Source organism: Phocoena sinus, chromosome 19 (assembly GCF_008692025.1).
Source record: "Phocoena sinus isolate mPhoSin1 chromosome 19, mPhoSin1.pri, whole genome shotgun sequence".
NCBI classification, from domain to species: Eukaryota; Metazoa; Chordata; class Mammalia; order Artiodactyla; family Phocoenidae; genus Phocoena; species Phocoena sinus.
This window is the reverse complement of record NC_045781.1, coordinates 2563870-2635958: the sequence shown is the minus strand read 5'-3', so window position 1 is coordinate 2635958 and position 72089 is coordinate 2563870. Positions and strand designations below refer to the sequence as shown.

The 72089-nt window shown below is 43.2% G+C and overlaps 1 protein-coding gene across 1 annotated transcript; it reads left to right on the top strand.

The window, feature by feature from the left end:
* The first annotated feature begins 42589 nt into the window (after positions 1 to 42589).
* Positions 42590 to 64652, top strand: NLRP8 (NLR family pyrin domain containing 8). Its single transcript, XM_032613323.1, has 10 exons — positions 42590 to 42971; positions 44184 to 44258; positions 45414 to 47013; positions 48077 to 48247; positions 50981 to 51148; positions 53913 to 54068; positions 55503 to 55673; positions 57384 to 57554; positions 60641 to 60811; positions 64254 to 64652. The coding sequence occupies exons 1-10, from the start codon at positions 42590 to 42592 to the stop codon at positions 64381 to 64383; spliced, it is 3195 nt and encodes a 1064-aa protein (XP_032469214.1). The 3' UTR covers positions 64384 to 64652.
* The last annotated feature ends 7437 nt before the right edge of the window (positions 64653 to 72089 follow it).

Sequence of the window (72089 nt, the reverse complement as noted above, 5' to 3'; positions counted from 1 at the left end):
GCAAAAACTTGTAAGTTTGATTAGGTCTCATTTATTTACTTTTGTTTCTATTTCTATTGCCTTGGCAGACTGACCTGAGAAAACATCAGTATGATTTATGCCAGAGAATGTTTTGTCTATATTCTCTTCTAGGAGTTTTATGGTGTCATGTCTTACGTTTAAGTCTTTAAGCCATTTTGAGCTTATTTTTGTGTGTGATGTGAGGGTGTGTTCTAACTTCATTTATTTACATGTGGCTGTCCAGCTTTCCCAATACCTCTTGCCGAAGAGACTGTCTTTTCCCCATTGTATATTCTTGCCTCCTTTGTAGAAGATTAATTGTAGGTGTGTGGGTTTATTTCTGGGCTTTCTATCAGTTCTGTTGATCCATATGTCTGTTTTTGTGCCAATACCATGCCATTTTGATTACCGTAGCTTTGTAGAATTGTCCGCAGTCTGGGAGGGTTATGACTCCAGCTTTGTTCCTTTTCCTCAGGATTGCTTTGGCAATTCTGGGTCTTTTATGGTTGCACATAAATTTTAGGATTATTTGTTCTAGTTCTGTGAAAAATGTCGTGTAATTTGATGGGGATCACATTAAATCTATAGATTGCTTTGGGTAGTATGGCCATTTAAATGACATTAATTATTTCAATCCAAGAGCATGGGATGTCTTTCCATTTCTTTGTATCATCTTCAGTTTACTTTATCAATGTTTTATAGTTCTCAGCATGTAAGTCTTTAACCTCCTTGGTCAGGTTTATTGCTAAGTTTTGTTTTATTTTGTTTTGGTGTGATTTTAAAAGGTACCATTTGTTTTGTTTGTTTGTTTACATTCCCTATTTAATACTTCATAGTTAGTGTAAAATGCAACCAATTTCTGTATGTTAATCCTGTATCCTGCTAGCTTGCTGAATTTATAGTTATAGTAGGTTTTGTGTTGAGTCTTTAAGGTTTTCTATATGTACTATCATGTCATCTACATGTAATGACAATTTAACCCCTTCCCTTCCTATATGAATACTTTTATTTCTTTTTTTTGTTTTGTCTTATTGCTGTGGCTAGGATTTCCAATACTGTATTGAATAGAAGTGGTGAGAGAGGGTATCCTTTTCTTGCTCCAGATTTTAGCAGGAATGCTTTCATCTTTTTACCATTGATGATTATATTGGCTGTGGGTTTGTCATAAATAGCTTTTATTATGTTGAGATATATTCTCTCTGTACCCACTTCAGTAAGATTTTTTTATCATGAATGGATGTTGAATTTTATCAAATGCTTTTTCTGCATCTGTTGAGATGATCATGTGGTTTTTGTCTTTTGTTGAATGTGGTGTATCACATTCATTGATTTCTGTATGTTGAACTATCCTTGTGACCCTGGGATGAATCCAAGTTGATTGTGGTATATGATATTTTTTATGTGTTGTTGGATTTGGTTTGCTAATATTTTGTCAAGAATCTTTGCATCTATATTCATCAGTTATTAATCTGTAATTTTCTTTTTTGGTGGCATCTTTGTCTGATTTTGGTATTAGGGTGATGGTGGCTTCATAGAATGTCTTTGGGTGTGTTCCCTCCTCCTCAATCTTTTGGAAGAGTTTTAAGAAGGATCAGTGTAAGTTCTTCTTTATATGTTTGGTAGAATTCACCTGTGAAGCCATCTGGTTCTGGTCTTTTGCAGGGAGCTTTTATTTTTCTGTACGCGGGCCTCTCACTGTTGTGGCCTCTCCCGTTGCAGAGCACAGGCTCCGGATGCACAGGCTCAGTGGCCATGGCTCATGGGCCCAACCGCTCCGCGGCATGTGGGATCTTCCCGGACCGGGGCACGAACCCGCGTCCCCTGCATTGGCAGATGGACTCTCAACCACTGTGCCACCAGGGAAGCCCGCATGACTCTTTTTGAATTATGGTTTTCTCAGGGTATATGCCCAGTAGTGGGATTGCTGGGTCGTATGGCAGTCCTATTTTTAGATTTTTAAGGAACCTCCATACTGTTCTCCATAGTGGCTGTATCAATTTACATTCATACCAACAGTGCAAGAGGGTTCCCTTTTCTACGCACCCACTCCAGCACTTATCGTTTGTAGATTTTTTGATGATGGCCATTCTGACCTGTATGAGATGATATCACATTGTAATTTTGATTTGCATTTCTCTAATGATTAATGACATTGAGCATCCTTTCATGTGTTTGTTGGCAATCTGTATATCTTCTCTGGAGAAATGTCTGTTTAGGTCTTCTGCCCATTTTTGGATTGGGTTGTTTGTTTTTTTGATATTGAGCTGCATGAGCTGCTTGTAAATTTTGGAGATTAATCCTTTGTCAGTTGCTTCATTTGCAAATATTGCCCCCCATTCTGAGGGTTGTCTTTTTGTCTTGTTTATGGTTTTCTTTGCTGTGCAAAAGCTTTGAAGTTTCATTGGGTCCCATTTGTTTATTTTTGTTTTTATTTCCATTTCTCTAGGAGGTGGGTCAAAAAGGATCTTGCTGTGATTTACGTCACAGAGTGTTCTGCCTATGTTTTCCTCTAAGAGTTTGATAGTATCTGGCCTTATATTTAGGTCTTTAATCCACTTTGAGTTTATTTTTGTGTATGGTGCTAGGGAGTGTTCTAATTTCATCCTTTTACATGTATCTGTCCAGTTTTCCCAGCACCACTTATTGAAGAGGCTGTCTTTTCTTCATTATATATCCTTGCCTCCTTTATCAAAGATAAGGTCACCATATGTGTGTGGGTTTATCTCTGGGCTTTCTATCCTGTTCCATTTATCTATATTTCTGTTTTTGTGCCAGTACCATACTGTCTTGATTACCATAGCTTTGTAGTATAGTCTGAAGTCGGGGAGCCTGATTCCTCCAGCACCGTTTTTCTTTCTCAAGATTGCTTTGGCTATTTGGGGTCTTTTGTGTTTCCATACAAATTGTGAAACTTTGTTCTAGTTCTGTGAAAAATGCCAGTGGTAGTTTGATAGAGATTGCGTTGAATCTGTAGATTGCTTTGGGTAGCATAGTCATTTTCACAATGTTGATTCTTCCAATTCAAGAACATGGTATATCTCTCCATCTATTTGTATCGTCTTTAATTTCTTTCATCAGTGTCTTATAATTTTCTGCATACAGGTCTTTTGTCTCCTTAGGTAGGTTTACTCCTAGGTTTTTTATTCCTTTTGTTGCAAAGGTAAATGGGAGTGTTTTCTTAATTTCACTTTCAGATTCTTCATCATTAGTGTGTAGGAATGCAAGAGATTTCTGTGCATTAATTTTGGATCCTGCTATTTTACCAAATTTATTGATTAGCTCTCATAGTTTTCTGGTAGCATCTTTAGGATTCTCTATGTATAGTATCATGTCATCTGCAAACAGTGACAGCTTTACTTCTTCTTTATGATTTGGATTCCTTTTATTTCTCTTTCTTCTCTGATTGCTGTGGCTAAAACTCCAAAACTATGTTGAATAATAGTGGTGAGCATGGACAACCTTGTCTTGTACCTGATCTTAGTGGAAATGGTTTCAGTTTTTCACCATTGAGGACGATGTTGGCTGTGGGTTTGTCATATATGGCCTTTATTATGTTGAGGTAAGTTCCTTCTATGCCTGCTTTCTGAAGGGTTTTTATCATAAACGGGTGTTGAATTTTGTTGAAAGCTTTGTTGAAAACTTTGCATCTATTGAGATGATCATATGGTTTTTCTCCTTCAATTTGTTAATATGGTGTATCACATTGATTGATTTGCATATATTGAAGAATCCTTGCATTCCTGGAGTAAACCCCACTTGATCATGGTGTATGATCCTTTTAATGTGCTGTTGGATTCTGTTTGCTAGTATTTTGTTGAGGATTTTTGCATCTATGTTCATCAGTGATATTGGTCTATAGTTTTCTTTTTTTGCGACATCTTTTTCTGCTTTTGGTATCAGGGTGATGGTGGCCTCGTAGAATGAGTTTGGGAGTGTTCCTCCCTGTGCTATATTTTGGAAGAGTTTGAGAAGGATAGGTGTTAGCTCTTCTCTAAATGTTTGATAGAATTCGCCTGTGAAGCCATCTGGTCCTGGGCTTTTGTTTGTTGGAAGATTTTAAATCACAGTTTCAATTTCAGTGCTTGTGATAGGTCTGTTCATATTTTCTATTTCTTCCTGGTTGAGTATTGGAAGGTTGTGCATTTCTAAGAATTTGTCCATTTCTTCCAGGTTGTCCATTTTATTGGCATATAATTGCTTGTAGTAATCTCTCATGATCCTTTGTATTTCTGCAGTGTCAGTTGTTACTTCCTTTTCATTTCTAATTCTATTGATTTGAGTCTTATCCCTTTTTTTCTTGATGAATCTGGCTAATGGTTTATCAATTTTGTTTATCTCCTCAAAGAACTAGCTTTTATTTTTATTGATATTTGCTATTGTTTCTTTCATTTCTTTTTCATTTATTTCTGGTCTGATCTTTATGATTTCTTTGCTTCTAAGAACTTTGGGTTTTTTTTTGTTGTTCTTTCTCTAATTGCTTTAGGTGTAAGGTTAGGTTGTTTATTTGAGATGTTTCTTGCTTAAGGTAGGATTGTATTGCTATAAACTTCCTTCTTAGAACTGCTTTTGCTGCATCCCATAGGTTTTGGATTGTCGTGTTTTCATTTCATTTGTTTCTAGGTATTTTTTGATTTCCTCTTTGGTTTCTTCAGTGATCTCTTGGTTATTAGGTAGTGTATTGTTTAGCCTCCATGTGTTTGTATTTTTTTACAGTCTTTTTCCTGTAATTGATATCTAGTCTCATAGTGTTGTGGTCAGAAAAGATACTTGATACGATTCCAATTTTCTTAAATTAACCGAGGCTTGATTTGTGACTTAAGATATGATCTATCCTGGAGAATATTCCATGAACACTTGAGAAGAAAGTGTATTCTGTTGTTTTTGGATGGAATGTACTATAAATATTAAGTCCATCTTGTTTAATGTGCCATTTAAAGCTTGTGTTTCCTTATTTATTTTCATTTGGGATCATCTGTCCATTGGTGAAAGTGGGGTGTTAAAGTCCCCTACTATGATTGTGTTACTGTAGATTTCCCCTTTTATGGTTGTTAGCATTTGCCTTATGTATTGAGGTGCTCCTATGTTGGGTGCATAAATATTTACAATTGTTATATCTTCTTGGATTGATCCCTTGATCATTATGTAGTGTGCTTCTTTGTCTCTTGTAATAATCTTTGTTTTAAAGTCTATTTTGTCTGATATGAGAATTGCTACTCCAGCTTTCTTTTGATTTCCATTTGCATGGAATATCTTTTTCCATCCCCTCTCTTTCAGTCTGTATGTGTCCCTAGGTCTGAAGTGGGTCTCTTGTAGACAGCATATATACAGGTCTTGTTTTTGCATCCATTCAGCCAGTCTATGTCTTTTGGTTGGAGCGTTTAATCCATTTACATTTAAGGTAATTATCAATATGTATGTTCCTATTACCATTTCCTTAATTGTTTTGGGTTTGTTATTGTAAGTCTTTTCCTTCTCTTGTGTTTCCTGCCTAGAGAAGTTCCTTTAGCATTTGTTGTAGAGCTGGTTTGGTGATGCTGAATTCTTTTAGCTTTTGCTTGTCTGTAAAGTTTTTAATTTCTCCATCAAATCTGAATGGGATCCTTGCTGGGTAGAGTAATCTTGGATATAGGTGTTTCCCTTTCATCACTTTAAATCTGTACTGCCACTCCCTTCTGGCTTGCAGAGTTTCTGCTGAAAGATCAGCTGTTAAACTTATGGGGATTCCCTTGTGTGTTATTTGTTGCTTTTCCCTTGTTACTTTAAATATTTTTTCTTTGTATTTAATTATTATTATTATTATTTGCGTTACATGGGCCTCTCACTGTTGTGGCCTCTCTCATTGTGGAGCACAGGCTCTGGACGCGCAGGCTCAGCAGCCATGGCTCACGGGCCTAGCAGCTCAGCGGCATGTGAGATCTTCCTGGACCGGGGCACGAACCCGCGTCCCCTGCATCGGCCAGCGGACTCTCAGCCACTGCGCCACCAGGGAAGCCCTGTATTTAATTTTTGATAGTTTGATTAATATGTGTCTTGGTGTGTTTCTCTTTGGATTTATCCTGAATTGGACTCTCTGTGCTTTCTGGACTTGATTATTTCCTTTCCCATCTTAGGGAAGTTTTCAACTATAATCTCTTCAAATATTTTCTCATTCCCTTTCTTTTTCTCTTCTTCTTCTGGGACCACTATAATTCGAATGTTGGTGCATTTAATTGTCCCAGAGGTCTCTGAGACTCTCCTCAATTCTTTTCATTCTTTTTTCTTCTGCTCTGCAGTAGTTATTTCCACTATTTTATCTTCCAGGTCACTTATCCGTTCTTCTGCCTCAGTTATTCTGCTATTGATTCCTTCTAGAGAATTTTTAATTTCATTTATGGTGTTGTTCACCATTGTTTGTTTCATCTTTAGTTCTTCTAGATCCTTGTTAAACGTTTCGCGTATTTTCTCCATTCTATTTCCAAGATTTTGGATCATCTTTACTATCATCACTCTGTATTCTTTTTCAGGTAGACTGCCTATTTCCTCTTCATTTGTTTGGTCTGGTGGGTTTTTATCTTGCTCCTTCATCTGCTGTGTATTTCTCTGTCTTCTCATTTTGCTTACCTTACTGTTTTTGGGGTCTGCTTTTCAGAGGCTGCAGGTTCGTAGTTCCCATTGTTTTTGGTGTCTGCCTCCAGTGGGTAAGATTAGTTCAGTGGGTTGTGTAGGCTTCCTGGTAGAGGGAACTAGTGTCTGTGTTTTGGTGGATGAAGTTGGATCTTGTCTTTCTGGTGGGAAGGACCACGTCCAGTGGTGTGTTTTGGTGTGTCTGTGAACTTAGTATGACTTTAGGCAGCCTGTCTGATAATGGGTGAGGTTATGTTCCTGTCTTGCTAGTTGTTTGGCATGGGGCGTCCAGCACTGGAGCTTGCTGGTCATTAAGTGGAGCTGGGTCTTAGCGTTGAGATGGAGATCTCTGGGAAAGCTTTCTGCATTTGATATTACGTGTGACTGGGAGGTCTCTGGTGGACCAATGTCCTGAACTCGGTTCTCCCACCTCAGAGGCTCAGGCCTGACAGCCGACCAGAGCACCAAGACCTTGTCAGCCACACAGCTCAGAAGAAAAGGGAGGGAAAAAAAGAAAGAAAGAAAAAATAAAATAAAATAAAGATATTAAAATAAAAAATAAATATATTATTAAAATAAAAACGGTAATAATAGGAAAAAGAGAGCAACGAAACCAATACATAAATCCACCAATGATAACAAGCACTAAAAACTAAGCTAAAATAAACATAAAAATCAGAAAATGGTCAGTCATATACAACAAACCCCAAGTCTACAGTTGCTCCCAAAGTCCACCTCCTCAATTTGGGATGATTCGTTGTCTATTCATGTATTCCACAGATGCAGGGTACATCAAGTCGATTGTGGAGCTTTAATCCGCTGCTCCTGAGGCTGCTGGGAGAGATTTCCCTTTCTCTTCTTTGTTCTCACAGCTCCCAGGGGCTCAGCTTTGGATTTGGCCCCGCTTCTGTGTGTAGGTCGCCAGAGGGCGTCTGTTCCCGGCCAGACAGGAGGGAGTTAACAGAGTGGCTGGTTAGAGGGCTCTGGCTCACTCAGGCTGGGGGGGGGGGGGGAGGGGTTCAGATGCAGGGTGAGCGTGCGGCAGCAGAGGCCAGCGTGACGTTGCCCCAGCCTGAAGCATGCCACGTGTTCTCCTGGGGAAGTTGTCCCTGGATCACCAGACCCTGGCAGTGGCGGGCCGCACAGGCTCCCAGGAGGGGAGGTATGGAGAGTGACCTGTGCTTGCACACAGGCTTCTTGGTGGCAGCGGCAGCCTTAGCGTCTCATGCCCGTCTCTGGGGTCTGTGCTGATAGCCATGGCTTGCACCCATCTCTGGAGCTCATTTAGGTAGGTGGTGCTTTGAATCCCCTCTCCTCACGCACCCCAAAACACTGGTCTCTTGCCTCTTAGGCAGGTCCAGACTTTTTCCCGGACTCCCTCCCGGCTAGCTGTGGCACACTAGCCCCCTTCAGGCTGTGTTCACGCAGCCAACCCCAGTCCTCTCCCGGGGGTGTGACCTCCGAAGCCGGACCCTCAGCTCCCAGCCCCTACCTGCCCTGGCAGGTGAGCAGACAAGCCTCTCGGGCTGGTGAGTGCTGGTCGGCACTGATCCTCTGTGCAGAAATCTCTCTGCTTTGCCCTCCGCACCCCTGTTGCTGCGCCCTCCTCCATGGCTCCGAAGCTTCCCCCCCCACCGCCACCCCCCGTCTCCTCCAGTGAGGAGGAGTGTGTTTCCACACACTTCCTAGTGTGTGGAAACTTTTCCTCCTTCACAGCTCCCTCCCAGAGGGCCAGGTCCCATCCCTATTCTTTTGTCTCTGTTTTTTCTTTTTTTCTTTTGCCCTATCCAGGTATGTGGGGGACTTTCTTGCCTTTTGGGAAGTCTAAGGTCTTCTGCCAGCATTCAGTAGGTGTTCTGTAGGAGCTGTTCCACATGTAGATGTATTTTATTTTAATTAATTAATTTAATTAATTTATTTTTGACTGCCTTGGGTCTTCATTGCTCTGTGCAGGCTTTCTCTAGATGTGGTGAGCGCGGGGTACTCTTCGCTGTGGTTCGCGGGCTTCTCATTGTGGTGGCTTCCCTTGTTGCAGAGCACAGGCTCTAGGCATGCAGGCTTCAGTAGTTGTGGCATGCAGGCTCAGTAGTTGTGGCTCACAGGCTCTAGAGCACAGGCTCAGTAGTTGTGGCACACAGGCTTAGCTGCTCCGTGGCATGTGGGATCTTCCCAGACCAGGGCTCAAACCCTTGTCCCCTGCATTGGCAGGAGGATTCTTAACCACTGCGCCACCAGGGGAGCCCAAGATGTGTTTCTGATGTATATGTGGGGAGGAAGGTGATCTCCACGTCTTACTCCTCCACCATCTTGAAGGTCTCCTCCATTTGTCTCTTTGTAGATTTTTTGATGATGGCCATTCTGTGGGAGGTGACACCTCATCGTAGTTTTGATTGGCATTCCTTTCATAATTAGTGATGTTGCCTATATTTCCATGTGCTTTTTTTAAATACAGGTTGAGTAAAATTTAGCTCTTAACGTGGGCTTCTTGAACGTCTGCCCGGTTTTGAATTTTTTTTTTCAATGACCTATCCCGGGACATTTCTTGAGGGCAGGTGTTTACAGCCCACAGGCCTTGTGACTACTAAATGACCATCAGCACCTGTTTTAAAGTTGTTGTTGTGGGGAAAGACCACAAGGCGGCAGCATTTCTTCATGCCCAAGTCTGGATGCTGTGGCAACAAGAGCCTTAGGGAAAGTCCTGTTCCTGGGTCCTCAATTAGAGTGGAATATGCCAGAAGGAACACCCAAAGTCTTGTGTCTCATTGCTTCTTTCTCACTTACCCTTCACTCCCAGGATAAATCCTAACCCCTGCCAAACCACTCTGCTCAGGATCTGTGGTCCTCAGGCGGGTTGACTTCTAGGAAGGAGGCTGGAGGAGGGAACCCCCACCCCCAGGAGATGTGGATCCCAGGGGCCTTTTCAAAGCTCCGCCAGTCCAGAGGGCCCACCCTCCTTTGGGCGCGTGGGGCTCGGTTCAGCTGTAGGGGGGCGCTGCCTGGACCTAGAGATGATGGTCTCATGCAGAGGGGACTGGGCACTCCAGGACCAAGGGACGGGGCTCATTTGCTGGTACATCCTTCTGAGCTCCATCAGCCCCACGACAGTCCAGTCTTGAAACCCAAGCCTGCTTAGGCTCCAGGGATGTGACACCAGCCCTGGTTACTGAGGCCTGAAGGGGAATAGAGTTGGCATTTTTGATTTGTTTTAATTTTTATTTCGTATTGGAGTATCGGTGATTTACAATGTTGTGGGTTGTTTTTTCTTTTTTGGGGGTGGTGGCGGTGCGTAGCAACTTGATACTGTTATATATGGGAGTACATATATTCCATTTTGGGTTTTTTTCCCATATAGGTTATGACAGAGTGTTGAGTAGATTTCCTTCTACATTACAGTGGGTCCTGGTTGATTATCTATTTTATAAATATTAGTGTGTTATATGTCAATGTCAATGTGCTAACGTCTCCCTCCACCCTTCCCCTTTGGTAACGATGTTTGTTTTCAGTCTGTGAGGTTGTTTCTGTTTTGTATAGACATTCACTTGTATCCATTTTTAGATTCCACCTTTAAGTGATATCATATGATACTTGTCTTCCTCTGTTTGACTTACTTCACTTAGTATGGTCATCTCTACTTCCTTCCCTGTGGCTGGAAATCCACTATTTCATCCTTTTTTAGGGCTGAGTAATATTCCATTGTATATATGTATCACATCTTCCTTATGCATTCATTTGTCCATAGATATTTAGGTTGCTTCCCTGTCTTGGCTATTGTAAACAACACTGTGGTGCATGTATCTCTTTGACCATGGTTTTCTCCAGATATCTGCCCGGAATTGTGATTGCTGTATCCTACGGTGGCACTATTTCATCTTTAAGGTACCTCCCTATTGTTCTCCGTAGTGGTTGTACCAATTTACACTCCCACCAACCATGTAGGAGGGTTCTTTTTTTGGAAGAAAATTTGAAAGAAAGATTTCTGTAATAATGGAAAATTCAAGTCTTCTCCACATATATTAGAAAATTTTTTCCCATCTGAGCTGGGACCTTTACTTGTCCCATCATTAAGAAACATATTTGGGATCAAGTAGTTTTTTAATAAACTAATTAATTTTGTATTATAATACCTGACACAGGGCTAAAAGTTTTAAAGCTGTAAGATCTATTTGCAGCTCTCTGTATGTTTTTGTATCTCTGTGTACATTTGTATTCCTGGTATTTTTTACCTCCAGATCATACCGATATAAATCAGTCTGTATAATAGCTTTATTTAACTGGCTTAAATAAAGACTAGTCAAACAAATTTATGCTATAGCAATTAAATGTTTTAGATGGTAATGTTATTAATTTAGCCTAAGAATAAAACATACTCCCAAGTGAACTGCTTAATATATGTCAAGCATAACTAAAAAAAAATTTTTTTCGAGCCATATGCTTAAATGTTTAGGTTCTTCTGTGAAATTTTATGCTTACTATATATATAACAAAATTGTCATCAAGAGAAATAACGAGATGAAAGATAGCTTTGTTTTTCTCATGAAATTTAAGAATACTTGTAAAACACAAGTGAATAAAGTTGATTTAAGTGAGATACATTTTGTAAATGAACTTTTCCACAGTGTTTATATATTTTTTAAAACATGTCTGCTTGAAATATTTCCAAAAATTTTTTGATAACTTAGTATAACTTTCAGGTTTCAAGTTAAGGTGAATGAAAGGTATTTATTTAACATCCAGTTAATTTTTCCATAAAAATATTGAAACCTTATTTGTTTAACATAAGTTTATCTACTTTGGTTTCTTAGTTTTACAGAAACAAGAGATAATTGGGTCTGGTATGTATATATGTATGTGTGCATTCATTCATTCATTGGTTTATTTATATCGCTGTGCTGCATGGCACACAGGATCTTAGTTACCCAACCAGGTGTTGAACCCACACCCCTGGAAGTGGAAGTGTGGAGTCTTAACCACTGGACCACCAGGGAAGTCCCTGTGGCTGATAATTGATAATTTGAATGAAGGGATTCCAGAACAGCACCTCCCCGCACGATTGTCCACATGGTAGAAGGAGTGAGTCCCCAGAACTGCTGCTGCCAGTGTCTGTGTCCCCAAGAGACTCTCCAGGATCAGCAGTTAGGTCTGACCCAGGCTCCTGTCCAATTACTGCTTCTGCCCTGGGTCTAGAGCATGTGACATTTTGTATGCACCCGTAAGAGTGAAGTCTTTATTCTCCCAGCCTTCTGGGACTCCCCAAAGTAAGCCCCGCTGCTCTTCAAAGCCAAATGCTCTGGGGGCTTGTCTTCTTGGTGAAAAACCCCTAGGCTGAGGGGCCCAGTGTGTGGCTCAGACCTCTTATGCCTTTGGGAGGACCTCTGCTGTTGTAATTATTCTCTTATGTGTAGGTCACCCACCCTGGGGGTGTGAGACTTGACTTTATTGTGACTCTACCCCTCCTACCTGTCTTCTTGTGGTTCTTTCTTAATATTGTTAGTTGTAGAAGATTTTTTTGTTTTGGTCGTGTGGCCTGAAGGATCCTAGTTCCCTGACCTGGGATTGAACCTGGGTCCTCAGCAGAGAGAGCACAGAGTCCTAACCGCTGGACCACCAGGGAGTTCCCAGTTGCAGAAGATCTTTACTGGTAAAATCCTGTCTTTTTCATCAGTGGCTGTTCTGTAAATAGTTGTATTTAGTGTGTCTGTGAGAGGAGGTGTGAACTGAGGGTTCTCCTACTCCACCATGTTGGCCCTAGTTCTTCCCAATTTCTTTTAAAGAGTAAATCTGTGGTCCATAATTGTTTAAAATTTGCCCAATGTAATAAAACGAGTTTAGTGGGAAGGCAGAGAGAATCTCATTCTTACTTAATTGATTTTTATTCCGGAAAGTATTCTATATAGGAAAGCCTCAGGTATCTGAATGAGCATATATGTGTGTGTGTGTGTGTGTGTGTGTGTGTGTATATTTTTTTTTAGCATATTTATTTATTTTTGGCTGCATTGGGTCTTCGTTGCTGCGCGCGGGCTTTCTCTAGTTGCGGCGAGCAGTGGATACTCTTCATTGTGGTGTGCAGGCTTCTCATTGTGGTGGCTTCTCTTGTTGTGGAGCACGGGCTGTAGGTGCGCAGGCTTCAGTAGTTGTGGCACGCATGCTCAGTAGTTGTGGCTCACGGGCTCTAGAGCTCAGGCTCAGTAGTTGTGGTACACGGGCTTAGTTGCTTTGTGGCATGTGGGATCTTCCCGGACCAGGGCTCGAACCTGTGTCCTCTGCATTGGCAGGTGGATTTCTCAGCCACTGCACCGCCAGGGAAGTCCCAGAGCATATATTCTTTACTTCTGTGTTTTTCAGTTCTTTCTGTGATCTCATCTTTTCCCTGATTTCTTTTATTCCTGAGTTGAACTCTTACCTGACAGATGTAATTTCTCCATAAAATAGTTTTTTGTTCAGGATTTGCTAAATTTTGCCCTTCTCTTTGGCATCATGTGTGTATTGAAAGTTGAAAGAGGCTATTTATTATCCTATAGTGCTCTGGTTTTCTTTTCTTTTGGATAATTGTGTAGTTCCTGTGCTGGTTTGATTTTGACCATTTCGGATGGGGAGGGGCTTTTTATCATCTATCTAACACCAGGAGGTTTATCCTTTAATGGGTAGTTCAAAATTCAACTTGATTCTTCTCTTTACCGTGCTGCTACCCATACGCTGTACTTCCTGCTAACATGATTGACCTGTTTCTTTTTTCAGCTGTAACTCTTTTGCTTTTTGGAATCAATCTGTGTTTTGGGCTCCAACCACCGTCAACCATGCTTCTATTGCCAGAAAAGGTGTTTTGGCTGTGGTCTTCAGCTTGTGGATTTCAACCTAAATAAATGTAATTTGCTAGTATTTTTAAATTTTTATACCTTTATCTTTTGGAATATTTTCAGACTTCATATCTTTGCAGCTCAGCACCTACATAGAGCAAATGTTAACATATTTCATAACCATCACATGATCATAATCAGGAAATTAACAGTTAAATATTGATACTATAATTTAAAGACTAAAATTTCACCAGTGTCCTACTTCCAGATGTGGATCCAATCCACAGTCATACATTGCATTTAATCAGCCCGTCTCCCTAGTCTACTTTAATATGAAACAGGTTGTTTTTCTTCATCAGTTTGTGAGATTATGGAACTCTCTCACCACCTTCAGAATCCACTGACGATTCTTCTCTGAAACAACTATATGACCATGGTGTTTGCCTAATGGCTCTATTTCCATGACCCCTACTAAATTAATTTTATTTCCTGTTAATCTGTATCAGTATGTATGTATGTATTTTCATTTTATGGATTAGACTCCATTATTGTCATTCATTTTGTGTATAAACTTGTCTGATTTGGTATTCTCACCAGCGATAGGTAAGAGTGCTCAAGTTTCCTATTATCTTGGTTAAATCTTCTTGATTTTTGTCCGTCTGTTAATAATGGTATATCAGTGTAACTTTAATTTGCCTTTCTCTATGCTCTTTTCATGTCTTTAAGAGCAATTTTGTACAGTTTGGTGTTTTGTCTCTTTTTCTTGTTTTTCTTATTTAAACTTGATTCTTTTCCCATCAATCTTTAAGAATCCCTTATAGATTAGCAGTAGTAAATACTTGTGCTAGATATTACAAATATTTCCTTTAGTGTGTCAATTGTCTTTTGAAATTTATTTTTGTTTATAAATGTTATAAACAAAAATGTTAAACAATAACCTGAATTCTAAGCCACCTCTTTTTGTTACTCAGCCCTGAGTTTCTTGTTTAATGTATTGTTTAATGTTAAACAATACATTTAAACTATAAATGTATTGTTTAGAACAATACATTGTTCTAAACTGTAAATCAATGTTATGTAGGGGAGGAGAAGTTTTTCCTCTACCCTTCTTGGGTTCTTGACTAAGGCTCTGTAATAAAAGCTTTCAAGTGAAAAACAAGTTTATTAACATGTATATCTCACATACACATGGGAGAAACTCAGGGCTGAGTAACAAAAAGAGGTGGCTTAGAATTCAGGGAGAAACTCAGGGCTGAGTAACAAAAAGAGGTGGCTTAGAATTCAGGTTATATATAATCTTCAACAAAGAACAATAAATTTCTAGAGACATAGGACAATGAAAAGCAACTTTAGGCTTCCGAGGGCAATAAACTGTGGGAAGGGAGATATAGGGGAAACTAAAGGTAGACAAAGCCTACCTAATTTGTTACGAAAATTCCTTTAGTGCTGTCTCCGGGTTGATAAAGTACCTGGTGATCAGTTTTTGTCTTTCCTGATAGGGGAAAAGGGACAGCTTATGTCCTATTTTTAGGCAAATAGAGAAGGGCAAAAGGGACAGCTTATGTCCTATTTTTAGGCAAATAGAGAAGGGCAAAAAGCATTTTTTAAACTTTTATTGGAGTATAGTTGATTTATAATGTTGTGTTTCTGCCGTACAGCAAAGTGAATCAGTTATACATTTACATATACCCACTCTCTTTTACATTCTTTTCCCATACAGGTCATTACAGAGTACTGAGTAGAGCTCCCTGTGCTCTACAGTAGCTCCTTATTAGTTATCTATTTTATATATAGTAGTGTGTATATGTCAATCCCAATCTCCCAGTTTATCCCTCACCCCCTTATCCCCTGGTAACCATAAGTTTGTTTTCCAGATCTGTAGCACTGTTTCTGTTTTGTAGGTAAGTTCATTTGTACCCTTTTTTTAGAGTCCACATATAAGTGATATATGACAATCTCTAGGTCCATCCATGTTGCTGCAAACGGCATTATTGCATTCTTTTTAGGGCTGAGTAATACTCCATTGTATATATGTGCCGCATCTTCTTTATCCACTCATCATCTGTTGATGGACACTTAGGTTGCTTCCATGTCCTGGCTATTGTAAATAGAGCTGCAATGAACACTGGTCCATGGCTCTTTTTGAATTATGGCTTCCTCTGGATGCATGCCCAGGAGTGGGATTGCTGGGTCCCATGGCAGGTAGCTCTATCTACTTCTCCTCATTTCAAAGTGGCATATTTGGGGATGACACATTCAGGTTTCCTTCAGTCCCCCATTGGAAACTGGGCTTTCAGAAATCTTCACATCTTACAAGCTGATTTGGTAGCTGTGGAGAGATTCATTTTAGAAACGATGAGGTAAGAGATCTGTAAAAGACAGAGAAAAACAGAAAATGTCAAAAGTCCACTGTCTTGTATCTCACCAACTCAGTCCCGAGGACGGTTCAGTCCAGTGAAACCGTTGTGTCTTTATTTTGTTCTCTCTGTGGTGCAAGCAATCAGGTATTTAACAAGAGACGTTCCTATGGAAACAAAAGAAAAACAAAGGTTAATGATTATAACAAACCATAAATTCATTCCTTGAGTCCACAGCACAGTGTGTTGAGATGTCTAGATTTTCAGCTCGAAGCATCTTTGGATGGTAGAATGAAGATGGCTCTTGCAACCTGACGAATCTCCTGGTTTGCAGTTTGAGTGTCTCTGGTTACGGCATTAAACCTTTTGAATAGCCCATACAGTATTAGGCGAGACAGTTGTCCAGACATGAGCTGTTGTAATGATTTCTCTGAAGAGTATAGCAGGTTGTCCAGCTTTGTCTCGTAGGGCTTTGGGGAAAGTGTCGTATTCATCCTTATTGATTCCAAGTCAGAAGGGCTACAGAAAAATTGGAAATATTAATTTGGAGAGTCGTGGCCAGATACTGGAGGAAACTAGAAGAATTCAGAATCCAGTCCAATCCAGGTAAATACCAAATACCAAAGACAATGAAAGGGACTAGATAGAATCTAATATCCATAAGGATGCACTATAGTTTTCCACTGAAACATATTGTTATAGCCACCTCCATTTCCATCAAATGTAATTACAGTAGGACTAATTTGTTTGTAAAAGAAACAGACCAACTTCAAAGACTACACTTATTTCCATAAATGCAACAAGAATACTGCTTGATTATTATATATTGAACCTGGGTCCTCAGCAGTGAGAGCACGGAGTCCTAACCACTGGACAACCAGAGAGGTCCCAGTTGTAGAAGATCATTACTGGTAAGATCCTGTCTTTTTTTTTGAGATTGCTTAGCTAGAACTTTTCATAAGGAATCACCAGTTCACCTCGGGAGGCTTTCAAAAATCTAAGAAGCCAAGAACTTGCCACCAGGTTTTGGCTGCAATACCTATAGATTTAGGTGAATTTCTCTCTTCTCCATGTCCCCCAAATATGCTGAGGTTCCTGGGTCTACTGGGTAGTGAACTTCCTTACTCACCCGATGTCCCCCAAATATGCTGAGGTTCCTGGGTCTACTGGGTAGTGAACTTCCTTACTCACCCGTAAGGCAGGAATTTCTGTAACCCAGGTACAGGCTGGGTTTTTCACAAGCAGGGCGTTATAAGCATTGGTTACTTAAAGTCAACCTTCTTTAAAGTTGTCTGGTCATATCTGATTCAATGCACATCATTCTAAAATAGGACATTCTAGTCAAAGCCTTGGTACTTATTTTTTCATTTTTGTTGGAGTATAGTTGATTTACAATGTTGTGTTAGTTTCCACTGTACAGCAAAGTGAATCAGTTATACATTTACATGTATCTACTCTATTATAGATTCTTTTCCCATACAGGTCATTACAGAGCATTGAGTAGAGTTCCCTGTGCTCTACAGTAGGTCCTTATTTGTTACCTATTTTATATACAGTAGTGTGTATTTTTCAGTCTCAATCTCCCAGTTTATCCCTCCCCTCTTCCCCCTGGTAAGCATAAGATTGTTTTTTACATCTGTGATGCTATTTGTTTTGTAATTAAGTTCATTTGTACCATTTAATTCAGATTCCACATATAAGTGATACCATATTTGTCTTTCTCTGACTTCACTCAGTATGACAATCTCTAGGTCCGTCCATGTTGCTGCAAACGGCATTATTTCACTTCGTTTTAGGGCTGAGTAATATTCCATTGTATATGTGTACCACATCTTCTTTATCCATTCGTCTGTCAGTGGACATTTTGGTTGCTTCCATGTCCTAAAACCTCACTACTTTAAACAGTGTTTCCAACTGGGACCTGTTAAAAGGAGAACAGAGTCATGAACTTCTGCAAATGGCTATATTGTCATGAAACCCGGAGCACTCAATAAGAGTTTGCAGATTCCAGAGGGATCAGGTAGAGAGGAAAGATAAATGCTTCAATTCTGTTTATAAAGGAGTAACTTACCAAATTGCTCCACATTGAAGATAGCTTAAAGGCAAAGAGAAAAATGTGCCCTTAAATCTGGAAATCAAAACATTAAAGAACAAGCAATGTTTCAAACAAAGAGTCATAGAAAAAATTATAATCCTCCTCATTGATTCAGTCCCATGGAATTGATTTTCGCCTGCTTGGTCTTGTGTTAACAGTTCCCATCAGCTTCTTCATTAGCTCTGGAACTTCTTAGTCCGGTGACCTGCTCTCACAGTTATACACGTGGAGCAGCCTCACCTGTAGCTTACTGTAAGTGCTTTCAGAGAGTGATCAGAGTACAACAGTAACTGCCTGTGAGTGACAAAAGACTCAAAGCCACACCATGGTTACAAATCTGAGGACACTGCGTTATTTGTTGGAAATGCAACATGTAACGCTAATAACTGGAATTATGACTGATGGCAATATGCCAGGGCAAATCAGGTTGCTAAGAATTTCATGCAGTGTCTAACACATTTATATTAGTAAGTTATATCCACGCGAATGCAACCTAAAGAACTTTAAACGTCACGTCTTTTCGACAGTGTGTCCTTATGTAATTGAAGAAATCGAACGAGCCTAATTACTTTAACATCTTTCTTCACTAATGAGAGAGAAGTTGTTTTCCAAAATTTTCCAGAGGCCGTCTGGAAAGTCCCAAAGTTAGTTTGAGGTAAGAAAGACTTCATTTAGGATCTGATTTTGGTAAGTTGTCAAAATTGTCAAAATGTGTAAAATAAGATAGTTATTCGTGACAATAAAAGATTTCAAAGGCCAAGACAGAAAGTAACGGGAATTCTCTGGTGGTCCAGTTGTTAGGACTCTGCACTTCCACTGCCACGGGCCTGGGTTCGATCCCTAGTTGGGGAATTAAGGTCTTGCAAGCTGTGCAGTGCAGCCAAAAAAAAAAAAAAAGGGAGTAACATAGTTGAGAATAAAATGCACTTCAGCCCTTTTAATATTGAGAAAATGTGCTTTTGAAAAAATAAGCAAAGACCTGAAAAAGACAAGATGAAGCACAGGAAAGTATTTTGACAGCACACAGAATCGTTGTTTCCTAGGTAAATTACTCAAAAGATAATGAAGCATCTTTAATGCAAAAAAACTTTCTCCGTTGGATATAGAAAATTCTAGTTTTCCATAGTCACAGTGTTAAAACCTTTATTATAATTAATCCATTCAGTTTTAGCCAGTTTGACCATACAAGATTTTTCCTTAATACGAGTCTCATGAACCTCTGTAAATAAGTTCATTTGTGCCATTTTTTTAGATGCCAAATATAAACGATACCATGTGATATTCGTCTTTCTCTGACTGACTCACTTCACTTAGTATGATAATCTCGAGGTCTATCCTAGTTGCTGTAAATGGAATTATTCCATTCTTTTGTAATATTCCTTTGTGTGTGTATGTTATTGGGATTGGCCTATAAACACTATTATGGATCGTAGATCATCCAAAAGGACCTTGTGAATAGCTCAAGGAGCTCTACTCAATCGCCTTCTGGAAAACCAACCCGAAAAAGACTAGATAGACCTCTCTGTATGAGGGAATGACGTTCCTGAACAGGTAAACCCGAAATACGTCAGTGCAAATCAACTGTACTCCCGTATAACATAAAAATTAAGTTCAAACGGAAAAAAGAAGAGAAAAAAAAAAAAAGACAGACAAACCTGGGCAAGCAGAAATGCTGCCGCCTTGTGGCCTTTTCCTGTAACTACAACGTGGAAAACGCTGCTGACGGGCCCTGAATAATCGCAAGGCCTGTGAGGCTGTTATTCAATAACACCCGCCCTCCAGAAAAACCCGGGGCTACTTCCTGGAAAAAGAATGCAAAACAGGGCAGCCATTCAAGAAGCCAATTCGAAGATGTCAATTTTACTCACACTGTAGAAAAAAAAAGCGCATGGAAAGACGCTCAGCATCACTCATTATCACAGAAACGCAAAGTAAAACTGCCATCAGATATCACCGCACATCACTCAGACTGGGCACCGCCAAAAGAAATCTACAAGGAGCAAAGGCTGCAGAGCACGTGGGCAAAAGGCAATTGTCCTACACTCTTCCTGGGAATGTCAACTGTTGCAGCCACTATGGAGATCTGTATGGACCTTCCTGTACCATAGCTAAACAGAGAACCCATATGTGACCTGGCAATCGCACTCCTGGCCTTGCATCCCGATATGATCATAATTCGGAACGACACGTGCCTTGGGGCCGTTTCCCTTAACTAAACTTTACTAAAACCGGTGCTGCTGGGCGCTTCATATTCACGACCCCTGCGGGCGGAAAAGCACGCCTGCCCTCGAGAAACGTGCTGAGGTCGGCGACTGAAAAGGAACTCACAACAGGGCAGAGGTTCAAGAAGCCAAATTCAACAGGTTACTTTGCTCACACTACGATCAAAACAATATTTGAAAACAGGACCTGACATGTTTCAACCTCGCTGAACGTTAGAGAGCTACAAGTCAGAACTACAGCAAGATATCTCCTGCCGCCAGCCACATGGCCACTGTCAGCTTAATCTACAAATAAGAAATGCTGGAGAGGGCGTGGGGCAGAGGTAACCCTCCTACACTGTTGGTGGGAACGTAAAACGGTAGAAGCCTCTATGGAGAGCACTGACGGGGTGCCTTACAAAACAGAGAATGATAATGGAACGCTCCCCAAATAACGAATCACTTGCTATACACCAAAAGAAAAAAAAAAAAAACCCACTCTCCTGACTATATCAACTATACTCCAGTACAAAATACACACTGCACTTACAAAGTAATGCCGACCCCATTCCCCTACGGCCTCTGGGCCCTGGGCTGGAGTCTCATCCATGGACGCGGAGCAGGCTTGGGTCCAAAGGCTGGACCGTCGCGGTGCTGAGCGAGCTGGGGACGATGTGACAGCAAAGAGCCCCCTTGGACCCGGAGTGCCTGGTCCCTTCTTAATTGGCCCACAATCTCCATATCAAAGGGGGCTCCCCTACAGCTACACCAAGCCTCGGGCACCAGAAGTGATGCTGCACTCTGGGCGGGAAGGAGAGCTTTCAAAGATCCCCGCGGGCCCACGTCTCCTGGGGGTGGGGTTCCCTCCTCCAGCCTCTTTCCATGGAGTCGCCCCACCTACGGACTACACCTCCGTCATCAGAGCAGTTTCCCAGGCATTGGGATTTCCGTCGGGGGTGAAGGGCAATGGTGAGGAAGCAATGCGACACAACACCTTCGGTGTTTCTTCTGGCACATTCCACTCACACTGAGACCCCAGGGACGGGACTTTCCCTCAGGCTCGGCTTCCTCGAGTAACCGCAGTTGGGCCTGAGGAAATGCTGCCGTCTTGTGGACGTTTCCTGTAACAACAACGTGGAAATGGCTGCTGCCGGGCCCTGAATAATCGCAAGGCCTGTGGGGCTGTGAATAAACAACACCTGCCCTCCAGAAAATCCCGGGGCTACTTCCTCGAAAATGAATGCAAAACAGGGAAGCCGTTCAAGAAGCCAATTTGAAGGGGTCAAATTTAGTCACACTGTAGAAAAAAACGCACATGGAAAGACGCTCAGCATCACTCATTATTAGAGAAATGCAGAGTAGAACTACAATCAGGTATCACCTCACACCACTCACACTGGCCATCTCCCAAAAAATCTACAAGGAATCAAGGCTGCAGAGAACGTGTGCAAAGGGGAATCGTCCTACACACTTGCTGGGAATATCAACAGCTGCAGCCTCTATGGAGATCTGTACGGAGCTTCCTGTAACATAGCTAACCAGAGAACCTTATGTGATCCGTCAACCCCACTCCTGGCCTTGCATCCCGATATGATCGTAATTCGGAACACGTGCCACGTGTATTTTCCGAGCAGAACGATTAGGACAATTGTATACATACATTCCACCCAAATGTCCATCAACAGAAAATGAACATTATGGGCAACCTACATACAAGGAAATACTACTCAGCCGACAAGAAGAATGAAAACATACCATCTGCAGCAGCAAGGATGGACGAACATAGGATCATACTAGGTGAATGAGGTCAGAGAGAGAAAGACAAATAGCCTAAGAGAGCCCTGATAGGTGAAACCGATCAATACATGCAAATGATCTAATTGAAAAAACAGAAACAGACTCTCAGAGGTAGACAAGTAACTTACGACGACCATACAGGAAAGGTGGGGTGAGGGATATATACTGAGCTTGGGATTGGCGTATAAACACTATTATGGATCGCAGATCATCCGAAAGGACCTTGTGAATAGCTCAAGGAGCTCTACGCAACACACTACGATCGCCTTCTGGAAGACCAACCCGAAAAAGACTAGATGGACCTCTCTCTATGAGGGAATGACGTTCCTGAACAGGTAAACCCGAAATACGTCAGGGCACATCAACTCTACTCCCGTGTAACATAAAAATTAAGTTCAAACGGAAAAAAGAAGAGAGAGAGAAAAAAAAAAAAGTCAGACAAACCTGGGCAAGCGGAAATGCTGCCGCCTTGTGGCCTTTTCCTGTAACTACAACGTGGAAAACGCTGCTTACGGGCCCTGAATAATCGCAAGGCCTGTGAGGCTGTTATTCAATAACACCCGCCCTCCAGAAAAACCCGGGGCTACTTCCTGGAAAAAGAATGCAAAACAGGGCAGCCATTCAAGAAGCCAATTCGAAGATGTCACTTTTACTCACACTGTAGAAAAAAAAAGCGCATGGAAAGACGCTCAGCATCACTCATTATCACAGAAACGCAAAGTAAAACTGCCATCAGATATCACCGCACATCACTCAGACTGGGCACCGCCAAAAGAAATCTACAAGGAGCAAAGGCTGCAGAGCACGTGGGCAAAAGGCAATTGTCCTACACTCTTCCTGGGAATGTCAACTGTTGCAGCCACTATGGAGATCTGTATGGACCTTCCTGTACCATAGCTAAACAGAGAACCCATATGTGACCTGGCAATCGCACTCCTGGCCTTGCATCCCGATATGATCATAATTCGGAACGACACGTGCCTTGGGGCCGTTTCCCTTAACTAAACTTTACTAAAACCGGTGCTGCTGGGCGCTTCATATTCACGACCCCTGCGGGCGGAAAAGCACGCCTGCCCTCGAGAAACGTGCTGAGGTCGGCGACTGAAAAGGAACTCACAACAGGGCAGAGGTTCAAGAAGCCAAATTCAACAGGTTACTTTGCTCACACTACGATCAAAACAATATTTGAAAACAGGACCTGACATGTTTCAACCTCGCTGAACGTTAGAGAGCTACAAGTCAGAACTACAGCAAGATATCTCCTGCCGCCAGCCACATGGCCACTGTCAGCTTAATCTACAAATAAGAAATGCTGGAGAGGGCGTGGGGCAGAGGTAACCCTCCTACACTGTTGGTGGGAACGTAAAACGGTAGAAGCCTCTATGGAGAGCACTGACGGGGTGCCTTACAAAACAGAGAATGATAATGGAACGCTCCCCAAATAACGAATCACTTGCTATACACCAAAAGAAAAAAAAAAAAAACCCACTCTCCTGACTATATCAACTATACTCCAGTACAAAATACACACTGCACTTACAAAGTAATGCCGACCCCATTCCCCTACGGCCTCTGGGCCCTGGGCTGGAGTCTCATCCATGGACGCGGAGCAGGCTTGGGTCCAAAGGCTGGACCGTCGCGGTGCTGAGCGAGCTGGGGACGATGTGACAGCAAAGAGCCCCCTTGGACCCGGAGTGCCTGGTCCCTTCTTAATTGGCCCACAATCTCCATATCAAAGGGGGCTCCCCTACAGCTACACCAAGCCTCGGGCACCAGAAGTGATGCTGCACTCTGGGCGGGAAGGAGAGCTTTCAAAGATCCCCGCGGGCCCACGTCTCCTGGGGGTGGGGTTCCCTCCTCCAGCCTCTTTCCATGGAGTCGCCCCACCTACGGACTACACCTCCGTCATCAGAGCAGTTTCCCAGGCATTGGGATTTCCGTCGGGGGTGAAGGGCAATGGTGAGGAAGCAATGCGACACAACACCTTCGGTGTTTCTTCTGGCACATTCCACTCACACTGAGACCCCAGGGACGGGACTTTCCCTCAGGCTCGGCTTCCTCGAGTAACCGCAGTTGGGCCTGAGGAAATGCTGCCGTCTTGTGGACGTTTCCTGTAACAACAACGTGGAAATGGCTGCTGCCGGGCCCTGAATAATCGCAAGGCCTGTGGGGCTGTGAATAAACAACACCTGCCCTCCAGAAAATCCCGGGGCTACTTCCTCGAAAATGAATGCAAAACAGGGAAGCCGTTCAAGAAGCCAATTTGAAGGGGTCAAATTTAGTCACACTGTAGAAAAAAACGCACATGGAAAGACGCTCAGCATCACTCATTATTAGAGAAATGCAGAGTAGAACTACAATCAGGTATCACCTCACACCACTCACACTGGCCATCTCCCAAAAAATCTACAAGGAATCAAGGCTGCAGAGAACGTGTGCAAAGGGGAATCGTCCTACACACTTGCTGGGAATATCAACAGCTGCAGCCTCTATGGAGATCTGTACGGAGCTTCCTGTAACATAGCTAACCAGAGAACCTTATGTGATCCGTCAACCCCACTCCTGGCCTTGCATCCCGATATGATCGTAATTCGGAACACGTGCCACGTGTATTTTCCGAGCAGAACGATTAGGACAATTGTATACATACATTCCACCCAAATGTCCATCAACAGAAAATGAACATTATGGGCAACCTACATACAAGGAAATACTACTCAGCCGACAAGAAGAATGAAAACATACCATCTGCAGCAGCAAGGATGGACGAACATAGGATCATACTAGGTGAATGAGGTCAGAGAGAGAAAGACAAATAGCCTAAGAGAGCCCTGATAGGTGAAACCGATCAATACATGCAAATGATCTAATTGAAAAAACAGAAACAGACTCTCAGAGGTAGACAAGTAACTTACGACGACCATACAGGAAAGGTGGGGTGAGGGATATATACTGAGCTTGGGATTGGCGTATAAACACTATTATGGATCGCAGATCATCCGAAAGGACCTTGTGAATAGCTCAAGGAGCTCTACGCAACACACTACGATCGCCTTCTGGAAGACCAACCCGAAAAAGACTAGATGGACCTCTCTGTATGAGGGAATGACGTTCCTGAACAGGTAAACCCGAAATACGTCAGGGCACATCAACTCTACTCCCGTGTAACATAAAAATTAAGTTCAAACGGAAAAAAGAAGAGAGAGAAAAAAAAAAAAAGTCAGACAAACCTGGGCAAGCGGAAATGCTGCCGCCTTGTGGCCTTTTCCTGTAACTACAACGTGGAAAACGCTGCTTACGGGCCCTGAATAATCGCAAGGCCTGTGAGGCTGTTATTCAATAACACCCGCCCTCCAGAAAAACCCGGGGCTACTTCCTGGAAAAAGAATGCAAAACAGGGCAGCCATTCAAGAAGCCAATTCGAAGATGTCACTTTTACTCACACTGTAGGAAAAAAAAGCGCATGGAAAGACGCTCAGCATCACTCATTATCACAGAAACGCAAAGTAAAACTGCCATCAGATATCACCGCACATCACTCAGACTGGGCACCGCCAAAAGAAATCTACAAGGAGCAAAGGCTGCAGAGCACTTGGGCAAAAGGCAATTGTCCTACACTCTTCCTGGCAAAGTCAAGTGTTGCAGCCACTATGGAGATCTGTATGTACCTTCCTGTACCATAGCTAAACAGAGAACGCATATGTGACCTGGCAATCGCACTCCTGGCCTTGCATCCCGATATGATCATAATTCGGAACGACACGTGCCTTGGGGCCGTTTCCCTTAACTAAACTTTACTAAAACCGGTGCTGCTGGGCGCTTTATATTCACAACCCCTGCGGGGCGGAAAAGCACGCCTGCCCTCGAGAAATGTGCTGAGGTCGGCGACTGAAAAGGAACTCACAACAGGGCAGAGGTTCAAGAAGGCAAATTCAGCAGGTTACTTTGCTCACACTACGATCAAAACAATATTTGAAAACAGGACCTGACATGTTTCAACCTCCCTGAACGTTAGAGAGTTACAAATCAGAACTACAGCAAGATATATCCTGCCACCAGCCACATGGCCATTGTCAACTTAATCTAGAAATACGAAATGCTGGAGAGGGCATGGAGCAGAGGTAACCCTCCTACATTTTTGGTGGGAACTTAAAACGGTAGAAGCCTCTATGGAGAGCACTGAGGGGGTCCCTTACAAAATAGAGAATAACGGGATGCTCCCTAAATCCTTACAGAAAAATAAACCTCAACTCGAAGAAAGACTTAAACGTAAGGACGGATACTATAAAACCCTTGAGGAAAATGTACACTTTTGAAAACCTTCAACATAAATCACAGCAAGGGTTTTTCTGAACCACGAGGCAAAGAAATGAAAAATAACAATGTGCAAATGGGACCTGATTAAACCTAACGGCATTTGCACAGCAAAGGGAACGGTAACAACACAAATAACAACCTCCAGAATGGAAAAACAGGCTCGCAATCGAAGCTACCTGCAAGAAATTACTGTCCAAAACATACAGGCAGCTCATGCAGCTGAATAACATTTAAAAAAAACCCACACTAAATAGACAAAAGTACAAAACAGACAGTTCTTTAAAGACGACTTACAGATGGCCGAAAAGCACAGGAAGAGGTGCTCAGGATCAGTAATTCTCAGAAAAATGCAAATCAAAAGCACCACGACTTATCTCCTCACAGAGTTCAAAAGGGCCATCATCAAGATATCTACAAACAATAATTACTGCACAGGGTGTGTGGAAAACGGGACCCTCCTACACTCTTGTTGGGAATGTAAATCGGTACATCCACTGCAGAGAACGATAGGAAGGCTCATGTAAAAACTAAAACTATAAATTCCACGGGACCCAGCAATCCCTCTCCTGGGCAGAGAACCAGGGGAACCAAAATTTCGACATACACCTGCACCCCAGCGTTCACGGCAGCACTGCTTACAACCGACAAGACACAGAAACCACCAAAGTGTAGAAGACAGATGAATCGGTCCAGCAGGTGCCGCCGCTGTTCCCAATGGAATAGTACTCAGCCATAAACAAAGGATGAAATCATTCCATTTCCAGCCACAGGGATGGAAGGAGAGATGATCATACTTAGTCAACAAGTGAGACACACAAAAACAAGTATATGATATCACTTAGAGGTGGCATCTAAATACGGATCGAGAGGAATTAATTTGCACAACAGAGACAGCCTCACAGATAGGGAAAACCAAGTAATGCTTACCAAACAGGAAAGGTGGGGTGAGGGAGAAATTGACAGGTTCAGATTAATGTATACAGGCTAATATTTAAAACACAGGTAATCCAGAAGGACCCACTGGATAGGACAAGGAACTCGACTCAACACTCTGAAAGAATCTATACTGGAAGAGAACCCAAAAAGGAACATATATACATCTATGTATAACTGAATCACTTGCTCTACACCAAAAAATAAAAAAATAATAACCCACTCTCCTGACTATATCAACTATACTCCAGTACAAAATACACATTGCACTTAAAAAGTAATGCCGACCCCATTCCCCTACGGCCTCTGGGACCTGGGCTGGAGTCTCATCCATGGACGCGGAGCAGGCTTGGGTCCAAAGGCTGGACCATCGCGGTGCTGAGCGAGCTGGGGACGATGTGACAGCAAAGAACCCCCTTGGACCCGGAGTGCCTGGTCCCGTCTTAATTGGCCCACAATTTGCACATCAAGGGGGGCTCCCCTACAGCTACACCAAACCTCAGGCACCAGAAACGATGCTGCATTCTGGGTGGGAAGGAGAGCTTTCAAAGATCCCCGGGGGCCCACGTCTCCTGGGGGTGGGGTTCCCTCCTCCAGCCTCTTTCCATGGAGTCGCCCCACCTACGGACTACACCTCCGTCATCAGAGCAGTTTCCCAGGCATTGGGATTTCCCTCGGGGGTCAAGGGCAAGGAAGCAATGAGACGCAACACCTTCGGTGTTCCTTCTGGCACATTCCACTCGCACTGAGGCCCCAGGGACGGGACTTTCCCTCAGGCTCGGCTTCCTTGAGTAACCGCAGTTGGGCCTGAGGAAATGCTGCCGCCTTGTGCCCGTTTACTGTAACAACAACGTAGAAAACGTTGCTGATGCGCCCTGAACAATCCCAAGGCCTTTGGGGCTGTGAATAAATAACACCTGCCCTCCAGAAAAACTCGGGACTAGTTCATCGAAAATGAATGCAAAACAGGGCAGCCATTCAAGAAGGCAATTTGAAGATGTCATTTTACTCACACTGTAGAAAAAAGAAAAGCACATGGAAAGACGCTGAGCATCACTCATTTTTAGAGAAATGCAGAGTAAAACTACAATCAGGTATCACTGCACACTGCCGAGATCTGGAGAAACCCTAAATTTGGAGAGACACCTCCTCCTTACCTTTCATGGCAGCACTGCTTACAATAGCCAAGACATGGAAACAAACTGTATAATGACTGATGAATGGATGAAGAAGGTGTGGCCCCTGTACCCAATGGAATATTATTAAGCCATAAAAAAGGACGAATGAATTCCACTTGCAGCAACAGTTATGGAAGCAGAGATGATTATACTAAGTAACTCAGACCCAGGAAGACAAGATGATATCACTTACAGGCAGAATGTAAAAATGGAAACAGATGAACCTGTTTCCAAAATAGAAACAGGCTCACAGACTTAGAAAACAAACTAATGGTTACCACAGGGGAAAGCAGCATGTAGGGAAATTAGCAATTTGAAGTTGACATATACACAGAAATAATTGTAAAGTAGATAATGAACAAGGACCCACTGGATAGCACAAGGAACTCTACCCTGTAATAACTTAAATGTGAAGGAGCCCAGAAAGGAACAACTATACCTCTATGTATAACTGAATCAAGTTGCTCTTCTCCCCACAAAAACAAACAACAAAATACCCCAACACTGTCAACTACCTATACACCAACACATAATAAAAATTAAAATAAGAGAATAAAAGAAATGCTGGCTCTATTCCCTTCAGGCCTCAGTGATCTGGGCTGGTGTCACATCCCTGGAACCTAAGCAGGGTGGGTCCCAAGGCTGGACTGTGCAGGGATGTGGGAGCTGGGGACGATGTGACAGCAAAGGACGCCCTTTGACCTGGAGTGCCTGGTCCCCTCTGCATGGGCCCACAATCTTCAGATCCAGGGGGGCCCCCTACAGCTAAAGCAAGATTAGTGCACCCAAAGGATGGTGGACCGCAGCCTGTCATTGGCTCTTGGGTCCCTCTAGCTCCTATCAGGTCTGTCTCCGGGCTTCCCACCCCCTTTGTTGTAGCGTGTCTCGGGATAGGGCAAGAAGCCACCAAGACCCAGCTGCTACAGGTAATTGCAGAGTCCTCCTCTTTTAGGTGTTAATCATCCCCACCTGGGAGAGAGGAAGCAGAGATGGGTTTCTAATTAAAAACCCATTTGATGTAAAGGGAATCTTCCACTTCAGCCAAAGGCCACTGATGGTATCCTACCATCTGAAGGGTCTTGTAGAACAATGAAAGATGATAGGAATCAAGAATCTGTGAGGCCTCAGATACAGAGAACAGACTAGTGACTGCCAAGGGGGAGGGGAGGTGAGGTAGATAGGTAGGTAGGTAGGTAGGTGGGTGGGTGGGTGGGTGGGTAGGGTGAAGGGCTGGGAGTTTGGGTTTTAGCAGAAGCAAACTATTATATATCAAATGGATCAACAAGTCCTACTGTATAGCACAGGGAACTATATTTAACATCTTGGGATAAACCATAATAGAAAGGATATTTAAAAAGAATGCATATATATGTATAAAAATCACTTTGCTGTACAGTAGAAATTAACACACTGTAAATCAGCTCTGCTTCAATAAAAACTTTTGACCTCAAAAAATAAATTAATAAACATAAGTGGGCTGAACACTATTTAAAGACTATCTGGCAAACTAGATTAAAAATAAAAAAGATCAACCTTCAAGATGGCATAGGAGTAAGACGTGGAGATCATCTTCCTCCCCACAAATACATCAGAATTACATCTACATGTGGAACAGCTCCTACAGAATACCTACTGAATGCTGGCAGAAGACCTAAGACTTCCCAAAAGGCAAGAAACTCCCCACGTACCTGGGTAGGGCAAAAGAAAAGAGAAAAAAGAGAGACAAAAGAGTAGGGATGGGACCTGCACCTCCGGGAGGGAGCTGTGAAGGAGGAAAAGTTTCCACACTAGGAAGCCCCTTCGTGGGCAGAGACTGCGGGTGGCGGAGGGGGGAAGCTTCGGAGCCGTGGAGGAGAGCACAGCAACAGGGGTGCGGAGGGCAAAGCGGAGAGATTCCCGTACAGAGGATCAGTGCCGACCAGCTCTCACCAGCCCGAGAGGCTTATCTGCTCACCCGCCGGGGCGGGCAGGGGCTGGGTGCTGAGGCTCGGCTTCAGAGGTCAGATCCCAAGGAGAGGACTGGGGGTAACTGTCAACACATCCTGAAGGGGGTTAATGCACCACAGCTAGCCAGGAGGGAGTCCAGGAAAAAGTCTGGACCTGCCTAAGAGGCAAGAGACCATTGTTCTGGGTGCGCAAGGAGAGGATATTCAGAGCGCCCCCTAAATAAGCTCCAGAGATGCGCGTGAGCCGCGGCTAACAGCGCAGACCCCAGAGACGGGCATGAGACGCTAAGGCTGCTGCTGCAGCCACCAAGAAGCCTGTGTGCGAGCACAGGTCACTGTCCACACCTTCCCTCCTGGAAGCCTGTGCAGCCCGCCACTGCCAGGGTCCCGTGATCCAGGGACAACTTCCCCAGGAGGACGCACGGCGTGCATCAGGCTGGTGCAACGTCACGCCGGCCTCTACAGCCGCAGGCTTGCCCCATATTCCGTACCCCTCCCTCTCCCCAGCCTGAGTGAGCCACAGCCCCCAAATCAGCCGCTCCTTTAACCCCGTCCTGTCTGACCAAAGAACAGACGCCCTCAGACGACCTACACGCAGAGGCGGGGCCAAATCCAAAGCTGAGCCGCAGGAGCTGTGCGAACAAAGAGAAGGAAAGGAAATCTCTCCATGCAGCCTCAGGAGCAGCTGAATAAATCTCCACAATCAACTTGATGTACCTGCATCTCTGGAATATCTGAATAGACAACGAATCATCCCAAATTGAGGAGGTGGACTTTGGGAGCAACTGTAGACTTGGGGTTTGCTGTCTGCGACTGACTTGTTTCTGATTTTTTTTTTTTTTTTTTTGCGGTAGGCAGGCCTCTCACTGTCGTGGCCTCTCCCGCCACGGAGCACAGGCTCCGGACGCGCAGGCTCAGCGGCCATGGCTCACGGGCCCAGCCGCTCTGCGGCATGTGGGATCTTCCCGGACCGGGGCACGAACCCGTGTCCCCTGCATCGGCAGGCGGACTCTCAACCACTGCGCCACCAGGGAAGCCCATTGTTTCTGATTTTTATGCTTAGCTTAGTATAGTTTTTAGTGCTTGTTATCATTGGTGGATTTGTTTATTGGTTTGGTTGCTCTTTTCTTTTTTTTTAATTACTTTTTCATTTTAATTATTTTATTTTATTTATTTATTTAAATTATTATTTTTTTCTTTTCTTCTCCCTTTTCTTCTGAGCCGTGTGGCTGGCAGGGTCTTGGTGCTCCGGCTGGGTGTCAGGCCTGAGCCTCTGAAGTGGGAGAGCCGCGTTCAGGACATTGGACCACCAGAGACCTCCCGATCCCATGTAATATCAATCGGCGAGAGCTCTCCCAGATATCTCCATCTCAACGCTAAAACCCAGCTGCACCCAATGGCCAGGAAGCTCCAGTGCTGGACACCCCACGCCAAACAACTAGCAAGACAGGGGCACAACCCCACCCACTGGCAGAGAGGCTGCCTAAAATCATACTAAGGTCACAGACACCCCAAAACACACCACCGGCTGCAGCCCTGCCCACCAGAAAGACAAGATCCAGCCGCATCCACCAGAACATAGGCACCAGTCCCCTCCACCAGGAAGCCTACACAAGCCACTGAAGCAACCTTACCCACTGGGGGCAGACACCAAAAACAATGGGAACTACGAACCTGCAGCCTGTGAAAAGGAGACCCCAAACACAGTAAGTTAAGCCGAATGAGAAGACAAGAAATATGAAGCAGATGAAGGAGCAAGATAAAAACCCACCAGACCAAACAAATGAAGAGGGAATAGGCAGTCTACCTGAAAAAGAATTCAGAGTAATGATAATAAAGATGATACAAAATCTTGGAAACAGAATGGAGAAAATACACGAAACGTTTAACAAGGACCTAGAAGAACCAAAGAGCAAACAAACTGATGAATGACACAATAAAGGAAATTAAAAATTCTCTAGAAGGAATCAAGAGGAGAATAACTGAGGCAGAAGAACGGATAAGTGACCTGGAAGATAAAATAGTGGAAATAACTACCGCAGAGCAGAATAAAGAAAAAGAATTGAGGACAGTCTCAGAGACCTCTGGGACAACATTAAATGCCCCAACATTAGAATTATAGGGGTCCCAGAAGAAGAAGAGAAAAAAAAAGGGACTGAGAAAATATTTGAAGAGATTATACTTGAAAACTTCCCTAATAAGGGAAAGGAAACAGTCAAGTCCAGGAAGCACAGAGAGTCCCATACAGGATAAATCCAATGAGAAACATGCCAAGACACATACTAGTCAAGCTATCAAAAATTAAATATGAAAAAATATTAAAAGCAGCAAGGGAAAAGCAACAACATAGAAGGGAATCCCCATAAGGGTAACAGCTGATCTTTCAGCAGAAACTCTGCAAGCCAGAAGGGAGAGGCAGGAGAAATTTAAAGTGATGAAAGGGAAAAACCTACAACCAAGATTACTCTATCCAGCAAGGATCTCATTCAGATTTGACAGAGAAATTAAAACCTTCACAGACAAGCAAAAGTTAAGAGAATTCAGCACCACCAAACCAGCTTTACAACAAATGCTAAAGGAACTTCTCTAGGCAGGAAACACAAGAGAAGGAAAAGACCTACAAAAACAAACCGAAAACAATTAAGAAAATGGTAATAGGAACATATATATTGATAATTACCTTAAGTGTAAATGGATTAAATGCTCCAACCAAAAGACACAGACTGGCTTGAATGGATACAAAAACAAGACCTGTATATATGCTGTCTACAAGAGACTCACTTCAGACCTAGGGACACATACAGACTGAAATGAGGGGATGGAAAAAGATATTCCATGCAAATGGAAATCAAAAGAAAGCTGGAATAGCAATTCTCATATCAGACAAAATAGACTATAAAATAAAGACTATTACAGGAGACAAAGAAGAACACTACATAATGAACAAGAAATCAACCCAAGAAGAAGATATAACAATTGTAAATATTTATGCACCCAACATAGGAGCACCTCAATACATAAGGCAAATGCTAACAGCCATAAAAGGGGAAAGCGACAGTAACACAATCATATTAGGGGACTTTAACACCCCACTTTCACCAATGGACAGATCATCCAAAATGAAAATAAATAAGGAAACACAAGCTTTAAATGATACATTAAACAAGATGGACTTAATTGATATTTATAGGACATTCCATCCAAAAACAACAGAATACACTTTCTTCTCAAGTGTTCATGGAACATTCTCCAGGATAGATCGTATCTTGGGTCACAAATCAAGCCTCGGTAAATTTAAGAAAATTGAAATTGTATCAAGTATCTTTTCCAACCACAACACTATGAGACTAGATATCAATTACAGGAAAAAATCTGTAAAAAATACAAACACGTGGAGGCTAAACAGTATGCTACTAAATATCCAAGAGATCACTGATGAAATTAATGAGAAAATCAAAAATACGTAGAAACAAATGACAATGAAAACACGACGACCCAAAGTCTATGGGATGCAGCAAAAGCAGTTCTAAGAAGGAACTTTATAGCAAAACAATCCTACCTCAAGAAACAAGAAAGATCTCAAATAAACAACCTAACCTTACACCTAAAGCAATTAGAGAAAGAAGAACAAAAAAACCCAAAGTGAGCAGAAGGAAAGAAATCATAAAGATCAGATCAGAAATAAATGAAAAAGAAATGAAGGAAACAATAGCAAAGATCAATAAAACTAAAAGCTGGTTCTGTGAGAAGGTAAACAAAATTGATAAACCATTAGCCAGACTCATCAAGGCACTTAGAGAAAAGCTAACACCTATCCTTCTCAAACTCTTCCAAAATATAGCAGAGGGAGGAACACTCCCAAACGCATTCTATGAGGCTACCATCACCCTGATACCAAAGCCAGACAAAGATGTCACAAAAAAAGAAAACCACAGACCAATATCACTGATGAACATGGATGTAAAAATCCTCAACAAAATACTAGCAAACAGAATCCAACAGCACATTAAAAGGATCATACACCATGATCAAGTGGGGTTTATCCCAGGACTGCAAGGATTCTTCAATATATGCAAATCAGTCAATGTGATACACCTTATTAACAAATTGAAAAATAAAAACCATATGATTATCTCAATAGATGCAGAAAAAGCTTTTGACAAAGTTCAACACCCATTTATGATAAAAACTTTCCAGAAAGTAGGCATAGAGGGAACTTACCTCAACATAATAAAGGCCACATATGACCAACACACAGCCAACATCGTCCTCAATGGTGAAAAACTGAAACCATTTCCTCTAAAATCAGGAACAAGACAAGGTTGCCCACTCTCACCACGATTATTCAACATAGTTTTGGAACTTTTAGTCACAGCAATCAGAGAAGAGAAATAAATAAAAGGAATCCAAATTGGAAAAGAAGAAGTAAAGCTGTCATTGTTTGCAGATGATATGATACTATACATAGAGAATCCTAAAGATGCTACCAGAAAACTACTAGAGGTAATCAATGAATATGTTAAAGTAACAGGGCACAAAATTAATGCACAGAAATCCCTTGCATTCCTATACACTAATGATGAAATATCTGAAAGAAAAATTAAAGAAACACTCCCATTTACCATTGCAACAAAAATAAAATACCTAGGAATAAACCCACCTAAGGAGACAAAAGACCTACCTGTATGCAGAAAACTGTAAGACACTGATTAAAGAAATTAAAGATGATACAAACAGATGGAGAGATATACCATGTTCTTGGATTGGAAGAATCAACATTGTGAAAATGACTATACTACCCAAAGCAATCTACAGATTCAATTCAATCCCTATCAAATGACAGTTTTCACAGAACTAGAACAAAAAAACTCTACAGGGCTTCCCTGGTGGTGCAGTGGTTGAGAGTCCGCCTGCCAATGCAGGGGACAAGGGTTCGTGCCCTGGTCTGGGAAGATCCCACATGCCGCAGAGCGGCTAGGCCTGGGAGCCATGACCACTGAGCCTGTGCTCCGCAACGGGAGAGGCCACAACAGTGAGAGGCCCGCGTACCGCAGAAAAAAAAAAAAAAAAAGACAGTATGGTACTGGCACAAAAACAGAAATAAAGATCAATGGAACAGGATAGAAAGCCCAGAGATAAACCCAAGCACATATGGTCACCTATCTTTGATAAAAGAGGCAAGAATATACAATGGAGAAAAGACAGCCTCTTCAATAAGCGGTGGTCGGAAAACTGGACAGCTACATGTAAAAGAATGAAAGTAGAACACTTCCTAACACCATACACAAAAATAAACTCAAAATGGATTAAAGACCTAAACTTAAGGCCAGACACTATAAAACTCTTTGAGGAAAACATAGGCAGAACACTCTATGATATAAATCACAGCAAGATCCTTTTTGACCCACTTCCTAGAGAAATTGAAATAAAAATAAATAAATGGGACCTAATGAAACTTCAAAGCTTTTGCACAGCAAAGGAAACCATAAACAAGACAAAAAGACAACCCTCAGAATGGGAGAAAATATTTGTAAACGAAGCAACTGACAAAGGATTAATCTCCAAAATATACAAGCAGCTCATGCAGTTCAGTATCAAAAAAACCAACAACGCAATCCAAAAATAGGCAGAAGACCTAAATAGACATTTCTCCAAAGAAGATATACAGACTGCCAACAAACACATGAAAGGATGCTCAACATCACTAATCATTAGAGAAATGCAAATCAAAAGTAAAATGAAGTATCACCTCACACCAGTCAGAATGGCCCTCATCAAAAAATCTACAAACAACAAATGCTGGAGCGGGTGTGGAGAAAAGGGAACCTTCTTGCACTGTTGGTGGGAAAGTAAATTGATACAGCCGCTATGGAGAACAGTATGGAGATTCCTTAAAAAACTAAAAATAGAACTACCATACGACCCAGCAATCCCACTACTGGACATATACCCTGAGAAAACCATATTTCAAAAACAATCATGTACCACAATGTTCATTGCAGCTCTATTTACAATAGCCAGGACATGGAAGCAACCTAAGTGTCCATCAACAGATGAATGGATAAAGAAGATGTGGCACATATATACAATGGAATATTACTCAGTCATAAAAGGAAACAAAATTGAGTTATTTGGGGCTTCTCTGGTGGCGCAGTGGCTGGGAGTCCGCCTGCTGATGCAGGGGACACGGGTTCGTGCCCCGGTCCGGGAGGATCCCACATGCCGCGGAGCGGCTGGGCCCGTGGGCCATGGCCGCTGAGCCTGCGCGTCCGGAGCCTGTGCTCCACAGCGGGAGAGGACACAGTGGTGAGAGGCCCGTGTACCGCAAAAACAAAACAAAACAAAATTGAGTTATTTGTAGTGAGGTGGATGGACCTAGAGTCTGTCATACAGAGTGAAGTAAGTCAGAAAAACAAATACCGTATGCTAACACATATATATGGAATCTAAAAAAAATGGTTCAGATGAACCTAGGGGCAGGACAGGAATAAAGACACAGACATAGAGAATGGACTTGAGGACATGGGGAGGGAAGGGTAAGCTGGGATGAAGTGAGAGAGTGGCATGGACATATATACACTACCAAATGTAAACTAGATAGCTAGTGAGAAGCAGGTGCATAGCACAGGGAGGTCAGCTCAGTGCTTTGTGTCCATCTAGAGGGATGGGATAGGGAGGGTGGGAAGGAGATGCAAGAGGGACGGATATGGGGATATATGTATATGTACAGCTGGTTCACCTAGTTATACAGCAGAAACTAACACACCATTGTAAAGCAATTATACTCCAATAAAGATGTTAAAAAAATAAAGATAAAGAAGATACACTTCAAGTATCAGAGCATAAACCATTTAAATTAATGGGGAGTAATGCAGTATGTACACCCGAACCAGAAATAAATGTGCATAGCTATATCATTGTCATGTAGATTTTAAAGCAAAATTACTACTAAATACATAGCACACTATATATTGTTGAGTACAGCAGGAAGATATAGCAAGTCTAAAATTTTATGTACCAGATAGTATAGCTTCAAAATATATAAAGCAAAAACAGAACTAAAAGGACAATACATTGGAGATTTAAATACATCTCAGTAGCAAAGTGAGCAAGCAGGAAAATCACGTAAGGATCTAGATTATTTGAATCACATCATTAATCAACCTGACCTAATTGATACAGATACAACTGCACCCAACAACTGCAATAAAAATATTTAGGTGGTCAGAACACTTCAACAGGAACCTCACAAATGAGGTTAACCAAATGACCAATAAGCATGCCTCAGAAAAGTTCCATTAAAACCACAAGGAAATAATATTGCACTCCATGTGACTAAAACGATAAGAGTTGACATCACCAAGTGTTATCAAAAATGCGCAGCAACTGGAATGTCCATACATTACTTGTGAGAGTTTAAAAAGATACGTCCAATTTCTAACATTGTTTGCAGCATATATGTACGTACACCCTGTAATTCCACTCCCAGCTACTATCCAAGAAACATCCATCAAAAGACATGTGCAAGGATGTTTACAGCAGCTCTACTCCATGATAAACATTTGGAACAAATAAAATGTCCACCAAGGAGAATGTGTGACCTTCAAATGATGGAATTCTACAGAGTAATACAAATAACTAATTGATACAGGCAACAGGACACATGAACCTCACAATTATGTTGGGCAGAAAAGATAACCAGAGGCTCCCGCTGCATAATACCTTTATATGAGTTCAAAAATGGGCAAAAAGGAACCAACTCTACCATGTGTTGAGAATAGTGGTCAGTGCTGAGGGGGGCATTTGGAGGCATTCTAGGGCACCAGAAATGTTCTGTAGCTTGAGCAGGGAGATGGCCTGTGGGTGTAGACATAAAATACATTAAGCGGGCTTCCCTGGTGGCGCAGTGGTTGAGAGTCTGCCTGCCGATGCAGGGGACACGGGTTCGTGCCCACATGCCGCGCTGGGCCCGTGAGCCATGGCCGCTGAGGCATGCGGAGCCTGTGCTCCACAGCGGGAGAGGCCACAATAGTGAGAGGCCCATGTACCGCAAAAAAAAAAAAAGCATTAAGCCATTGTGAGGACAAATACAAGTCAAAATGTTTAAACTTTAATTCCCACTCATGTAAACAGGCACAGAGACTTTCCCCTTCCCCCTTTAAAAAAAATCAGTTTTATTGGGGTATAATTGACAAAATTGTAGGATAAAGTGTGCGTCGTAGTGATTCGATATATGTACACATTGTAAAAGGACTGTCCCCATCTGGTTAATACATCCACCACTATATGTGATAACATATATATACAGCTTATATAACACACCTGTTTCTCCGGAAGACACATGACAGCCTTCAGGTGCTCAGGAACATTAGACCGCACTTCAGGACTATACTTGGGTTTGTTAAACAGCAACGTCACACCCAAAGATTGGCACCAAATAGATCCACATAAACGACACTCGTATAGAGGATGAGAGCTGAACTTAAACAAGAAGGCAAAGAACTGCCTGGTCCAACCTCGGCTGGGAGTGTGTGTCAGGGGACTCAAATTTTTCATCTTTCTGTGCATGCCCAAGAATGACCAGGGAGAGTACTCCAAGCATGGATTTGGGGAGTTACTAATAAATTTCAGCAAGCAGCTGAATGCACAAACATGGAATCCGTCAATAAGGAGGATCAACCGTAATTAGTATCATGTATGTTGAGTGTGAGATGGGACTTTCCCCCCGACAGGAGCCATGAGATGATACCGTGTAGAACAGGCGAGCCTAGGAAAGGGAATTAGAAGAGACTCGAAGGATGCATCAGATTGAGGCAAGGAGGGTGGAAAGGGTTCCAGAGCAGCGGCCAGTGAAAACAGGTGTGAGGGAGACAAAACAAGAAGAGAGAAATTCATCTGCAATTTCTCAAAGACCTGTGGAGAATCTCCTGGGTCTAGAAAGCAGAAAGCTTCAAATGAGGGGACAGAGGTGCAACAGATTCCTGCTGATTAAGAAAACGCCAGCAACAACTCCCCATTTTCTGCTCCCCCACCCCAAGCTCCTGGTAACCACCGTTCTAGTCTCTGCTTCTAAAAGTTGGAGTCTTTTCGGTACCTCACAGATGTGGAATCTTGCTGTATTTTCCTTCCGGCACTGGTTTACTTCATCTAGGATAATGTTCTCCAGCGTCATCACACAAATGGCATGGTTTCCTCCTTTTTTAAGGCTGAATAAAGTCCTATTGTATGTATCTCCCACGGTGTAAAGTGTCAGTTATGCAAGATGAGTCAGTTCTGGGGATCTGCCCTACAGCAAAGTGTCCATAGTCATCAGTACTCTATTGTACCCTGAAAATTTTAAAAGGATGGGTGTCATGTTAAATGTTCCTGCTATACACACACACACACACGACACAAAAATTTTGGAGGTGCTGGCTATGTCTATTCCCTTGATTGTGGTGTATGCCGGTGCCCAAACTCATCAAGTTACATGTGTTAAAATATGTGCAGTGTTTTTTCGTATATTAATTATACCTCAAAAAAGCTGGTTGTTTCTACCCACCCCACGACTTTAAATCAATCACAATAAAGCTGTTCTTTTAAAAAAGAAAAGAAAAGCCAAAGGAAGGGAAAGTTCGGAGCCCCATAGAAAGCAGACGTCCCTTACCAAGCAGACTTCTAATCTCACACAAGTTGCCAGATGGCGGATGCAGGGAACCTCAAGAAAGTCAACTCCACGCCCTCCCCAGCCTGTGATTGGCCCTCGGGTCCCTTCAGCTCCTATCAGATCTGTCTCTGGACGTCCCGCCCCCTCCATTGCAGCCTATCCCCGCATAGGTCAAAACTCAGCTGCTACAGGTAATTGCTGAGTCCTTCTCTTTTAGGTGTAAATCATCTCCACCTGGGAGAGGAGAGGCAGAGATGGGTTTCTAATTAAAACCCGTCTGATGTAAATGAAACCTTCCACTTCAGCCAAAGGCCACGGATGTGAATACCTCTCCTACCATCTTGTAGAACAATGAACGACTAGAGGAATCAAGAGTGCCTGAGGCCTCAGATACAGAGAACAGACTAGTGGTTGCCAAGGGGGAGGTGAGGTGGGGGAGGGAAGGACTGGGCGTTTGGGGTTAGCAGATGCAGACTATTATATATTGAATGGATAAACAACAAGGTCCTACTGTATAGCACAGGGAACTATACTCAATTTCCTGGGATAAACCATCATGAAAAAGAATATTAAAAAGAATGTATATATATGTATAACTGAATCACTTTGCCATACAGCGGAAATTAACACAGCATTGTACATCAACCACAATAAAAATTTTAAAAAGTGTCCTTGAGGCCTGAAAACCACAGAGGCAACCGCATCTAGGGACCATTTCTTCTCCCAATGCCAGGAAAACCACCTATGAAGCCGTTCCATCATAAACACGGAGGCTTTTATACTGAAGTCAGGAACGAGACAGATGGTCTCCTGGCCACCACTAACTAACGTCCTGTTGGAGGTTTCAGCCAATTAAATTAGCAATTTTAACTACAATTTTAACTAATTTAACTCACCCCTGGAGGGAATTAGGCTTCCTGGCTCCAGTCAGAAACATCTCCCTAAGCAGAAGGAAAATGCACTTGGTCTGCCCCACCTTCCAACTTAATAAGCTCTGGGGATCCAGGAAGTTGACAATTGTAACTAATTTTAAATTTAAATCAGCAGTTAGAGAAAGGCATAAGAATTGGAAAGGAACCGGTAAAACTATATGTGCAGATAACTTGATTACATTTCAGAAGACCCAAAAGACCGCAAGGAAATCTACTACCAATATATGTGTTTATATATATGTCTCTGTGTGTGTGTCATTTTCCTACCTGCTCTATCTCTGAGTCTCCTTCGACAGGGTCTATTGCTTTGGGACCCACATTAGGTCCCGGTGATACTGAAACCCTCCTTTTGCTTAGTAAGATTACATTCCGAATAGGAGATGCTCATGTGAACGAGATCATCCAATTAATTGCTCTAGATGTTTTCCGTTGGACGCAGCACCTTTGGGCTGACAGCAGTGTTAGCCCTCTGTGAGTTTGGGGAACACTCCAATCCTCTAATTCTCTAAAGTTGTTTGTTCTTCTGAATCTAAGAGGTAGGGGAGCAGATCCTTCACAAACTGAAAGCACCTGTGAGAATAAGCCTTGTAGCCCAATTCCTCTGACCTAGGATGCTAAATGCTTTCAAATCTGTGCCGTGAAGAAGAATGATAACACACCAGCCCCAGCCAATGGGAAGGGAGGATGCACGTTGCCCAGAACCCCAGAGCCTATTAAGGTGGAAAGTGGGGCAGACCAAGTGCTCTTTCCTTCTGCCTTGGGAGATGTCTGTGACAGGAAGGAGACAGGAAGCCTCATTCCCTTCAGCGGTGAGTGGTGGTGTTGTTTTCCTCTCTCTACCTCCTATTTTTCCACATCACTTTCTTACAGTTACTACACCAGATACTTGAGTTCACCAGGTCCAGTTGGGCTCAGTTCGTTCTTCTTTTTCCAGTTCTTTGAGGTGTAAAGTTAGGTTGTTTATTTGAGACCTTTCTTTTTTCTTAAGGTAGACTTTTTCTTTTTATTCAAATATCAGAATAACAGAATCAAGAGCGGAGGTGAAGGTTAAGTCGCGTGGCTACTTCAGAGGTGGTCGTCATCCACAAGGAGCTTGCAATTCTCCAAAACTACTGCAGTGAACTGAAGGAGATAAAACTTTGAGTCAGTGCCCAATACATGATGACTTAAGTATCCAGGAAGTTCTCGGGTGATGGAGATGAGAATTAACAGATGATAATAATAAAAAAGATAACTCAGAGAAGCAATAGGATAGGAGTAGTAGCTAGACCAAGGCGAAAGCCCCACTCCCCCTAGTGACTTCATTCTTTTCTCCTCCACATTCCACTTTTTACACACAATAGAAGGAAGCCCCGAGTAATTGTTAGCTATGATGAACCAGGCACTGTCTTAAATGTACTTGTGGGTGTATCTCTTTGACAATCCTCACAACCCCAAGAGCACATATGATAAGATCCCGGTATCAGAGATGAGAAAAGAGGCACAAAGTCACCTTGCTAATAAGTGGCATAGAGAATTAAAAACTACAAAGTGGTTTTGAGTCTAAACACTGAGCCCCAATAGTGGAGGGGCTCCCAGGTCTTTCCGCAGGCCAGAGAATCTTGGAGGAAGGGAAGGGAAGAGGATATCCAGCACATGGTATGCTCCATCAAGTATGGATTACATAAATCTGTCCCCTGGGGTGGTGTTCTCACGTTCCTATAACTTCATGTCTCCCCAGGTCGCGTCTCTTCTCTCTTCCAACTGGTCCTCCTTATCGCTGGCGCTGAGGCTCTCGGCCTCGGGTAAAGATGAGTGACGTGAGCTGGGATTCTGACTCTTCCCACCGCTCTTCCTCATCTCCTTCCCCACCTCCTTCCTCCGCTCACTCGCCTTCTTTCTTCCCGTCCTCTTCCTCCTCCGCTTTCCCTTTCAAAGACGGAGTCATGCTGTACATGGTCTATTTAAGCAAGGAGAATCTACAGAGGTTCAAGCAGCTTTTAGTGGAAGAGAGCCCCAGACCTGGCTCTCTCCAGATCAGCTGGGACCAGCTGAAGACAGCCCGGTGGGCGGAGGTGGTTCACCTCCTAATCGAGTCCTTCCCTGGACGCCTTGCTTGGGAGGTGACTCACGACATCTTCGCCAAGATGGACCAGGCAGAACTGTGTCTTCGGGTACAGATGGAGCTGAATGGTGAGTGAGAATCTGGTATACAAGATGGGGTTGGGCTTGGGTGCTACAGAACTAAACGCTTCACTAGCCACTCCTATGTAGATACACTATATTTACACTTTATTTTCTTATACATCTAAATATGCACATACATAGATATATACACATATAGCACATACATACATGTATATTAAAGCGTTTATTTTTTTATTTCTGTCGACTATGGTTTTATTTTTTAATTTGGAAATTGGCTCCCTTTTTCATTGAAGTATAGTTGATTTACACGGTTGGGTTAGTTTCAGGTGTACAGCACAGTGATTCGTATATATATATATTCTTTTTCAGATTCTTTTCCATTATAGCTTATTACAAAATATTGAGTAGAGTTCCCTGTGCTATACAGTAGGATATTGTTGTTTATTTTATTATTTTTTAAGTTTTTATTGGAGTATAGTTGATTTACAGTGTTGTGTTAGTTTCAGTTTCAGGTGTTAGTACAGCAAAGTGAATCAGTTATACATATATCCACTCTCTTTTAGATTCTTTTCCCATACAGGTCATTACAGAGTATTGAGTAGAGTTCCCTGTGCTATACGGTAGGTCCTTATTAGTTATCTATTTTATATATAGTAGTGTGTGTATGTTGATCCCAATCTCCCAATTTATCCCTCCTCATACCTTTTCCCTTTGGTAACCATAAGTTTGCTTTCTGTGTGTGTGGGTCTATTCCTGTTTTGTAAATAAGTTCATTTGTATCATTTTCTGGATTCCACATATCTCTAATTCCATCCATGTTGCTGCAAATGGCATTATTTCATTCTTTCTTAGGGCTGAGTACTATTCCATTGTATGTATGTACCACATCTTTTTTACCCATTCATCTGTGGATGGACATTTAGGTTGCTTCCTAAATGCACATACATGTATATTAAAGTGTTTATGTGATTTACATATGGGTGTGTGTGTGAGTGCAGTGTTTGGCTGGGCTGTACATTTATATGTTATTAAACACCCTCCTCAGGACCTTCTGACACACCACCATTTTCACACTTCCTAACATCAAGATGGGAGGTCTAGGTAATCTTCTTCTCCCTGAACTAAGGTGGTGAGAGAATGAGACTCGTGAATGACGTGGCTGCCGCTATCCTAAAAGGTCCCATTACCTCCATGTTGCTCTCCCTGTTCTGTCCACCTTATAATTCCAATGAGGGGCTCTTTGTTTGTCTGTTCCAGACATTTTACCTAACTTGGAACCAGAGGCCTTGAACCCAAGAGAAACACAAATGATCTTGGAGGAAGATGAGGCTGGTATGTGCTGGCCCTGTGCAGATTCTGGTGGAAAACAGGCTATGGGTGGGGATGAGAAGCCCAGTCCCCAAGGCAAGGCGGGTTGTAAATGCGTATGTCTAGTGTCCCTTCTGTGAATCAGAACTTCGGAAAAGAGAGCAGCTGTGCGCTCACCTAAGCGGGAAGTCCGGCCACTGACCCAGCTGGATGCAGGGGCTCAGGCTACATCCTCGAGACATCACTCTCTCCCTCCTTCCATTGGATTCAGTCTTGAGTGGTCCCTCCTCTGCACACTGGCCGTTTCTGCCACCAGCTGCCCTTAGCAACACCAGCAGAAAAACAGAGTGCTTATTTCTCATTTGTCCAACACAAGTCCTGGAGCTCACTCCCCTGAATGAACTGAGACCATGAGCTCCTCGATGAATGACGTGGTGAAATGCTCTGGCAGGTGGACACTGGCTTATGTGCTTATGAGACAGCTTGATGGTAGGTCCAGCCACTGTCCAAAGTACTGGTCAGAGAGTGCGAAGGGGGCAGTTCTCCAAAAAATTTAGTGTGCTGTTGCCAGGCTAGGAATGGTCAGCAGATAGGCAAACACAGCAGCTATCTTAATCCATCCCTCCTTCCCCTACTCCATTATCCTGGACCATCAAAGTAGGATTCTAGGGAACTCCCTGGGGGTCCAGTGATTAGGACTCAGCGCTTTCACTACTGAGGGCCCAGGTTCCATCCTTGGTTGGGAAGCTAAGATCCCACAAGCCGTGTGACGCAGCCAAAATAAAATTTTAAAAATATATTTTTTAATTTAAAAAATACAAATAACATAGGTAAAGCTACCCCAGCCATCTTCTGAGAATTAAGAAATAGGAAGAAGGGACCAAAAGAACTGTGGTGCCAATAGAAGCTATGGGGTCACTGAACCAATTTCAAGAACTTTATAACCGCCCCCCACTTCTTATGTAAAGAGCAGTTCTTGCTTTGTCTAAGCCACTTCAAGTTGTCCGTTCTGTTCCTTGCAGCTTCTTAATTGAGGCCCTGCTCTCCGGAAACGTGCGTGATTGATGCATTGTGTCCTGGAGCTGGATGTAGACGTCAAGCCTCGTTTTCTGGCTGTTCGGTCAGTTCTCACAAACAACTGACGCTGTACCCTGTATCTCTCCCTTCTCATTCATCCAGATAAATTACGGGAGTACAGACTACACTTGATGAATGAATATTCGACCCTATGGAACAGCACCGCTTGGCCTGGGAACCACATGGACTTCTTTTACCAAGAGCTACACAGAGAAGAGACGTTCTTACCCTGTCTACTTCTTCCCAGAAAACCTCAAGGAAGACAGCCCAAGACTGTGGTTCTTCAGGGGGTCGCCGGGGTTGGAAAAACAAGCCTGGCCAAAAAAGTGATGTTAGAATGGGCAGAAAACAAGTTCTATGCCCACAAGCTCTGGAACGCTTTCTACTTCCATTGCCAGGAGATGGACCAGTTGGACGAGCAGAGCTTCACTGAGCTCATTGCACGCAAGTTGTCCGGGTCTCAGGCTCTGGCGTCCAAGATCATATCCAGAGCAGACCAGCTTCTGCTCTTCTTTGACGGTTTTGAGGAACTAACCTCAACCCTCATAGATAGACCAGAGGACCTGAGTGAAGACTGGAGCCAGAAGGTGCCCTGGTCTGTCCTCCTGACCAGTTTGCTGAGCAAAAGAATGCTTCCCGGGGCCACGCTAATCATCTTCCTTAGGTTTACCTCCTGGAAGAACTTGAATCCCGTTCTGAAATGCCCGTCTCTGATAACCCTTACGGGGTTTAGTGTGCCTGAGAGATCCAGGTATTTCAGGACGTACTTCAGGAACAAGAGCGAAGCCGATGAAGCCTTGAGTTTTGTCATGGGAAACACCATTCTCTTCTCCATGTGCCAGGTCCCTGTCATCTGCTGGATGGTATGTTCTTGTCTGAAACGGCAGATGGAGAGAGGAGCAAATCTCCTGCACACATTTCCAAATGCCACAGCTGTATTCGTCTACTTTCTTTCCAGCTTGTTTCCAACCAGGGTCAGAGACCTTTTCAATAAGACTCACCAAGAACAATTGAAAGGTCTGTGCTCCTTGGCCGCAGAGGGTATGTGGGAAAGGAGATGGGTGTTTAATAAGAGAGATCTCAATCTGGCCAGACTGGATGAAACAGACATCGAGACTTTTCTCAGCGCGAATATTTTTCGAAGGGTGGTGGGCAACAAAGACCTTTACGCCTTTGCCCACTTGAGCTTCCAGGAATTTTTTGCTGCCTTGTTGTATGTTCTCTGCTTCCCACGAAGACTCAGAAATTTCCATGTGTTGGACCGGTTCCATGTCCTACGTCTGATAGCACATCCCGGAAGAAAGAGAAACCATCTCACCCAGATGGCACTTTTTTTATTTGGCCTTTTAAATGACACGTGCGCTCTAGCCGTGGAGCAGGTGTTCGGATGCAAGGTGTCCTTGGGCAACAAGAAGAAATTGCTGAAAGTCGCAGCCGAGCCACATGAATGCGATCCACCAACCCCACACCACGGGGTCCCACAGCTATTCAACTGTCTGCATGAAATCCGGGAGGAGGTATTTGTGAGTCAGATCCTAAACAACTATCGTAAAGCTACTTTGGTCATCAGCAGAAGTAAAGACGTGCAAGTGTCTGCCTTTTGCCTCAAGTTCTGTCGACGTTTGCAGGAGTTAGAGCTGACTATCACCCTGATCATCACCAAAGCGAGCAGGCTCTACCCGGATCCCCTTCCTGCCTCTGGGTAAGTGCGCCCATCTCTCCCTTGGTAGATTCACGGTCCTATCGGGGACCTTGCTTACCATCTCCTGGGCATCTAGGGCGACCACCTCCGTCTTGAGGGGATCCCTTGCACATGGGACTTTCAGTCTAAAACAGAACACAACGTAAAATAGGTAGCAAGTAGGACGCAGCTGCATAGCACAGAGAGATCAGCTCGGTGCTTTGTGACCACCTAGAGGGGTGGGATAGGGAGAATGGGAGGGAGACGAAAGAGGGAGGAGATATGGGGATATATGAATAGCTGATTCACTTTATTATATACAGCAGCAACTAACACACCATTGTAAAGCAATTATACTCCAATAAAGATGTTAAAACAAACAAACAAAAACAAACAGAAGGTGTTCCTGGGGTGCCGATTTCCACGCTAAAACTGGGAGAATCCTGGAGAAAAACAAGATGAGTGGTTCACCTACCTTGCCTCTATGCTGCACACCCTCCTTCCCATGTATGTGGGGACTCTGTTTCATCTATCACCCCAATTCTGTATTTCATAAGCCTTTTAGTCTCTAAGGAAGTACTGTCCAACGAGACTTCCTATGATGGGGAAGAATGAAGGAGAAAATTCGAGGTGTTCCCAGAGCCAAAGACGCTACGTGCAGATCTTTCTCTGGGTTTTGGATTCTGGCTCACCGTGCCCCTCCCCCACCCCCCAAAAAGAAAGAATAATTTTCCCTTGTTCTGTACCTATATAGAGTTTTTTCTTTTTGGTAACAATTTCATAAGCACAGAGTAAGATATGGATGATATTTTGCATCCTAATCTCTGCCCTCATATAAATCCTAAGTGATTAAAAAGCAACTCCTTTTTTCCCTAAGTCATAGGACAATATAAGTGAGGCCACGAGTCTTCCTGGAATGAAATGAAAAATCCTGTAACAGTTCTGCTGGGCATCTTCTTAAATGAGGGCATCTTTTGAAAGTCACAAAGGGGTCTGTGATCATAAGGAAGCCCTGGGTTTGCTAGTAGGTTTTCTCAAGCTTAATCTCTAACGATGAGCCCTTTTCTCTTTTTCTCCCACACAGACCAGAGGGCAGTGATAGGTGTTATCTCTGGTGGCAAGACTTCTGCTCTGTGTTTAGGACACATGAGAGTTTGGAAGTCCTGGCTGTGACAAACAGTACTATGGATCCTGATTCAGTGAAGGTCCTTTCTACAGCACTGAAACATCCACACTGTAAACTCCAAAAACTGATGTGAGTATAAAACAAGTCCTAGTTGGAAGGAATTCCATGGAAACAGTCTGTTTTCCTCTCTGCTCACGCTAGATGTGCTCAAGGCATCCACGTCCATAGGTTTTTTCCCTAGTCTTACTGAGATATAACTGACATATAACACTGTAGGTTTACGTTTTACAGCATAATGACTTGCAAATATAATATATTCTGCTCATAATATATTGCAAAATGACGAGCACATTAAGTTTAGTTACCATCCATCACCTCATACAGTTACCAAAATGTTCTTTCCTAGTGATTGAATGGTCTACTCTCTTAGCATCTTTCAAATCTACCACACAGCATTGTTAACTACAGTCACCCCAGCACTTATTTGTCTTATAATTGGAAGCTTGTACCTTCTGACCACCTTCGCTCAATTCCCCCACCCCCGCCTCTGACAACCAGAAATCTGATCTCTTTTTCTATGAGTTTCGTTATTTTTTAGATTCCACATGTAAGTGAGGTCGTTTTTCTAAAGAAGACACACAGATGGCCAACAGGCTCATGAAAAGAGGCTCAACATCACTAAACATTAGAGGAATGCAGATGAAAAACACAATGACATATCACCTCACACCTGTCATCAAAAACACAAGAGATAATAAGTGTTGGTGAGGATGCAGAGAAAAGAGAACTCCAGTGCACTGTTGGTGAAAACATGAATTGGCGGCCACTGTGGAAAATGGCATGGAGGTTCCTCAAAACTAAAACTCCTAGTTGTTTTTACTGCCTGAATGGTGATGTGCTAAGCAGGTACTTAGTATGGTGTACCACTGCATTCCTTTGGGGTAAGTACTGTTATCCTGATTTTTTTAAAGGGAGAACCAGAGAGGTTAAGTGACTTGTCTGAGATCACACAGCTAGTAAGCTTTGGGGAACGCTCCCCATCTCAGGTGGTCTGAGGCTCGCCTCCTCCATCACCACACCACACTTCTGTGATGAATCACGCTTAGCAGGCCCCTGCGTGTCACAGGTCAAGATTTCCATGAAGGAGGGAAGAAGGTGAGCCAGATCCAGTTGCAGTTTGGCGGGCTCTACGAAATGAAAAATGCATGTACACCTTGACCCCAAGGTCCACTTTTGAAAATCCACCCAAGGTAAATACATATACACATACTCGGAGGAATGGTTGAGAACATCACTGCAACATTATCTTCAATAGCAAAAAATGTACAGACATTTATGTAGCACTCACCCTCTGCTGGGCTGTCTTAGGTCCAGCATTACATTTCAGTGCTCTTAAAACTCACAGCCATCCTAAAGAAGTAGGTATTTCATGAGGAAGCTAGGGCACGAGGTTACACAGCTGGTATGTAATTGGAATACAGATTTAAACTCCAGAATCAGTTCTCTTAGCTATCACCTTATACACCCTCTCCCTATGGTTTTTAAAACCCAGAAACTCAATACTTCATCAAAATTCCTTGAAATAGCCCACTTGACCAGTATCTGACCTATTTTCTCTCCTGTTGTTATAATGATTATCATTAACTCCCATTGTTTTAAAAAGATTATTTTGACGTGGACCAATTCTTCAAAAACATTTATTGAATTTATTACACTATCGTTTCTGTTTTATGTTTTGCTTTTCTGGCCGCAAGGCATATGGGAATCTTAGCTTCCGGACCAAAGGTCGAACCCACACCCCCTGCATTGGAAGGTGAAGTCTTAACCCCTGGACCACCCGGGAAGTCCCTAGCTCCCATTTTTTGAGTGCCTTCCTTTCTACATCAAGCCCTATGCATAACCTCTCACAGGCATCACTTGTGTTAATTCTCACGAACGTCCTAAGTGGAAAATGTCATGAGCTTTCTCGAGTATGTGAAATGAATCTCGGGGAGATTAAGTGACTCACGTAAGGTCGTCCAACTAGGAGGCTGAGCTGAGAAGAGAATCCAGTTTGGAGCCTTGGGCTGCACAGAAAGGGGCCTCATGCATTTATGGACTGATTGAACGAAGAAGAACTAATTAGCGAATGGGGAAATGTTGGTCAAAATGTACTATAGGGCTTCCCTGGTGGCGCAGTGGTTGAGAGTCCGCCTGCCGATGCAGGGGACACAGGTTCGTGTCCCGGTCCAGGAAGATCCCACATGCCGCAAAGCGGCTGGGCCCGTGAACCATGGCCTCTGAGCCTGCGCGTCAGGAGCCTGTGCTCCGCAACGGGAGAGGCCACAACAGTGACAGGCCCGCGTACCGCAAAAAAAAAAAAAAAAAGTACTATAAACTCCCAGTTAAACATTGAATACTTTCTGGGGATCTAATGCACAGCATGGTGACTGTAGTTAACAATACTGTATGGTCTACTTACTTGAAAGTTGCTAAGAAAATAGATCTTCAATGTTCTCACCCCCCAAAAGAAATGGTAAGTATGTGACCAGATGGAGGCGGTTAGCTGATGCTCAAGTGGTAGTCATTTTGCAATATGTAAGTGCATCAAATCAACAAGTGATGTACACTAAACTGATACATTGTTATCTGTATCATCTCAACAAAGCTGGAGGGGGAAAAAAAACTAATTAGCCACCTTGATTGTGGTGATGGTTTCATGGGTGTATGAACACATCCAAACTCATGAAATTGGGTGCATTAGGTATATGATAGACGCACTTTTTTTGGTGTGTCGATTATACCTCGATAAAGCTGTTCAAGAAAAAAGAGCTGATGGGCTGATGCGAGCCTGTGATAACCAGACACTGCTTACCTCTGCAGCTTTAGGCACGTGAGTCCCCTCGTGTTGAATGAAGACTTAATCAGGGTTTTGGTGGAAAACCAGTACCTGAGATACTTGGAAATACAAGACACGGAAGTGAGATGCCAGGTCATGGAGTTTCTGTGCAATGCCTTGAAACACCCCCAGTGTTTTCTACAGTGTCTGAGGTGAGACTGGGAGGGATGGAGAGAGAACCCTGGTACCCAGGCGGTCCGTTCAGAGGTGGGGGGTTACGTGCTCAGCGTGCCTGACATCTTACGGTAATCAGTTGTCAGTTTCGCTCAGCTTTTTTCTTTTATCAAAATATAGTTGAGTTACAATATTGTGTTAGTTTCGGGTGTACAGCAAAGTGATTCAGTTATACATATATATATTTTTTTAAATAAATTTATTTATTTATTTTTGGCTGAGTTGGGTGTTTGTTGCAGCGCGCAGGCTTCTCGTTGCGGTGGCTGCTCTTGTTGCAGAGCACGGGCTCTAGGCGTGCGGGCTTCAGTAGTTGTGGCTCGCAGGCTCTAGAGCGCCGGCTCAGTAGTTGTGGCATATGGGCTTAGTTGCTCTGCGGCATGTGGGATCTTCCTGGACCAGGGCTCTAACCCGTGTCCCCTGCATTGGCAGGCAGGATTCTTAAGCGCTGGGTCACCAGGGAAGCCCTACATATATATTTTTTTAACATCTTTATTGGAGTATAATTGCTTTACATTGTTGTGTTATACATATATTTTGGCAGATGTTCATCCATTATAGGTTATTGTGAGATATTGAATATAGTTCCCTGTGCTATACAGTAAACCCTTATTGTTTATATATTTTATATATAATGGTGTATATCTGTTAATCCTAAACTCCTAATTTATCCCTCTCCCCACCCCTTTCGTCCCTTTGGTAACCATAAGTTTATTTTCTATGTCTGTGAGTTTGTTTCTCTTTCATAAATAAATTTATTTATATCATGTTTTAGATTCCAATATAAGTGATATCAAAATATTTGTCGTTAAATCACTTCACTCAGTGTGATCATCTCTGGGTCTATCCATGTTGCCGTGAATGGCAATATTTCATTATTTTTTATGGCTGTTCACTCAGATATTTTTTAAGGTGACAATTTCATATATGTGTGCACTGTGAAATGATTGCCACAGTCAGGCTACATAACCCATGTGCCACCTCACAAAGCCACCATCTGAACACTTGAGATCAACTCTCTTAGCAAACGTCAAGTATACACTACAGTCTTGTTAACCATCGTCACCATGATGTACATTAGGTCTCCAGAAGTTATTCATCTTATAACTGGAAATTTGTGCCCTTTGACCATCATTTCCCCCACCCCAGCCCCTGCAACCACCATTCTACCTTCTGGTTCTAAGTTTCACTCAGCTTGAAAACTACAATATGATGTCCCAGGGGTGTCTGAGATAGAGAAACCACAGCCTTAGGGGTGAGCTTGGGCCAGCCCACCCTGGCTTGCAAGAGCTGATTGTTAAACATTCAGGAATTTGGTGAGGGTTGTTAAACAGCATTATTAAAAAACTAACTCACAGAAACTTAGTATCGAATAAATTATATTAAAAAACAAAGGTAATAGTTAAAACTCATTACTTCCTGATTTTTCTTACTATATTATTATCGGTGTCAGCGTTCAGCAAACCTTTTCTATGAAGGGCCAGGTAAGGAATATTTTCAACTTTGCAAGACGTACAGTCTCTGTCACGACTGTTCAACTCTGCTATAACATCTGAATTAAATAGTGGTGACAGAGTGCTAAAATATCCATTGCCAATATGCAAATGAATAGGCATGGTTGTGTTCCAATAAAACTTTATTATGATCAATAATTATGTATTCATAGAGTTCACCAATAACTTTAATGATTTATTAAGTATCAATTGTATTATTAACTGTAATAATTATGTAATTTACTAGTGATTTTATTTATGTAGGAACACTGCAATTTGAATTTCATTTAATTTTCAAGTGTCACAAAATATTCTTTAACTATTAAAAAAAATGTTAGGGATTTCCCTGGTGGTGCAGTGGTTAAGAATCTGCCTGCCAATGCAGGGGCCATGAGTTCGAGCCCTGGTCTGGGAAGATCCCACATGTCACAGAGCAACTAAGCCCGTGCGCCACAACTACTGAGTCCGTGCACCTTAGGACCTATGCTCTACAACAAGAGAAGCCACCTCAATGAGAAGCCTGAGCACTGCAACAAAGAATAACCCCCTCTCGCTGCAGCTAGAGAAAGCCCATGTGCAGCAACAAAGACCCAACACAGCCAAAAATAAATTTTAAGTTTTTTTTTTTTTTTTTGCGGTACGCGGGCCTCTCACTGTTGTGGCCTCTCCCGTTGCGGAGCACAGGCTCCGGACGCGCAGGCTCACTGGCCATGGCTCACGGGCCCAGCCGCTCCGCGGCATGTGGAATCTTCCCGGACCGGGGTACGAACCCGCGTCCTCTGCATCAGCAGGCGGACTCTCAACCACTGCGCCACCAGGGAAGCCCAAATTTAAAGAAAAATTTTAGATCACTCAGTTCACAGGCTGTACAGGACCAGGTGGTAATGCAAATTTGGTCCACGGGCCATAGTTTGACTGAATCTCATTCTTTATCCTGAAAATGGTTTGCCCAATAAATGTTAAAAAGAAGTTGTGTTTCAGGGGCAGAATCAAGTCCCTGGTTTGGAATTAGAGCCCGACAGTTAGCCCATGCCAATTTGTCATGGCCCTGAGTGTGTATTATTTTCTATTGATTATTTGCAATTCAGACGCTGAATTTGATGCGGGTTCACTCAGGCAAGATGGAAATCACCCCTCCAGTCACTCTTGGGTGAAGAACAAGGATATGAGACAGTAGGTGAGGTCTAGGTGGCTATGTGGGTACCATTTTCCCCAGGAGCTAAGGTTCAGTGTTTTTGCGTGGCTTCTGTAGGTTGGAAGATTGCCCTTTCAGCCCGAGAAATTGGGCTGATCTCACCAGGAATCTCAAAAACAATGTTCACCTGAAGACTCTAATGCTGAAACGTAGCTCCCTGGAGAGGTTTGAACCATGTCACCACCTGCCAGTGGCCCACCTGGAGAAGCTGTCGTAAGTCTTTTTGTGGTTGTCATGCTGTTGCCCAGTTGTTTGGTAGATTGAGTGTTTCTAGGAGAAAAACAGAAGTGGGGGAATGTGTGTATAATGGAGCAAAATTAAGTCGTGATTGTTAATGACATAGATGGGGCAATGAAGTCTTGAGCTGAGAGAGAGACAGACGGAGAGACAGAGACAGAGAGACAGAACTACATAAAAGTACAAATTTGCACCTAATATCCTAGAATATATAACTATAATGAGCCTGATGTACCCATCATCCAGTTTTTGAAATAGAGCCTTAACCGTACTATTTTCCTTCCCCACTGATCATATCAATCCCCAAGTCCATGACCCCCACGCCCCCATAGCCATCTGAAACAGAGCACAGTTTTGCAGTGCTTTGAATTTCACATCAGTGGCCTCATTGAGCAATGTGTGCTTTTTCCCATCAACTGACATTTTAGTCTTCATCAGTGTTTAGTTGTTTCTATAGGCTGTTCCTCTTTGGTGCTGAATGATAACATTTGTATGGATGTGCAACAACTTAGGTGTCCATCTTACTTGCCACCGAGGGTTGAGCTATTAACAACACACACACACACACACACACACACACTGACACACCGACACAGGCTAGGAGAATTGCCACGTCATGGAGAGCATTCATCTTCAGTTCTACCAGGCTTGTTTCCAGACTCTTGGTACCAATTTGCAGTCCCACCAATGGTGAGTATGAAAGTTCCCCCAACTCCAAATTCTCATCCGACTCTTGTTACTGTTACTGCTTTTGCCAATCTTTTGAGCAGAAAATAACATGTTATTGTTTATTTGTGACTCAAGTACCACTTTATTATTTTTTAATTGAAGTATAAATGAATTACAATATTATATGAGTTTCAGGTGTATGACGCAGTGATCTGATATTTTTCTATGTTACAAAATGATCTCCATGATAAGTCTAGTTATCACCTGTCACCATACAAAGTTATTACAACATTAGATACTTTCTTGTTTACATTTGCACTTCCCTCACCACACATGAAAACGTTTTCAGGACCTTCCTATACATGTTAGTTTCTCTAATACGAGTGCCCGCTTCTGTCTTCAGTGCGTGTTTCTATCTTTCTTTACCTTGTGAGATGGTGTCTCTTCCCAGGTCACCTCCACATACGTTATTTACTGTTTAGTCATTGCTGGTCCCTTTCTCTTCCCTCTTCATCCCTCTCTGTAACTGTTTTCCTGATTCCCAATTGCTTCTCACATCAAAGTTCTATCCTCCCCCTTAAATCTGGGAAGCCCTAAGAGCTGGTAACAGAAGTAGGATGAGGCGTTTGCATTTAGAAGGAAAGCCCTGATTGAAATCTTCATCTCTCAGCACGAGACAAGGAAAATCCTGTCGGGGGCGTGAATTAAATTACACCCTGTCTGTGTGTGTCTCTCCCACAGGTTGGAGAACTGTGACCTCACGTCACTTTCCTGCAAAAGTCTTATCTCTTCTCTTGCGAGTAACAAGAATCTGACCCATTTGAGCTTGGCAAAAAATGCCTTGAAGGACGATGGGGCAAAACAGCTTTGGAATGCCTTGCAACGCTCTCAGTATCCTCTGCAGAGGCTGGTGTAAGTCCCCAGATGTCCTCTTTTTGGAGCTCCCCGGAGTAGAATAGGGCAGTGGAGAGCAACTGTGATATATGTGTCCGTTTATGCAACATACTTATTAAGTGCCTACTGCATTTTAGGCATTGTGCTGATACTGGAAGAAAGCATAATGAAGAGGAAGGTGGTTATGATTTCAGTTTCAGAGGCAAATTATCTAGCGGCAGAGTTCTCAAACTGTGTGCCGAAGTACCCAGGGGTGAACTCAGAGAGGCGCTGCAAGATATGTTAAATGTAAGAGATACTGACATCTGTTCATCACGGCAAGAACTATTAGCGTGAGGTAGTTCTGTTCTAACATCAGGTTGTGCTACCTTCCTTTCAATGATGTCATATCTTTGCGAAGCTCCTTCTTTAGCAATCGCGATCACCAGAGCAAGTGCATTGCAAAAATGTTTTTTAACAGATTTTATTTTATTTTTTAAATTTTTTTGGCCATGCTGTGCGGCTTGTGGGATCTTAGTTCCCTGACCAGGGGTTGAATCCCGGGCCCTCGGCAGTGAAAGCGTGGAGTCCTAACCCGTGGACCCCCAGGGAATTCCACAGAGCAAAATTTAATGAAGTACAGGGGTGATGTGAAAAAAGTGAGATGCTAAGGAGGGCATAAATGGAGAAGGTTTGGGAACCTCTGATCCAATGTATTCCTCTAACTCCTAGAGTTTGGGAGTGAGTGTTATACCTCTGAGATCAGAAAAATGTAATGTGACCTGGCTTTCTGCTTAGAAGTGAGTCATGTATCAACCTCAGTGATATGGACCAGCATACATACTAAGTGATATCTTGTTTGGTGTTTATCTCACTCTATCCTGAATTCTTGAAATGACTTCCCCTAGGTATCAGGGCACATTGGCTGTCATTGACAGAAATTAAACTCAGGCTGTCTTAAACCGTAAAGAAATTTGCTGGCTGGTAAAAGCAGAAATGCCGAACTGACACACAATATCCCCTGAACCCATTGAAGCTTTCAGGATCCCAAAAAGAAGCAGGAAATGGTGCAGCTGCTTCGGAAGACAGACGGGTATCTCCTCAAAAGGTTAAACAGAAACGTAACATGAGTCAGCAATTCTACTCCTTGGTATACATGCAAGAGAAATAAAAACAAAATCTGCACAAAAAATTGTACACGGATTTCCATAGCAGCATTATTTGTAGTAACAAAAAAGTGGGAAACAATCCAAGTGTCCAAAAGCTGATGAATGGATAAAGTGTGGTCTCTCCATATGATGGAATATTATTCAACCATAAAAAGCAACAAACTATATTAATACATGCTGCAAAGTGGATGAACCTTGAAAATATTATGCTAAATGAAAGAAGCCAATCACAAAACACCACATATAGTATGATTCTATTTATATTAAATGTCTAGAATAGGCAAATTGACAGGAAGAGAAATCAGATTAGTGGTTGCTAGAGCTGGGGTGTGTGGGGGAAGAAATTGGGAATGACTGCTAAAACGTACACCGTTTTCCTTTTTGGGGTGATGAAAACGGTCTAGAATCATGGTAAATGTTGTGCAACTCTGTAAATATACTGAAAACCAATGGTGTGTACACTTCCAATGGGTGAACTATATGGCACGTTAATTATATCTTGATAAAGCTGTTATACCAAAAAAAAAAAAAAAAGGCGGGAAAGAAAGCTAAGGGTGTTTTTGTTGGTATTTCTCTGCAGGCTGAGAAATTGTGCCTTGACCTCTGAGTGCTGTCCGGATATGGCTTCTGCTCTTGATAAGAATAAAAACCTGAGAAGTCTGGACCTTGGTTTTAACAGCCTGAAGGACGACGGGCTGATCCTGCTCTGTCAGGCCCTGATGAACCCTGACTCTGGCCTACAGATTCTTGAGTAAGTTGTCCCCGTTTCCTTCTTTGAGACCGAGTGTCTGTAAAATTCTCTTGGGGTAGAATGTGGGAATGTGTTTTGCACTTCTGGGGTGTTCCCTCCATTTGGTTGGAGGACTTGGAAACTTCAGAGCAGTGGTTCTCAAAGTACAGTCCTCAGACTAGGAACATTTTCATCAGGGAAGTTGTTAGAAAGGCAGATTCTTGCATCATTTGTCTCTCTGTGTCTGGTTTATGTCACTGAGCATAATGCCCTCAAGGTCCACCCATGTTGTCACAAACAGAATTTCATTCTTTTTATCGGCTGAGTAGTATTCCATTGTATGTATATGCCACATCTTCTTTATCCGTTCATCTGTCGATGGGAATAGAGGTTGCTTCCGTGTCTTGGCTATTGTGAATAGTGCTGCTATGAACATGAGGGTGCAGGCAGCTCTTCCGTATCCTGGTTTCGATTCCTTTGGGTCCATTCCCAGAAGTGGGGTTGCTGGATCTTGTGGTGCCCTGAGGATGGGGAACCCCCCAGTCTGTGCTTCACAAACACCTCCCATGATTCCTGTGAATGTTAGAGTTTAAGGACCATTGTTAAATTCTTCCATTCAATGAAAGATAAAGAAGAATTTGTTAATTTTAGACTAATACCTTAGATGGCGAGTCTTCCAAAATCAATGTTTATGCTTAGGGAATCTTTTCTTGTGTATATTTTTTCCTTCTCCTAAAGGTCTCTATGCTAACATGCATACTAGCCAAGGGATTGGAAAGAATTCATCCTATTTTTAATTGTTTTAGTGGTTACCCTAAATATTTAGAAAAGATTTATAGACATCTCTGATGACAAAGGTTGAAACATTTTTTTGAGTTTTTTTTTTATTGGCGTATAGTTGATTTACAATGTTGTGTTAGTTTCAGATGTACAGCAAAGTGATTCAGTTATACATATACAACTTTTTTTTGCCTCTTTCCTACCTGCATTTTCTGTTCACTATTGGTATGATCTGGGTTCTAAGTCTAGATCACTTTTTTCACTCAGAAATGTTAGCTTTATTTTTTATTGAAGTATAGTTGATTTATAATATTATATTAGTTTTAGGTATACAGCATAGTGATTCTGTATTTTGATAGATTTTACCCCCATTAAACATTATTATAAGATAATGGTTACAATCCCCTATGCTGTACAAGATGTTCTTGTTGCTTATCTATTTTTGTATCTCTTAATTCAGTACACCTAATTTGTCCCTCCCCTCTTCCCTCTCCCCTTTGGTAACCACCAGTTTGTTTTCTATGTCTCTGAGACTGCTTCTGATCTCAGAGAGGCGGCAGTGAGCGGTGGCGTGAAGCGAGACCTTAATTCCCTGCCCAGGGATTGAACCTGGGGAGCCTGGATGAAAACCAGGAATCCCAGCCACCACACCCGCTGGCTCTTGCCCCAGTGAAAAATGCATTTCTCACGGAGGCAAAAAAAGAAACCTGTAAAACAGGTACAAAGTTTATTATTAGAGACATAGCACAGCAACAAGTGGGAGAGCACACAGAAACAGTTTGCTTAGTTAGGATAGAAGCAGGGCAGAGACGCACACCCGGAGAGCAAGGGTATGGGTGTCCTCCCTAATGAGGAGGAGACCTGTAAAGAGGCGGTTAAGTCATTCATATACGACAGTTCTTCCGGGGCTTTGTTTACCTTTGGTCAGTTATCTGATTTCTTTTTCCACACCTGACCTTCCCTAGGACCCTCCCCAACCTGCATGTGCAACTTTTTTCCAAGATGGATTTCAGCCCAGAGGCCTATGGGAGGGCCTTAGCATCACATGTTGTGGGGCGGTGCCCCTCCTTTTTGACCCCCAAGGAGCCTTTCTGCACATGTGCAATGTCTCCCTTGCCCCAAGGATGGGAAATACGTAACCTCTTGATCTTCCAACAGAGTTTGTCCCACTCTGTCCCTGCCATAAAAATGTCCAGTGTCTAGTTATTTACCCTATTTCTGTTACTGGTTTTTATATCGAGGTGCAGATCTTGAAATATAGACAGGAATCCGGTCATAAATACGTAGTCCTGGAGTCCATTTGTCTCTTGCTTCAGGAAATGTAAACAGGGGGCTGATAATGAATGTCTGGCCTGGAACCCACCTTCTTCTCACCCAGGGAAGTGTAAACAGGAGGCCAGTTGTAAATGTCTAGCCTGGAGCCCATCTATCTCCTGCCTCACTTTTATTTTGCATATATACTCATTTGTGTTCTTTTTAATATTGCACATATAAGTGATATCACATAACTCTAGAGCATTTAAATCACAGTAGGTTACATCCTTACTTTCTAGGATTAGTCCTGATAATGGATTTCATTTTTGTTAATAATTACTCGAAGGGAGTTCTGGAGGTCACAATTCTTTTACTCCAGAAAGTTAGTCTTGGGTTGGTTTTTTTTTTTTTAATTATTTATTTATTTATTTTATTTTGGCTGCGTTGGGTCTTCATTGCTGCTCACGGGCTTTCTCTAGTTGCGGCGAGCAGTGGCTACTCTTTGTTGCAGTGTGCAGGCTTCTCATTGCGGTGGCTTCTCTTGTTGCAGAGCACGGGCTCTCGGTGCATGGCTTCAGTAGTTGTGGCTCATGGGCTCTAGAGCACAGGCTCAGTAGTTGTGGCACACGGGCTTAGTTGCTCCACAGCATGGGGGATCTTCCCTGACCAGGGATCGAACCCCTGCCCCTGCATTGGCAGGTGGATTCTTAACCACTGTGCCACCAGGGAAGTCCTACTACTATATTTAAAATAATCAACAAGGACTTACTGTATAGCACAGAGAACTCTGCTTAATATTCTGTAATAACCTAAGTGGGAAAAGAATTTGAAAAAGAATAGATACATGTATATGTACAACTGAATCCCTTTGCTGTATGTCTGAAACTAACACAACATTGTTAATCAACTATACTCCAAAATAAAATAACATCTTTGAAAAGAAAAATAAGCTCCTTGGAATGAAATGACTCATTCCGGTCAGAGTGTGATTTCCAGTCTGTGAGCAGCTAGGCTGGCTCAGCTCTCAGGTGAGGGATGTGGTGACTTTTCTGCTGCCTGTTTCTCTCCCACAGGCTGGACAAGTGCCTGTTCACCTCCGTCTGCTGCCGGGCCATGGCTTCTGTGCTCCTCAACAACCAAACTCTGAGATATCTGGACTTGAGCAAGAACGACATCGGGTTCGGGGGCATCCTCCACCTGCGTGAGGCCGTCAGGAAGAGGAAGTGGGGATCTGAGGTCTCTCTGTAAGTCTCCGCTGGGTTCCCTGTGCAGGATGCATAGCCCTAGGAAACCTCCTCATCATCAGTGAGATTCTGGACCCCAAATGCTGTCGGCAGATGTTGCTAACGACCTTTGTTCCTTTCCTGGGGCTTTTTATTTTAATAAATTTTTAATTTTATTTATTTATTTTTGGCTGCTTTGGGTCTTCGTTGCTGCGCATGGGCTTTCTGTAGTTGCATTGAATGGGGGCTACTCTTCGTTGCGGTGCGTGGGCTTCTCATTGCAGTGGCTTCTCTTGTTGCGGAGCACGGGCTCTAGGCGCGTGGGCTTCGGTAGTTGTGGCTCGCGGGCTCTAGAGCACAGGCTCAGTAGTTGTGGCACACGGGCTTAGTTGCTCCGCGGCATGTGGGATCTTCCCGGACCAGGGCTCGAACCCATGTCCCTTGCATTGGCAGGTGGGTTCTTAACCACTGCGCCACCAGGGAAGCCCTCCTGGGGATTTATAGTTTCCTTCATGTGGCTGACAAACCACAACTCCTGCGTGTGAAATGAGGAAATAAACCTGGATTCTACTGTCTGCTCTTTTTTTTTTTTTGCATTTTAAAAATATTTGTTTGTTTGTTTTTTACAGTAGGTCTTTGTTGGTTATCTATTTTAAGTATAGTGTGTACATATCGATCCCAGACTCCCAATCTACCCCTCCCCCCACCCTTCCCCCCAACCCCGTAACCGTAAGTTCATTCTCTAAGTCTGTGAGTCTGTTTCTGTTTTGTAAATCAGTTCATTTGTATCATTTCTCTTAGATTCCGCATATAAGCAATATCATATGGTATTTGTCTTTCTCTGTCTGACTTACTTCACTCAGTTTGATAATCTCCAGCCCATGCATGTTGCTGCAAATTGCATTATTTCGTTCTTTTTTATGGCTGAGTAATTAATATTCCATTGTATATATGTAGCACATCTTCTTTACCCATTCCTCTGTTGATGGATATTTAAGTTGCTTCATGTCTTGGCTATCAGAAACAGTGCTACAGTGAACACTGGGGGGCATGTATTCTTTCAGGTTATGGTTTTCTCTGGATATATGCCCAGGAATGGGATTGCTGGATCATATGGTAGCTCTATTTTTAGTTTCTTAAGGAAACTCCACACTGTTCTCCATAGTGGCTGTACCAATTTATACTCCCATCAACAATGTAGGAGGGTTCCCTTTTCTCCACACCCTCTCCAGCATTTATTATTTCTAGATTTTTTGATGATGGCTGTTCTGACTGGTATGAGATGGTAGCTCATTGCGGTTTTTTAAAATTTTTTATTTATTTATTTTTGGCTATGCCTCACAGCTTGTGGGATCTTAGCTCCCCGACCAGGGATCAAATCTGCACCCCCTGCATTGGAAGTGTAGAGTCTTCACCACTGGACCGCCAGGGAGGTCCCCTCATTGTAGTTTTGATTTGCATTTCTCTAATAATTAGTGATGTTGAGCATCTTTTCATGTGCCTCTTGGCCAACTGTAAAAAAAAAAAAGTAAAAACGTAGCCATCTGCTCTTAAACTGTTTGTTTCTTCATCTTCTCCCCTGTCTTAAACAAATGAATGTGTTATCATCACTTACCAGATCTGCGGCTGTGAAGGGCTTAGTGGATCTTTCTGTTTCCCCATCTGTAATTTTGGGTTGGCATCCTCCTCCAGGAGACACTATGAGGATTGGAAGAAAGTGCATCTATAAGGCACTAAGTTCAGTGCCTGAAACCATCATGATCTCAATTATCGATGGATTCTGGGTATAGGTCATAGGAAACAGCTGGTGTTTTCATTATCTATTGCCCTGGAACAAATTACCTCAATGCTGAATAAGGCAACACACATCTGTTGTAAAATTTCTGAAGGTCAGAAATACGGGAGCAGTTTAACTGGATGGTTCTACTCAGGCTCTTTTATGAGCTGAGTTAAGGTATTGACTGGAGGGTGATGAGGCTGGAGGACCAACCTCCAAGCTCACCCACGTGGCTGTTGGCAGGAGGCCTCAGTTGCTCTCTGCAAGGCTGCTCCTAACGTTGCAGCTGGCTCCCTCCTGAACAAGTGATGGGAGAGGGAAGAAGGGGGAAGGGGGGGGGCAAAAGTCCCCCAAACAGAGCCACAGTCCTTTATTACTGAATCTTGAAAGACCCATCCCTTCTGCTTTATTCTAACGGTCACACAGACCCACTATAGCCCAGTGAGAGAGGGGGCTCCATGATAGTGTGAATAACAGGAAGAAGGATCTTTGGGGCCACTTGGAGGCACCTGCCACACCTTGTAATTGGTGGATCCAAGGCACCTGGGCTTCACCCCTGAGCTCTTGAGAGCTGCACCATTGATCTTGAGCTTGTTGACTTGAACAATATATTCACAGCCTAAAAGTTGAGAGGTAGGTTTTATTCAGTAGGAATTTTTAGGACTTCAAGCCCAGGAGTCAGAGTCTCAAGTAACCCTGAGAAAACTGCTCTGAGGAGGTGAGGGGGGAGCTAGGATATATAGTAGTTTTGCAACAAAGGGCAGGTGGTAGGAACAAAAAATTACTGTTAATAAAAGAAAAGCAGATACCTCGAGTTAAGGCATATAGCACTTTTCTATGTATGGGAAGATGCAAGATTCTGGGCTCACTGAAATCATTCCTTTGGTATGTATCTCAGCTACTTGGGACCAGTGTCCTGTGTTTTCTCATCCTGAGTTCCCTCGGGGCTCACCGTGGGGCGTGGCTGCAGTCTGATGGCTGCTAGATGGCAGGTGTTCTTTGTTTCCTTCCTGAGTTCCCTCGGTGCTCACCAGCTCACCACTGGGTTGCAATCACTGATGACTGTGACATCCTTTGTTTACTGATACGGCAGGCAATATTCCATTTACAGTAAGTCCCCTACATATGAACCTTCAAGTTGCGAGCTTTCAGAGATGTGAACGTGCATTCACATCTGCGTATGCCTGTCTGGCATACACTGTCTCGTGCGTGCGTCCTCTACTGGTTGTGCCTCTTGCCCTCAGTCTCCTATGGCTGAGGATCCTTCAGCTCTGCCATCTCCCACCTCCTCTCCCTCATCCAGTCAGTAACTCTTCTTTCCTGTTCACTCAGTGCCAGCCCCGGGATGCCAGCTATTATACTGTACTTTTCAAGGTACTGTTCTGTAAGATTAAAAATGTTTTCTTTGCTTTTATGTATTATTTGCGTGAAAAGTATTATAAACCTATTATAGTACAGTACTATATAGCTGATGGTGTTAGTTGGGTACCTAGGCTAACTTTTTGGACTTATGAACTAATTGGACTTACGAACGCGCTCTCAGAACAGAATGTGTTTGTACGTAGGAGACTTACTATATCAATCTCATGGGTGGTACATTTCTGTCCTAGAGGTTTTACATATTTTCCAGCACTGCAAAAGAAAACCGAGCATAGGAGAACCAAATCTGATTCTTATCCTTCTCAGGGAGAAGAAACAGAGCGATGGAGCGGATATGATGAGAAGACTGGAGGGCCCAGTCGTGAACAACAAAATCCTGAAGATAGTTCAGGACTGGAAAGATGAGTGCTGTGATAAGGCAGAGTGGACGAATTGACCCGGTGCCGCCCTGCATAATTTTTTCCTGATGAAAAATTGGGCAATGGTTTCCTATTCTGTGGGCCATTCTGAGTCTACAATGGCTCAGTTAGTTCTGGGAAATGGTGTAACGCGTGACCTCCACATAGCTCCCTCGGAGATACTGAAGGTCACGTGTCAGACGTAGATTAGTCACGGAATTGGGGGCACCACGGTAAGCAGCGTTCCAGCTCACTTCTACTCCTGGCTTCTGGAAGTCATTGAATATGTCATGTTAACATTGTCTCTGGGAAATATCTGACTCACCTACTGGAGTATTGTGAGAATTGAATTAAAAATGTGCATGAGTGCAATTCAAAAACTTGTCAAGTGTTGTTTATTTACAAATAGACTTGTACATCAACTGTTACGAAGGAAAACATCTTGCCTCGAAAGAGGGTCCACTACTGTACAGCACAGGGAACTCTGCTCAATGTTGTGTGGCAGCCTGGATGGGAGGGGACTTTGGGGGAGAATGGATACGTGTATATGTAGGGCTGAGTCCCTTTGCAGTGCACCTGAAACTATCACAGCATTGTTAACTGGCTATACTCCAATCCAATACAAAATAAAAAGTTTTTAAAATAATAATAAAATATAGGAAAAAAACAGTGTCCAGAGAAAATTTCTGAGGGAGATAATATAGCAAGTGATGGAACAGGGAAATCACCTCATGTTTAAGGAACTTTTTTTTAAAAAGTGAAGTGTGGGACTTCCCTGGTGGTGCAGTGGTTGGGAATCTGCCTGCCAATGCAGGGGACACGGGTTCGAGCCCTGCTCCGGGAAGATCCCACATGCCGCGGAGCAACTGAGCCCGTGTGCCACAACTTCTGAAGCCTGCGCACCTAGAGCCCATGCTCTGCAACAAGAGAAGCCACCACAATTAGAAGCCCGCGCACCGCCACAAAGAGTAGCCCCAGGTCTCTGCAACTAGAGAAAGCCCGCGTACAGCAATGAAGACCCCATGCAGCCAAAAATAAATAAATAAAAATAAAAAGTGAAGTATGACTCAACTTTTTTTTTGAACGAGTTTAGTCCATTTATAAACAAATTAAAGCGAATTTCTCTTGAATGTGTACTAGGCTGAACCTGGACCCAGTTTGGAAGGTCTAGAGGGTGGTTTCCTGAATTCTGTCTCCCTAGTGACCATCACGGGACCTTGAGAAGCTTTAGAATGTGCAGGTGGCCTCCTGTGCAACGTCGTGGAATAGACTGCACATCACAGGGCAGACTCTGCACTTTTTTTTTCTTTTGGCCGCACCATGTGGCTTGTGGGATTTATTTCCCCAACCAGGGATTGAACCCAGGCCCTCTGGACCAGCAGGGAATTCCCCAGACTGCAGTTTTTCAGGTCCCAGCTATCTAGCACAGGACTAAAGTATTAGGGCAGCATTTAGAAGTCAAAGATCTAGAAAGCAGTCATACAAGTATTTTCTTTTGAAACAGTCCTCTTATTCTACACAAAGTGGTGACCGGGTATTACCTACATTGGTTTCTCAACTCTCTAAAGGAGTTTTGTTGCAAAAGTTAGAGCAGTTGAGACCCTCAACCCCACCCCCAGTCCATTCTTCAGGGGTGGACAGAAATAAATGTCCGTCCAAAGTCGGACTCTAAAGTGAAAATTTGCTTTAATTTGTTCTCCAGAGCCCAGAATTTCACATGTCATGCATTGCTAAAAGGATTCACAGTGACTGAGGTGAGGCTGCCCAAAATGCTTTGCCTGGGGTGGGCAGGCTCGGAGGTGGGCGATGTAAAGCCAGAGACCCCCCCCCCCAACTGACACGTTCCCCAGAAGAACCTAGGAGACCCCCACTTTGCTAAAGCAAGGAGGGAATATGCCTTGAGATGAGCCAGGCTGAAAGTATGATCGAGGTTTCCCATCTTCGTGGCACACTTTATTAACACGGAATCTTTAAAGATGCTGTAGCCTAGCTCCCAGCTCCAGACATCCTGACTTAATTGGAATGGGTGCGGCCTGAGTATGGGGGATTTTAAAAGTTCCCCCAGAGGGAAGAGATAGGGGAACATATGTATACGTATAACTCATTCACTTTGTTATAAAGCAGAAACTAACACACCATTGTAAAGCAATTATACTCCAATAAAGATGTAAAAAAAAAAGTTCCCCCAGGTGATTCCAACCTGCAGTGAAATCTGGGAACCACTGAAGTAGGAGATATTGTTACTGTGGTAACCATTTTGCAATATATGTCTATGAAATCAGCATGTTATACACCTTAAGCCTACACAGCGTTGATGATTCCCTCAATAAAGCCAGAAAAAAAGAAAGAACTGCTTTGGGAGGTAACCATTAATGTGGAGGCTCGAGGCACAAGGTAGCTGGTGTTGCTATTAACCGAGATGGGCACTTTTTAAAAATTTTTATTTTTTACACAATTTTCAAAGGTTACTTTCCATTTACATTTATTACAAAATATTGGCTAAATTCCCCCATGCTGTGCACTACCTCCTTGTAGCCTGTCTTACGCCCACTAGTTTGTACCTCCTACTCCCCCACCACTCTTTTGCCCCTCCCCCTCCCCACTGGTAACCAGTGGCTTGTTCCCTATATCTGTGAGTCTGCTTCTTTGTTGTTATATTCACTAGTTTGTTGCATTTTTTAAAGATTCTGCATATAAGTGATAAAATACAGTGTTTGTCTTTCTCTGACTTATTTCACTTAGCATAATGCCCTCCAAGTCCATTCATGTTGCTGCAACTGGCAAAATGTTCTTTTTATGGCTGAGTAATATTCCATTGTATGTATGCACCACATCTTCTTTATCCATTCCTCTGTTGGTGGGCACTTAGGTTGCCTCCATATCTTGGTTATTGTGAATAGTGCTGCTATGACCGTTGAGGTGCAGGTATCTTTTCGAATTAGAGTTTTTGTTTTTTTCCAGGTATATACCCAGGAGTGGACTTGTTGGGTCATATGGTAGTTTTATTTTTAGTTTTTTGAGAAACTTGCATTCTGTTCTCCATAGGGGCTGCCCCAATTTACATTCCCACAACAGTGAACGAGGGTTCCCTTTCCTCCACACCCTGTCCAGCAGTTGTTACTTGTGGTCTTTCTGACGATGACCATTTTGGCAGATGTGAGGGGCTATCTCATTGCATTTTTAATTTGCATTTCCCTGGTGATTAGCAATGGTGAGAAGAGGGGCACTTTAGAACGTTGGGAAAGATTCATTTGATAACAAACAGGTATATATATTATGAGTTCACAGGACTCCAGGTGAGAGAGTTTTGTGGAGAAAGTCAATTGAACAAACAACAGAAGCATCATTAGAGAGCGGTCAGTAAATGCCAGGTCTGGTAAAATGAGGACACACACACACATCGTTGCTCTGGGACAACCAGGTGAGGGCTCTAGAGGTCCTGGGCACAGGTGTGCTAAGGGTGATGCAGCATCCTCACCTGTTAGGTGGGAAGGGGGCGGGGCATGCCGGTGCAGAAAGCAGCAGCTCCACATCTACCCCGGGTCTGGCCATTTAGAGCCGTGGCAGCCAATGGACGGCAACAACGTCACCGGCCCAAGATTCCCCAAAGACCCATCACCACGTGGTTGCCAGTTGGGATCTGGTCTTGGAGGCGAGGAGTGAACTTGGTGAGTAGTTTCTCCTGTTTTGTTCCTGGTACCTTTCTCTCCCCGTTTTTCTACATTCCTGGTTGGAACTGTTCGTTGCGCCCTGCTCTGTGCTCCCTCTCTCTCCATTTAGACTAGTCAGAGCCCAGAGACCAAAGATACCCTTAGACAGAAGGAAGTGTCCCATTTCCCCGCTTTGCTGAAAAGGTCTACCCACAAAACATCTGTTTGGGGTGTTTCAGTACAGCTCTCAATTCTTCCTAATCTCTAGGTCTAAAGTGCAGGACAGAATTGGGGTGCTCTGACTCAAAGGGTCGAGACCAGCTGATGTCTGGTCCACATCTTACAAGACTCCTTTGTTAATTCTGCTAATAATATGTTCGCTCTGGCTTACAGCCATCAAAGTGCTATATGGTCCTGAGGGTGTTCTTTGTCAAGGGAGGAAACTGAGTTACAGGTGAGTTAAATGCGTTTGCCTGGGGCGCTAAGAAGTGACTCAATATTTGAAACAGGGTCTAACTGATGTCAAGCCCTGTAATCTTAACTGCTTCTGTGGAATCATTCAAGACACCTGTGCAGCAAATGAACCTATCTACCAAACAGAAGCAAACTCACAGGCTTGCGGTTGCCGAGGGAGAAGGGGAAGGGGTGGGTTGGGAGTTTGGGGTTAGTAGGTGCAAACTATTATATATAGAATGGATAAACAACAAGGTCCTACTGTATAGCTCAGGGAACTATATTCTACACCCTGGGACAAACCATAATGGGAAACAATATAAAAAAAGTATAGGGGGCTTCCCTGGTGGCGCAGTGGTTAGGAGTCCGCCTGCCGATGCAGGGGACACGGGTTTGTGCCCCGGTCCGGGAAGATCCCACATGCCGCAGAGCAGCTGGGCCTGTGAGCCATGGCCGCTGAGCCTGCGCGTCCGGAGCCTGTGCTCCGCAACGGGAGAGGCCACAACAGTGAGAAGCCCACCTACCGAAAAAAAAAAAAAAAAAAAAAAAAAAAAAAAAAAAAAAAAGTATATATGTGTATAGCTGAGTCACTTTGCTCTACAGCAGAAATTAACACAACATTGTGAATCAACTATACTTCAATAAAAAAAATTTTTTTAAGATACCTGTGCAGAAAGGTGTTTCAGGAAAGAGTATAGATAAAGGATAGAGACAAACACACTTTTGGTGAGTCATTTGTTCCCAGAAAATAGCTTTGACCACCAGTCTTTTTTTGGCTGTGTTGGGTCTTTGTTGCTGTGCGTGCACGGGCTTTCTCTAGTTGTGGTAAGCAGGGGCTACTCTTCGTTGAGGTGTGTGGATTTCTCACTGCAGTGGCTTCTCTTGTTGCAGAGCACAGGGTGCACAGGCTTCAGTAGTTGTGGTGCACAGACTTAGTTACTCTGCAGCATGTGGGATCTCCCCAGACAGGGCTCGAACCCATGTCCCCTGCATTGGCAGGCGGATTCTTAATCACTGTGCCACCAGGGAAGTCCCTGACCACCAGTCTTAACTTACATCCCTACAACCTACAGTCCTGCTTCTATTGGAATAATGTCTTTGCCTTCTCACCAGTCCTGCCTCGATTTTACAGCAGGTGTCCATCAGCCTATCCCACGTTAATCCTTCCACCTGGGCTCTCCTCCCATCAACTCACCTGTCTTTTGCGTTTGATGTATCAGTTCCCAGTCTGGGATGTATTGGAAGAGGTGGAGTGTTAGAATCAGATGCACAGGACGATGCTCTTTCCTGAAAGAGAGCAAGCTCTTCCACTTTACAGAACTTTACAGAACCTCTGATTTCAACTCTGTAAAGTGAGGACAATAATATTATTATTATAGTAATAATACAGTAATCGTTATATATTGATACTGTTTACAGAAAGTTTACATGAGATGCTGCAAATCTCCTAAGAAGGGATTTAGATAAGTACTCATTTAATTTTTGTTTTTGTTTTTTTGGGGTACACGGGCCTCTCACTGTTGTGGCCTCTCCCGTTGTGGAGCACAGGCTCCGGACGCGCAGGCCCAGTGGCCACGGCTCACGGGCCCAGCTGCTCCGCGGCATGTGGGATCTTCCCGGACTTTGTCTCTCCGTCATCAGTAATGTTCATCTTTTTTTTTCTTTCATAGATGAGTAATGGTAAGAAGGAATCAATTGCGGTTTTGTTTGTTTGGCGGTGCCTTGCAGGATCTTAGTTCCCCCGACCAGGGATCGAGCCCGTGTTGCCTGCACTGGGAACGCACAGTCTTATCCACTGGACGGCCAGGGATGTCCCTCAATTGTTTTAGTAAAATGCATTTATTTCTATTAGCTTCTACAAACATGATTCTTAATGGGTGATACCTTTTAGTATTTTGAAAAAGCAAACAGTATGGGAAAATACGAAGTAAAATGTGTCCTTTCCTAGGCCCATTAGTTCACCACCACCCACCTTGATCCATTTTGGTGTGTATACAGGGGGTGAGGGTTGTATTAAATGTCTTAGAGGCTGAGGCACCAACCTATGCTGATTACTGAGCATTTTTAAGGATGCAGAATGCAACGATGCCTGAATGAACCCACATGTTATCGATCAACCCCTAAATGACCTTCAGTCTTGCTATTGTGAACGAAACTATCTAATAATAATTACATTTAAATGCATTATTTATAGAGATCGTTCAGTAGTCAAAGAGGAGATTTGCCAGATTTAAGAATTATTCCTGGAGGGACTTCCCTAGCTGTCCAGTGGTTAGGGCTCCGTGATTCCACTGCAGGGGGTATGGGTTTGATCCCTGGTCGGGGAACTAAGATCCCTCTTGCCTCTTAGTGTGGCCAAAAAATTAAAAAAAAAGAATTATGCCTGGAGCATTCCTAACAAGTACAAAATATTTATGTTGTCACAGACCAGCCTTCTAACTAAGAGAAGAAATGTCCGGCACAGGTCATGAGTGTACACTATAGATACCTGTAGAACAAGTTGATCTAGTGGATGGAGGTTACCAAATCTGCTCTGATGGCTAATGATGTTGAGCATCTTGTCATGTGCTTATTAGTCATCAGTGTATCTTCTTTGGGGGAATTGTCTGTTCAGATCCTTTGCTTGTTGTTAGTTGAGTCATTTATCTTTTTTTTTTTTTTTTTTTTTTTTTTTTTTGTGTACGCGGGCCTCTCACTGTTGTGGCCTCTCCCGTTGCGGAGCACAGGCTCCGGACGCGCAGGCCCAGCGACCACAGCTCACGGGCCCAGCCACTCCACGGCATGTGGGGTCCTCCCGGACCGGGGCACGAACCCGCATCCCCGGCGTCGGCAGGGGGACTCCCAACCACTGCGCCACCAGGGAAGCCCTATTTATCCTTTTATTAGGAGGTTTTTTTTACAGGGAAGAGCCAAAACTGACTACGTGTTGGATCTGTTTCTTTAACTTTTGCTTCCCGTTGCTTTTGTTCACTAAAAGGATACTGTCTATACATAATGGCCTGCCTTGGGGAAACCTGCCTTCTGCCTGAAGGTTAAACCAAAGTGCCTTTGTTCAGGGAAACATCGGGACCCTGTTCGACCTGTGGATGGCTGCAAGAAAGAAGAAATTAACACATCCCCTCCCGGAGGCTGGCCATTCCAGGAGATATTTGCAAATCTTATGGCCTTTTTTACTTTACTTCCTCATCTCCTCCCCCTCTCTGTTCTATAAAAGAAGCTGACATCCAAACCCTGATAAGATGGTTATTTGGAGACTTTAGTCTGCCGTCTTCTCAGTCTGCAGGCTTTCCGAACACCTCGTCTCCAATTTATTGGCCTGTCGTTCGGTGAGCAGAGCGAGCTTGGACTTGAAAGCAGTTTTATATTTTCTAGATACAAGTTCCAGATCAGATATTTTCAGATACTTATCAGTATACTTTTTTTTTAAGTAGTACCTTCCTTCATCTACCTTTAAATTTATTTATTTTTGGCTGTGTTGGGTCTTTGTTGCCGCACGTGGGCTTTCTCTAGTTGCGAGGAACAGGGGCTACTCTTCGTTGCGGTGCACGGGCTTCTCATTGCGGTGGCTTCTCTTGTTGCGGAGCAGGGGCTCTAGGCACGCAGGCTTCAGTAGTTGCAGCACGTGGGCTCAGTAGTTGTGG

What these genes read in the sequence shown, in the direction of transcription:
- NLRP8 (XM_032613323.1), top strand. Translation starts at nt 42,590, where the DNA reads ATGAGTGACGTGAGCTGGGATTCTGACTCTTCCCACCGCTCTTCCTCA. An exon ending in GGTACAGATGGAGCTGAATG is followed by an intron (nt 42,972 to 44,183) that starts GTGAGTGAGAAT and finishes TGTCTGTTCCAG; the next exon opens with ACATTTTACCTAACTTGGAA. An exon ending in TGTAAACTCCAAAAACTGAT is followed by an intron (nt 48,248 to 50,980) that starts GTGAGTATAAAA and finishes TTACCTCTGCAG; the next exon opens with CTTTAGGCACGTGAGTCCCC.